The sequence below is a fragment of the Dipteris shenzhenensis genome, chromosome 17 (genome assembly GCF_047967505.1).
Source record: "Dipteris shenzhenensis isolate YYH24624 ecotype China chromosome 17, Dip_SZ_1.0, whole genome shotgun sequence".
NCBI classification, from domain to species: Eukaryota; Viridiplantae; Streptophyta; class Polypodiopsida; order Gleicheniales; family Dipteridaceae; genus Dipteris; species Dipteris shenzhenensis.
In genome coordinates, this window is record NC_141612.1 from 9,541,263 (window position 1) to 9,613,351 (window position 72,089).

At 43.5% G+C, this 72,089-nt stretch overlaps 1 protein-coding gene across 4 annotated transcripts; it reads right to left on the reverse strand.

Moving 5' to 3' along the window:
* Positions 1–27,172: 27,172 nt before the first annotated feature.
* Positions 27,173–47,801, reverse strand: LOC147891649 (uncharacterized). Of its 4 annotated transcripts, none has more exons than XM_087388138.1 (3): positions 47,388–47,801; positions 28,340–28,471; positions 27,173–27,438 (listed from the first exon to the last, which is right to left on the reverse strand). In XM_087388138.1, the coding sequence occupies exons 1-3, from the start codon at positions 47,595–47,597 to the stop codon at positions 27,214–27,216; spliced, it is 567 nt and encodes a 188-aa protein (XP_087244264.1). In that variant the 5' UTR covers positions 47,598–47,801; the 3' UTR covers positions 27,173–27,213. The 4 variants fall into 4 exon arrangements, with proteins under 4 accessions (XP_087244264.1, XP_087244266.1, XP_087244265.1 ...); XM_087388140.1 differs by having other exon boundaries at positions 28,323–28,471; XM_087388139.1 differs by having other exon boundaries at positions 27,173–27,610; positions 28,323–28,471.
* Positions 47,802–72,089: the final 24,288 nt, after the last annotated feature.

Sequence of the window (72,089 nt, forward strand, 5' to 3'; positions counted from 1 at the left end):
TGTGCTTTCAAGAAAGACTTTAAAACTCTATGTGTTCTTTATAGAAAAAGGTATGTGTACCTTCAAGCATGGCTCGAGTGTATGTGTGTGGGGGGGGGTTCGGGGAATTTGATAGAATCAGCTATGGTGCTTTAAAGCTCTTAGATTGTGGATAAAATTGGAGGCATATAGCTATGGCATTAAAGTTACAAATCACATTCAATTTGAGGGAAAGGATACCATATCTCTTGCAGGGGGTGGCACTCACTACAATCCAGAATCAAAGTATTCTAGACTCACTCTAGAGGCTTTGTTTGGTTCAAGAGTTGATAACTACAACATTAGGCTCAAATAGGAACTCTTTGGGCTCAAGATGGGAGATGGTGAACTCGCTTGCTTGGTTCTCTACCATGGCTTTGCATTCTTGAAATGTGGAAAAGCCTTCAGATTTCTCTTTCAAAAAGTAGACCCAATGTTGCAGTGCAATTGCTTCTGATTCGGCAAATGCTTCTTTGTGAGCATTGCTCTAGCATTGTCTACTAAAGTGCCATTCTTCCTTCCAGCTATTGCAATCTATTGAGGAGTATCTGAACATGTGAATTGTCCTTGAATGCCATTACTTCTTCAAAAGTTCATGAATATCCTCATTTGCATGATACATATTATGAGGTTCATTGGCATAATGACTTTGTGACTTGAATTTCCAACACTGTGATTTCCTCTTCGACAAAAATTCCCTTGATTGCTACTACATTGACCTCCTTGTCATACTGCTTCTTGTGGCAATCTCTTTCATAGTGTCCAAACTTATGACAGTGGTTGCAGTGAAAGTTTGACATGTTGGTGGATGCATTCTCTCTTCCTTGAAATATTCCTCTATTGGACTAATTTCCTGTTGGATGATGTTGCTGCTTTAGATAGGATGCAGTCCATCATGAAACATCTCCAAGAACTTGGAGTACGAGTTGATGATAACAACAGCAAGGCTATTTTTCTTACTAGTCTTTCACTGAGGTATTCTGAACTTGTTACAATTCTAAGGGTGAATTTAATCTCTTTGAATTTCCATGATGTAATCTCTATGCTCTTGAGTGAAGATAGGCACATAGAATCAATCATGCTAGGAGGAGAGGTCTAAGAAAAAGGAAAGTGAATGATGGTGGAAGCAAGAAGAGTTCTTTGATCTGTAATATTCTAGATGTGATGGGCACATTGACAATTTGCTACAAGAAGGCCTTTGATATGAAAAACAAAGAATTAAAAGCTTGCATAGTGGGAGAGGACAAGAAGCTAGAAATTTCATATTATTATAGCCATTAGATACACCGATGATCAACTTGGAGGATGATTATTATTTTTTAAGGTTTGAAAATGTGATAGTGAAAGTCTCCTATGTGGAATCTTTCTAACTTCTTTCTGAAATTTTCTTTCTTCAGTCCTGTGTGGAAAGTTATCTCAAAGTTATGTTGCTTTGAATTTTTCTAGAATTTTGGATTTGTATTTTACCCTTTGTGGATTGCAATGTTTTCTTTTGAGTTGGGTCTCCCCCCTCAGTTTATGGGGGGATTGTCGGCCATTTTGTTTAAGAGTAGTAAACCTCGTGGGGGGGGGTTTTCTTCCCTAAAATAGAACTAGGGTGGAAAGTTTGAGACATGTGGTAGAATTACATGCAGTGGTCTACATGGTTACTCATAGGCTGGCTCTTCTTGCTTCTAGAGGTTCTTTTCTCATTGGCCAATTCATGGATGATGTTGCTTCCATGAGAGTCACAAGGGCATTGGTTCTTGGGCTGAGGATGGAGTCGAACATTCAGAGTCAGTTTGTGACTGACCAACTCCTCATTGCTAGTAACATGTCCTTCCATGAGGCAATTTTCTCCTTATTTATAAGCAGCAACTGCTTCTCGTAGTTGGATTACCATCAAGCTTATGAAGCTCTTGTGTCTTGGTCTTATATGCTACTATGTATCGAGCAGCTTTGCTAGTCTCTTAGGATTTTTTGCTAGCCTACATGGAGTGACATCTATAGTCTCTTGTTTGGGTCTATTCATGTGTCTTTCTTATCAGTAAACTCTCTTGCAGTGCCACAACAAGCTCAATGGGAGGTAAAGTGGAAGTCTTGAGTCTCTCTTTTGAATAAGATGTGTCATTATAGTGTCGAATTCTCTCAGGGTCCTATATTTCATGCAATAAGGTTATGAGGATCCACGCGATTATTAGTCTTTGGAATTAAGTGTGTGCAATCATATTTAGCTCCGATTTCTAACACTTGTTCGCCCATTGCTGTACACATGTCTTACATTTGCCCATGATGAATTTCAACTGATTATAGGATGAATTTACCTCTTTGGGACAAAGACATGGTTCCCATAATTGTGTGTCACTCCTACAAACACATGCATATGGGCTCTGCACAAATTTGCAATAGATATTTACATGCAAAAGCTCAATCCCACTATGGCCTTGTTTTGATTGAGAGTTAAGGAAAACATGTAATTATAGAGCCACCCCATTTCGTGCTTAGGCAAATTCTGGTTATATGACTTCAAGAGGTTGAATATCTAAATGGCATGTTATAAGTTCAACTCCCAAGAAATATGTACTTTTAAGAACCTTTTGTGAAGGGATACAAGTTGAATATAGAAATGCTTAACTTAATGGTGGATAGTGGAATGCTAGTTTGCTTAAGACTTTTGTTTATTACGTACTTTTGAGGATCAAGACTAAATTGAGAATACACAACATGGGTACTCATTTGAAAGCTCTTGAAAGAGAAAAGCCCTTGTGATTGTAAGCTCAGAGAATAAATATCAAAGTGTAAAGATATCAAAGTGCAAAAGGAGATCCGACATTTCTTGTTAAGATCAATTTATGCATAATATAAAGCGTGTTAAGATTACCAACATAACATAATAGTAGGTGAGAAAAGGCCCTAAAGCCCTAATGGCAGTGGGAAATGTACTAATTATCCATGTGAAATATCACAATGTTTGGTGAAAATGTGGATTTTATGTCATTTTTAACCCTCAAGTGCTTTGGAAAGTCTTTTTTTCCACAAAACCGTTAACCTCAAGAGATGAGTGGTTTTGTGGGGGGGAAAAGGAAGGGACCACATGCGACCTTGGCATTACATTATGCATTTCTTGCCAAGGTGAGGGCAAATGAAAATACTACTTCATTGTTTCATCATCATTGTTTCTTTCACAGAAGTAGAATCCCCACGGAGTGTTTGTCACTACCAATTTTCCAAGCCTAAGTGGTCACTGTTAGCCTTAAAAAATGGCAGGGAGCCTCGATTTGCCACAATGTGGCAATGTAGTGCGCCGTGGGAGATAGGAAAATAAAGTCTCCTAGCTGGCATTTAAGGGCTAGACTAAGTGTTGGTGTAGCCAATCCATGTGTAAGTTTCTTATTGATTGTGGGCCTGTTGTAGGTATTTGTTTAGAGATGGGCATAGAGGAGAAAGACAGTGGTTCATAAGGGCATTTTCAAACCACCGCCCAGCAAATGCTATGCGAGCAATATGAAGTGGCATAAGAGCCTCATGCTAGGGACTTGGGCGGTAATCACCGGGCATGTTTCTGAGCAGATCAAGGTCGCGGCCCCATGGCTGGCCAATAGAGGCTTTGAAAGTCACGACTGGTGCCGCTTAGCTACTCCACGATTGGCTACTCAAGGCCAAATGCTCCTTGGAATCAGAGGAGGGGGGTATCGGATTTCTCAGCCCATTCTAAGGGGTGCCTTGGGACCGGCTCTAATGCATAAGGCCTAAAGGATGGTTAATGTTTCTTAAAGCACATGGTGAAATGAATGGGGCCCCACGTAACACATGCGAGGAGATGGGGGCGGATTGGGAGGGGCATCCTCATGCACGCATAAACTTTTATTGTGTAAAAGACACGTGGGAGGCCACAATTAGCCAAAAAAGGAAAAGGCGGCTATTTTGGGGGAAGAGGAGGGGAGATGGGAAAGATCGGACGGCAAGGAGGACTTGATGGGCTTCGCAGACAGGTGTACGGTGAGGATGGAAAGGATCGGAGGGCGGGGAGAGCTTCATGGGAGTTGGGGACAGGTATGCGGTGAGGATGAGAAGGATCGGACGGCAAGGAGAGCTTCATGGGAAGTACGTGGTTTTGATTTTATCAATGTTCTTTAGGCGTTAGTGAGTGTGTGTTGTGAGATATGCTGCTCTTTCTGCAGCTCTGTTCCCCAACGCCATCGATCCAAACTGCAACAGTGTCTACATCTCGCTTCCTTTGATACATGCCCATCTTCTTCCAATATCAGTCTGCTTCTTCCAACCATGCACCTCCCTGGCCAACCTCCTTCCCCTTCCCCCCCACGAGCCCCCAAGACTCGTGCCTCCCAGCCCCAGGAATGTCCCCGTTGTCATTCCTCCAACACCAAGTTTTGCTACTTCAACAATTACAGCGCTTCCCAGCCTCGCCACTACTGCAAGGATTGCCGTCGCTACTGGACCGTCGGTGGTCACTTGAGGGACGTTCCGGTTGGAGGTGGGTGCCGAAAGAACAAGCGATTCAAGACAAACTTCGATCCGGTTGTCAATTCGAACTACGAGATGCCCACTAACTTCCTGATGGAGAATCCTTGTCTCAACAATGCATCCATGTTGGGCGGCTGCAACGGACTTCGCGTTGGTGAGCTCTTTCAGCATGCCAATGCCAATTTTGTACACGTTGAACCTGACGCATCGCAATTGTCATACTCGCTTCAAGTCTCGTCGCCAGGGACGCGGCACCCTGGCAGGGGTGTAATGGAGATGCTGACTCTGACCTCGAGAGCGGCTTTCCAACCCAGCAATAACATTGCTAATGGAATTGAACCTGGACCTTCGGCCACCGGTCTCCCGTACATCGTGGAGAATATGAACACCCCCGCTCTTCCATCAAAACCCTTGTCTAATGATCAAGGGATTGCGGTTAACGTCGCCAACGATGCGTGTCCCATACTGGGCCTTGAGTTTTTGGATCGGCCCTGCACACTAGGAGAGGCAAATAGCGTCCAGTTTCCACCTTCATGTTTACAGACAGAAACGGCAATAAGAGTTGACGATTATCTTCAGGACGATCCAACAGCGGCACCAATCGATGGTGTTAAGAAACACGACTGGGTTCAAAACGGGCTGGAAGTGCCCACTGATTGGCAGATGCCCATGTTAAATCCTGCGATTGATTCGGGTTCCTCGCAGCCGGATGTGGTGAGCTGGGCAGACATAGGAATCGGATCGTAGGAGCCGCTTCCGACTCCCTTATTACTCCATCAGTTCTCAACAGTCTGCAGATATGGAGGAAACTTCCTCTGCTATTTTAAGCTCTTGTATATCTCAATGTGTAACGATCGACCTATTTTAGACTATAATAATACAATGCAGTCAGCTTTGTTATAGGACTCAAAAGTTCCTTGAATTCTCCATTTAAGGGTTCATCCCATATCGAGCCAACTAGCTGCTGCCCGAGACTTTTCTTCTTTTCTCTTCTCTATATCTCTCTTTATATTATATATATATTAAGGAGAAGTTTACCGAAGCTGGTGACATGGCAAGAGGATGGTGGTTCGGGGAGAGATTGGAGGTTCGGAGAGAGGAAAGAGAGAGATTGGAGGTTCGAGTAGAGAGATAAGGTTAGCATTGCTCGTGCAAATCACGGGTACAACACTAGTTATATGATTATAAAAGCAGTCAGTTGGGCGTGAGATTCTTATTCCAATTTACAGTTATTGAAAGCCCATCATCGCATTCGTTGTCACGTGAACTATTTCTTCGAATGAAGGGTACTTCAATATTTTACCGTTTATCTTCAAACTAGTAACGACCCAAAACTCGTTATCCAATTTGCAGCACATGATTCATGTGACGTCTGTCCTAATCTTGCCAGTAAAATAATGTTGTTTCATAATGGTTTAGCTCTATATGAGATCACATTGTGTGCAGTTAAGATGTGATTGAATTGTCTTGTCTACAATGAACTTCACAACCCAAAACCTGGCATCAAATTCCTACCATAATAAAAAACATAAAAGCTCTTATGCATCTAGAATAGCAAAAAACTCGTTTCTTCATAAAACTTTATATAGCCAAAATGTAGAATTGCTCAAAACCTTCTCATTAGGGGAGAATTGGGGCTTAAAAGGGCCGCATAAGGAATGGATTAGGGAATGCTTAGTGGGCTAATGCAAGGGGCTTGGAGGGTCCCAAAGAGGCCTAACCAACCCAACCTAGGTGGGTTAAGCCCACATTTGAGCCCACCTCTCCCCCCATCAATGAGAGGAGGGGGCGACTTTTTGAAATTTGAATTTCAAATTTCGAATCTCCCTTCCTCCCTCTCTCTCTCTCCCTCCCTCCCTCCCTCTCTCTCCCTCCCCCTCCTCCCTGCCTCCTCCCTCCCTCCCTCCCTCCCTCCCTCCCTCCTTCTCCTCCCTCTCCCTCTCCCTCCCTCCCCCTCCCTCCTCCTCTCCCCTCCTCTGTCTTGCTCCTCCTCCTCCCTCCTCCCTCTCCCCTCCTCCTCCTCCTTCTGGCTCCTCCTCCCTCCTTCCTCTCCCCTCCTTCTCCAGCCGCCCAGGCTCCCTCTCCTCTACTCCTCTCTCCTGCAGAATCTCTCCCCTCCTCCTCCCTTCTGTAGCATCTCTCCCCTCCTCCTCCCTTCCATAGCAGCTCCTTCCCTCCCTTCTACACAAAGTGCAGCCCCTGATCGTCACAAAAATGATCCTAAGTGGAACCCCATTCTACCAATTCCATTAGAGTGGGTACAGGTGTGAACTTTGCATGATGAACTGTGTATACTTGATAAGTTACTCTATCTCCATCTAGTTTATGCTTGGAATTTGAGGCCATAGCAAGTATCTGCACAACGCATTGCAAAAGCTGAAGAACTACTCTCACTAATGGGACTTCACGGAGGTAATGTGAAGCTTAAGTAGGACAAGAAACACACAGGAAAGACACAAAATCTTCCTGCTAAAGTGTCCATGGGTGGAGGAAAGGCAAGGAGATTCTTGTCCAACCACAATGCTGATAAAGCAAAACATACATTGGCTCAAAGCACCCTAGGTTGGGAGTACTGGAAAGCTTTGTGTGAGTGCACTACAAATCAAGCTTCACATCCGCGAATTGCTACTTTGAGATCAAAACTGTGGACAAAGCTTGATGCATTTATAAAGTTGCTTAGACAAGGTCAAATAGATGAGCTTTATTATGAGAGATTCAGGACAGGATTGGGAGAATTCATATCATTGATGGTAGAAGCATGGGGGGAGTCACATATTACACATTACATGGTAATCCTCTTTAAGTTGAAATTTTGTGCTTTAAACTTGAGTGGGTTTATGTTTCTAATACAATGTTTTTCTTTACAGCATATTCTTTACACACATGCACCATGGTTTGTGGAGCAATGGGGCCCTCTGCCCATTTGGAATACTCAAGGAATGGAGAAATCGCACTACAAAGCAAAGGCAGCATACTTCAAGAATACAAGGCATGGGGGTGGTATCGCGCGAAGCAATGCACTACACGAAATGTTCGATTGGTTTTATAGATGTCTAGAGGCCAGGACTCTCAAGCGCAATAAGGTAGAGGTCTCAAGTCTCCCCAAAGCGGTTCAACATGTCAAGAAGACAAGGAGTTGTGTTGCTTAGAAGCCCTTAATAGGTAGCCAAGGGATTGCGCTTTGGTTGCAATGTAGAGTCAGACAGGGGAGGCATTGGGTCCTAAGAGAGCCCCAAATGTAAAATTTTGATGAATAAAGTTAACACTAGTTTCAGTCAATTATAGATTCCAAAATTCACAAATTTGTTTGGAAATTACAGAATTGCATGTGCGACATGGCAAAGCGGAGGGGTGAGTGGGTTGGGGGAGAGGGTGGTGAAGATTAAGTATTACCGAACTGGCGACAAAAGACTGGGGAGGAGGGGGTGCACTCAAAAAACCCTAATTCAAAAGAAAAACCCTAAAGTGCTTTAAAAAAGACTATATAAAGCACTTTAAAACCCTAAAATCCCTCATTTCTATGGTACGAGTTAAACAAACTACTAGACCCACTGGACGCCGTTTAGACGCTACCCATTCTCCTCCTCACAACTCCATGGCCTCCGAACACACTACAAGCCCCAGTGGCCAAGAGGGCAATGATAAGCAGGGATCTGAAGGCGGTTCTCATCATCAAGAGTCCAAGCAACGCGAGTCCCCACCATCCAACTCTCATGGGGGATCTCAGGGATCTCAGCACCATGAGAAATCCTAGCATGATGAAGGATCCAAGCATGATCAGGGGTCCTCTCAGTCCTTCCACACAACTAACCATGGAAGTAGAGAGGTCTCCCAAGAGGGGCAAAATAGTCCAGTCAATCATGATCAACTGCCCCTCCCTCCTCCATGGGGTCCTGGCATGGAGCATCTAGACCAAGGGGAGCAAGAAAGGCAAAGAGAGGAGATGGAGAGATTACAGGGGCCACAACAAGAGGAAGTATTTGGCAGGCTTGCAGATATAATGAACCTTGGCCCCAATCCTCCAACCAAGCAGACCGCACGAAAGAGCACCATCAACCCTCTGTGCCTCGAGCGATATTATCACATGAGTATCACATATGAGGAGCCTCTAGTACGAGCTGAGCAAGAGCCTCAGCCTACTGCTGTCTCATAGCCTAATGAAAAGGAAAAGAGACCAAGGACAAAGAAGACCCCTAGGCATGACAAGCCACCTCGAAGGACCCACCAGACACAGGAAGAGGAGTCTGAAGAGGCGTTTTCAAGGGAGGAGAGGCGAAGGAAGTTCAAAGTAGACAAGCGGCCATGGGGCCATGTCCAGAGGCATGCAGGGTCCCCCAAAGATTAAGAGACGTAAAAAATCAGGCGTAAAGGCACTTCAGGAGATCCGCAAGTTCCAAACCACTGCGGACAATCTCATTCCTTGTGCACCCTTCCAGCGTGTTGTACATGAAATAGCACAGCATTACAAGGATGATGTGCGTTTCGCTTCAGGCGCTATGGGAGCAATTCAGGAGACAATGGAGTGGATGATAGTAGGTCTTTTTGAAGATGCAAACTTCTGTGCTATTTATGCCAAAAGAGTAATAGTGATGGACAAGGACCTTGCACTCACCAAGCACATCTGCTCCGATCCCTCCCTTAGGCCCTAGATGTTGTTTAGGTTCATTTGGTGTAACCTGAATCATTTTGTAAATCTTTGCCCTTTGAGGCCAATGAATAAAAGATATTTTTATTTTCTATTACTGTTCCCATGTTATTATACATGTTACGTGATGCTTTCCATCAGTTTATGCAAGTTCAGTGTGAATTTGAGTGATCAAATGATGTTTTTCACCGTGGTGCAAAAGGCAAATGTGTTCGGCATCGTGCGGGGAGCTCAAAAATGCCAAAACCCACTACTTGGTCAAACAGGCCTCATTCGCACGATAGCGGGTTTTGGCATTTCTGAGCTCCTCGCACGATGCCGAACACATTTGCCTTTTGCCGCGTGGTGAGATTCTTACTGGATTGCTCAAAAATGACCATTATAGCGCAAATATTTATCTGATAGCATGCTTTTGAACAGAATAGTGAATGAAAATATTAATGCCAACAACAATTAAAGTTACAAATTACAATGACAGTATAAAATAAATTTTGTAAAAGAACACAAAATGGGGCACTATATAAAAAGTAAAACTGTATTCATATAAAATAAAATTTCTATACAATAAGGCTTCAGAGCCTTCTCTCTTCTCTAAAACACTAAGAACATCGGGCTCTGAATTCCCAAATACACTCCTAGCTCTAAACCTAGTTGATAGAGAGTCAACGCTATTGTCGTTTACTGGCCAGGGACATGGCTGGTTGCCGTCAATGCCATACCTTGAAAATTGGTTCCAAAGGCATTGAAGGCAGCCATGTGGTTCACCAAAATGACCTTGTCAGCATTGCGATTGATGTCAGCATGACCAATCACTCATGACAAGGCCTTGCACTTCAAGTGGTCATCAGTGCCATGTGGAGAAAACTTTTTGTGGATAACCACAAAGCACCCTTTTGCTTGGCCAAGGTAATGTGCCAGTGAGTGATCTCAGCTGAAGCTACTGCGAATAAGGCATTGCCGAGATGAGAATAGGTCAACCTCAAATGCCTCCTGCAATAGTCCAACATTACATTAGAATTCCGTTAAAGCAAAAGTATACCAAGAGAGAAGAAATTCAAAGTTCATAGTTTCTTACCACTATGAAGTCGTCATGCTCAATCCCTTCCTCTTTGTCAATGAGGATGGATCCAAAAGCCTCTTGTTGTCTGGAGTGAGATGTGGAGGCTTCTTCTGGAACATCAGGTAGGTTGGAGTAGATCGATGTCTCTGCATCTTTGATTTGGGCCAGTGTTAAAGCAAGAACCTCTTCTATTGAATCATTTGCTCCCAAAAACCCAGGTTCTTGCATAGTCATGTCCACCTCATATCCACACAGGACACCAAGAGCTTCATCCTCCTGGAGACCAAACATAACCTCTATGTCATGGAGAAAGAGGTATTGTTCTCCATCGATAAGAAGGGGAGCAAGAAACCATATCTCTATTGTGGGGTCAATAGAGGTGGTGGCCTAGGTGGATGGAATTTGAGAAGTAGAATGGGATTCAAGAGCTCGCTGGAGCACTTCAAAGGCCAATGCAGCTTCCTACTCCTCAGCTTCTTCATCTATGGGCTCTTCATTGTAGATGTTGGGCTCATCTATAGAAATAAGAGGATCGGAAAGGGCAGGGGCAGGGTCAGGGCTTGAGGTCGAGGCCTCCTCTTCCATTTGTCCCTCCTGGAGAAGGAAAATAAAGGTCATTTCCTAAGATAGGAACCTATTTCCTGTGTTTCCGATGACTCCACATGCTAGGAGGTCATCAGTGTCCACCTCCTAAACCCTAGGGGTGTGAGCTGAGCTTGAAAGCGATCTAAATGCTTCACGAACCTGGGTTCTTGATTGAACAAGTACTTCAAATAATCAATTGGGACCCATCTTTTTGTAGACTCATCATGTTGATATGCAAAACTCATGATGTGGTCTTTCGTGTACTTGATGAGGTCTTTAAAATCATCTCGAGCTCCCAAGTAGGCGCCTAGGACATCTATGCTCTTATCAAAGACTGGAAATAACTCTCCTCTCTATCAATTAATGGAGTACGGGAGATGAAATCGTGAAAGGTAGACCTAGTAGAATCCATGGTAGCTTGGTAGCTAGGAGAACTATGGCTATGATAGTGAAACTTTGAAACTAAAGTAACTTTATAACCTATATATACCCAAATGTTCTAAATGTAAAAAATGAAAAGAATTTTGGGAAAAACTTGACATTGACATGAAACAAAACCATTCAAAACATCAAAATTAATTGCACCACTATTAATTGGAAAATGTCAAAATCCATAATTGTTCCACCCCACATTGTTTACAATCTTCAATATTGCAGGAGGGATAAAAGTGGCACTATGCACGAGCTTCTCTGCATGCTTTCCTACCTTTTCACTATTTAAGGTAAAGTGAAAGGACTCAAACATGCCATCCTCCATGACCAATAGATGTTCCCGCACATCCCTGAGAGTCCACTGTGACGTGAAAGTCACATTCTTGACATCTCCTAAATGAGAACCAATACATAAACTTACCCCTGTATTATCATCGTCGTTAGAGTCAAGGGGGAGCCAATTGCCACCTATTTTCTTCCAATGCCTATATTGGAAAGCAAAATATAACATTTGGCGAGAGATGTGGTATCTGACAACGACATTGTCCTTACATACATGGCATTGAAATAGATCACCCTTTTGTTCACCCGACCTACTTCCCCAATTCACCCCAAGCAATTCCTCAAGGGCATTCTCATGTAGGCACTTGCATGACCACATGGTTTTTGTTATGTGCATCTGGATATTCTGAAAACAAGAAGAAAAAATGTGCAGAGGCATAAACCAAGACAACCTTACCCATTTAGAGCCAAATGTAAATTTCATGGCCATGCCCACATCCTTTGCAATCTTTTCCTTGTATGATTGCATTGTTCTTGTGTCCACTATGCTGCAATCCATGTCTTTAAGTTGTGGTGTTGCAATGCATTGAAGACGGCCATAGCCTGATGTCGTCCTTGGAGTAATGGACTTGGCATTATACCAATAGATATTTCTTTGTTTCAAAGCAGAGGACTTCTCTCTAGCATGCATTTCCCTTCCTAAATCCTCATGAATGGCAGTAAACTTACCTAAGAAGCACTCGACTGGTTCCCACTCCTCAAAGTCTGAAGGAAATACATTTGCTATGCACAAGTGCTATTTCAAAATACAATTTCAAACTAACTCATTACACTTGTTCTATTTCAAAAGACAATTTCAAATTGACTCATTACACTTTAAAATCTTACACAAAATGTAGACTTACAATGCGATGGTATTGTCGATTGATTGCTTGATGGAGGAAGGCACATGTCCTTCCCCATGTAGATGTGTTGCACCTTTGCAAGCTATCCTTTCTTCCCAAGCTTGAATTCCACTTCATGATGCGGCCCTTCCATTCATGCAAAAGATCACCTCTTTTGTTCTTGGGAAGCTTATGTGGACCCTTGGCAAATCCTCTCATGACTATCCAATCATTTAAGCTGTAGGTGCAAGGCGCCCATTCACCCAATGCATTTTTGCTCATGTGGGACATAGAGTACATGTATGGTCTTCTCACCATGCTTGTACAGAGGTCACAACAACAATAGTGGACTAGAAAGTGCAGCTTGGAGGGAGAGAGCAGCTCCGATAGAGGGAGAGGGGGAGAAGGTATAGACTCGTGCAACTGAAGGTTGAGAGAAGCTCCAAGAGGTGATGTAGCTAGGAATGGAGGGAGAAAGAGCAGAGGGGGATGAGCAGCTGCTCCAGGAGGTGTTGTAGCTAGGAATGGAGGGAGAAAGAGCAGAGGGGAATGAGCAGCCACTATAGGAGGTACTATAGCTAGGAATGGTGAGAGAAAGAGTAGAGGGGGATGAGTAGCTGCTGCTGTAGGAGGTGCTATAGCTAGGAATGGAGAGAGAATGAGCAGCTACTACAGGAGCTGCTACAAGAGGTGCTAGAGAGAGAGGGGGATGAGCAGTCACTACAAGAGGTACTGTAGCTAGGAATCATAGGGAGAAAGAGCAGAGGGGGATAAGCAGCTGCTGTTGTAGGAGGTGCTGTAGCTAGGAATGGAGAGAGAATGAGCAGCTGCTACAGGAGGTGCTGGAGAGGGAGAAACACAGTGGACCAAAGCAGGAGGGGGATGAGAAGATGCCAAATGAGTTTCCACGTTTGAAAAATGGAGGGAGAATGGAGCTGGACCAGAGAAGAGGAGGGGGCAGGCCTGTAACAAGTTGAGAGGGGGGAAAATTTTACCCAGAAGGGCCCACCGCCTCTTGAATGACTTGTAGGTTTATTTGGGGGAGGTGCATATGGGAGAAGGGTCAAGCATGGGTTGAGGGGGGGGGGATGGTTTGAGTGGTCCCCAGTGTAAGAGGAGTAGCCAATAGGGGCTATTCGCATGCCTGCCCGCCCTGCATCTCAACATGGCATTGCCCCACAAAAAGGAGCACTCCCATTGGTACACCTCAAATACCTCACTAATCCCTTGAAATTAGGAACCACTAATTGGGGGCCCTTTGGAGACCCCAATTCTCCCCTAATGCATTCTCATTCTTTTCTAAACTTCATTTTCAAAATTTTCCAATTCGCTAGAGACGTTATGCGCAATGAAGTGCAATTAAATGATCTTGTCAACAATTTGTAGATTGTAATGACCTGAAACTCAAATAGCTATTAAAGTCTAGGAGGTAGCTAAAGTGGTTTTTCATCCTAAATGTTTGCATAGCACACTTTTTGAGTCTACACCATTGTATCTACTAGTGCTTTTATTTGAGGGCACTCCAAAAAGGAAAAACGATCGATTTTTGGTGCTCTATGCACTCGTCACATCACGTGCACATTTTACTTATATGAATTTCCAGTCAATTCTTTGCTCCATTCATGCTCCATTGTAATCCATAATTTCCTGAATCAAATGGAAGAGCAACAAGCCAAAGCTCTTCAATATTTGTGTAGTGTTCACTTTTCTTTGCAAGACATTCACAGCGACAAGTATATAATCAAGTTGAGGTGTTACATCCATCTATATCTATTCAAAATGTTATGCTTTGTACTTTTTAATGGTTTCATTTCAAATTCAACTTCAAGTATATTCATCGCATATAAATGAAACTCAAAAGAAAACCGTAGCAACAAATATTGAAAAGTACTATCTAAAGGCTATGAGAGAGTGGTGCACTTCCTCATCAATAGCAATTGCATATTTATGTAATCACATAATTCATGAATAAACCTCTCACGAATCATGCATGCAATGATGACAAAACCTTTTCAATCCAAAAGCATAAGAAACCAGCCATTGACTACCAGTACATTCTTAATATACCCTTGGTAAGGGTGCTTGGGTGTAGCCATTTTTTGTGAAGTTCAGGGAATTTTTTGTATATAGGTATCTTGCATGACCCATAACTTATGCATTGCTCAACGGAATTCGGCAATCTTTTTCTTCAAATTGTAGTACACATTCCAAACTTGAACATGAGACCCAAAAAATTATGGAATAATGATTTGAAACAAGACCGTTAAAGCATTACAAGTGCTATGTTGCATGTGAAGCATGCATCTTGAAGAGTATAGGAAATAGAAATTTATTCAAAAACATCAAAATTTTGTTCTATACATACATGCAATCAAGTAATCATTCAAAAGTACACTACATGAGCTTCTCCTCAACCCAAGGACACACCTAAATGAGAACATTAGGTATGGGTTAACGGGCCTCTACTACTGTGCTAAAGTTATGTACACCCATTTGAGGGCACGCTCCATTATAATATTTCATGAATTCAAATTTTCAAACCTCCCACCCATCGAATCTTGGAATATTAAGTACTTGCAACCTGTCCCTGCCCTGCAAACGCCCTATAAACACCCTTCAACCCGCACATAGCTCGATGTGACCTTGTGCAAACTTTGGTTTGGCATTGTCTTCTTTCGATAAGTTGTCTTCTATTCTTTGCTCACCTCACAACCTAGCTTCTATGGGTCTATTTTGGATTAATCATGGCCATGGCGTCAACGGCAACATGCAGCTCACCATGGCTTGCAAGAGAAGCAAACAGAGGTTGCGAGACAAGAAAGCTAAAAAGCTTGGTCAAGGCACAAGGAACAGATTACAGGTCAAGGAAAGAAATGGCACGGTATTGAAATGGCAATAGAAGATACTTTTACAACATTTGCAAAGGGAGAAACAACGAGAAAAAAGAAGACTTCTTGCAGAGCAGCAGCGGAAGCAGTTGCAGATGCACGCATTCAATTATTGCCATCGAAGCAAAGAACACAAGATGTGGTATCACGATTGGTGGGAGCATTTAAGGTAGCAACATTAGGCCATTCAGGTGAATACCAGTCTTGAGTCTTCACAAGCTTTAGCCTACATCCTAAAGTTCATAGAGTAACAACCCTATCAACACCTTGGGAGATGCAGGCCTAAGAGGCGGTGCCCTCTAACCTAAGAAATAGCCTACAAAAAGTGAAAGGGGTGCATAACTTAGATCAACTAGCTACAAAGAGCACGACATTAGCTATCTTAGTGTTCCCTGAAACAAAGGAGAAATAGCTTGGGTGCACAATGTCAAAGATGTTGTCAATCAAAAGGACCAACGTGGCTCCATTGGCCCTTGAACATAGAGCGAAAGCAATGCATGATCATCCCAGTCCAAAAAGTCTGTGGGCTTCAAAAAAACACAAGAAAAGGAGAGATGGCCTAAGTGCGGAAGTCATCGCTAGAGTGATGATGTTTTGGCATGAAAATACGAGAGTTTCTCCAAATAGAAAGGATATCTATAAAATACGGAAGGGGCGCAAGGTGTTTGACAAGCACATCATACACATGCTTGATACAACGCAAGTCAGTGGTGTCTAAACTAGCTCGGTGGTTGTTTGTGATTGAGCTTTGAGATTGTTTACTTATTTCATTTCTAAACTAGGCTTGGACTTAATGTGAATGTCCTAAACCAGTCTAGTGGTTGAAACATCATGCAACCGTGGTTGGTTCAGCTCAAACACCAGTTAAGTGATTATCCTAAACTAGCGTGGTTGAACAAAAAGTAACAACAATATATTTTGCAACAGAACGGCAATATATTATTGTTGTCCTAAACTAGCTCGGTGGTTGGGACATCATGCAATCGTGGCTAGTTCAGATCAAACACCAGTTATGTGATTGTCTTAAACCAACATGGTTGAGCACAAATTAACAGCAATATATTTTGCAACATAACAACAATATATTGTTATTTTACTAAACCAACCTGGTGGTTGGAACATCATGCAACCGTTGTGGCTGGTTTAGCAATCGCCAGTTTGTCCTAAACTAGTGTGGTTGAACAGACATTAGTTGTTGACCAGCCCGGTGGTTGAATTACTATGTTTCTTAATACTTAAATTAGTTAAATTTAATTTCCTACTATTCGGGTCATATACCACTTAATTTCTAGACGAGGATGGGTTGGACTTAATATGATTTTTCTAAACTAGCCCGGTGCTAGTTCAAGACAAACAACAACTATATTGATTGAAATTGTGAAATTCAAAAAATAAAAAGCAATATATTGTTATTTTCTAGTTATGAAATTCAAAAATGCAAAACAATTTACTTGTTATTGTCTAATCTCTGAAGTTAAGACCGTCAAGGTAAACCAGCCCGGTGGTTGAAATTGTGGCCATGTCCCAAACCAACCCAATGGTTAAAATTGTGACCGTGTCCTAAACCAGCCCAGTTGTTCAAATTGTGACTATCCTAAACCAGCCTGGTAGTTGAAATTGTGACTGTCCTAAACCAGCACAGTGGTTGAAATTGTTTTGTTTTGCTAGTAGCTTAATTAGTTCAATTATTAGATTCATTATATGTGACTGCATTAAACAAGCTCGAGGGTTGAAATTATTTGTTTTTCCATAGGTTGATTAGTTTAATCAGACCATCTTTTGCATATACTGTTTTTTGTAGTGTTTTGTATTGTTTTCTTCATAGTAGTGTGAAAAGGGGCTCACAGTATAGTAAAAGGGGGCTCACTGTACTGTTGTTCCCGCATGTTGGGTCAGCAGTAGACGGAGCATGTTGGGTCAGCAGACGGATCTGTATCTCAAGTTTATGGATCAGAATGGGATCAAAATCTTGACATTTCAATTGGGCAGAGGAGCTTTGAGCATTGTAAGCATTGGTACATTAGGAAACTCAAAGACAAGAATGTTTGTTGTTGCAAAACACCCATAGACTTTGACCTGGCCCCAGAAAGCTATGAATGAATTGAGATCTGGAAATGTTGCAGCATTGCTCCATGGGGATCGATGCCCATGTCTCCCCGATGAATGCGCTGTCTATAGGTCACCTGGACCCTCATCATGTGTTGCAAGGGAGACCAAGTTTTGTAGCCTAAGGTCTCTGTGGGAGCCAGTGGATTGTCCAAAGGGAGACCGTGAGTGGCACCGCATTGAATGCATTTGTGGCACATGCAAATCTGAAGCTGAAAAAGAAGACATTTCATGTTTGTCCAAATGAAATGAGGGAAGTTGCTCTAAAATTGAGGAGATTTAAACATGTTAATGTTGAAGGATCTAATAAAAAGAGATGGCTACTATCTAGTATCGTATAAGAGCACTCAGCCAAGGGAACTTATAAGTCACTTGGTTTAATCCATCACAAAATATGTGCTTCATAATTACACGGCCAGTTGGCAAGATAAAGTAGTTCAAGACATGTCTTGCCAATTTTCCATGTGACACTATTGTCTCTATCATAGATTTCGCTGAAAATTATTCATTTCAAGAACAAAATGAGATACAAAGTGCACACTGGTACAAGAAGTAGATAACAATTCTTGTGCATATCATGTACAATCATTTGCTTGATTCTTCTACGACTTATGCTAATCTGCTTCTTGACTCATAGGAGTCCAGGTTAGTGCAACACACATACAATTTCTATATTTTAGATGATAGGGAACATGACACCTTATTTGTGTAGCATGCTTTTCTACTACATTGGAAATGGCTGAAAAAGAAAAATGCCTATGCAGAAAATAAAAAACAACATTGGGTGTGGTCAGATGGTGCTGCCTCTTAATTTAAATCAGCCTGTGGATTCTACTTTGTCTCAAGGTCTAGACATGATGTGGAATTTCTTTGGGTCTAGCCATGGCAAGGGTAAACATGATGGACGTGGTGCTATTATTAAGAAAGCTCTGTTTGAATGCCAACTAACATTCCCTCAAGAAAAGCTCAATGGTGCTCATGATGTTGTTAACATGGCTTACAGCCAACCTCTTCATAGACTTACATTCAACATATAGTAAACAAATTGTGAGAAAACTAAAGGAGTTCATGGTCTGCATAACATATGGGGCTTTTCAAACAACCACTTGATCAGCAATATTGAGTTGTACAAATTTCCTCTTGCTCAATGAGGCTCATAACCACTCAGGAATGGCTAGATGTAATATTTTGGCCTGTAAGGCTCTCCGCTATCTTTTGGCTCGCTGGATGTAATGTTTTGGTCTCTAAGGCTCTCAACAATTGCTGAGTTTTTATTACATTTATGTAATCTCTTTTGTTCAATTTGAGGCCCTTAGTATGCACTATTATTAACTTTTATATTTGAGTGGTTATGGTCGCTTGATGTAATCTTTTGGCCTCTAAGGCTCTCAGCAATTGCTAAGTTTTTATAAATGTAAGATCCTCTAATCAATTTTTGCTCAGTATAAGTTGTTAATTTTTATATAGCCTGTTATTGGATGTAGATGTGCATTGTAATCTCTTTTGCTCAATTTTCACTCGATGAATTGTGGTTGATTATCTGGATGGCACCACCAGGCCTCCAGTCACCGTGGTGACTCGAAATACTTTTGCCCTCATTTAGGACTTACTACAACAAGGACTAAAATACCAATAAAGTAGGACTATAATTTCCTTGGTTTAAGACCGAAATAGTACTAAAATAGCTCCTACAACCCACTGTTGTGGTTGTATGGAGATACATCTAAAAATATATAATTAAACTTTTAGAAAATGCAACTGATGATATGGCCCTTGAGGGGTCCTTTCTAGGGACAAGGGCCATATCGACATGCATTATACAATATCCAGGATGCCACTGGACAGATATGCCATGTCCATATGGCCCTTGCCCCTAAAGGGACCCCTCAAGGACCATATCGTCAATTGCATGTTGACTACATTGCCCGGATTTAAATTTTTAACTCATGATGTGAACCTCATGAGAGGAACTATTACCATGCTTCCTCTCATAGTTCTATGGGACTCTTAATTTCATGATCGTCTGTTCACGATGAATCCCACATTATTTGAGCTATGCAGCAAGACTATAATATGTCTAGCTGACAATATGAAGAAAAAGGCTCAAGAGGAAAAGACTATGTCTGTCTCATCATAGGTATCACAATACTTGAAGGCCACCATCTTTGGTGAAGCCAAGGAGATAGCCATGATCGCTAAAGGTATGAATATGGAGGACTTGGCTACCAACCTATTAAATCAGCTAAGCCAATAGTTTAAAAGGGGAGCAACAAGGAAAGGCCCTTAGTAATCCGCATCTATTTTCAAGGCGTGATAATGTTTGGTGTGGAATTTGTATGGGAAACCACCCCAAAAATGTGGGCCCCTACCTTGGGCAAAGACGGTACGGCACTCTATTGTGGCCATTGTGCATGATGGGGGAATCATGAGACATCATAATGTCAATATCCTAAGACCATCCCCTAGCCCATGTACCAACCAAGGCCACCATTGACTTTACTAGGGCCTCCAAATCCATCCAAACAGGGACAATTAGTGATACAAGAAGACACTCCTACCAACCAAGGGCACTTTAGGGCTTAGAACCTCCCATTGCCTCCAACTATCCTAGGTCCTCCACCACCTCCACTACAAGTCTCCCTTATCAACCAAGTGTTAGTGGAGGAATTGCCTAGTGATTGGGAAGAACCGGATCATGCCCTTCATATGAGTGATTACTCTCAATTCGATAATACTTTGATTCAATCCATCTATATAAATCATTGTGTTATGCAGGACAATTAATATATTCCCATCTACCAAACAACTCCTATCTCTCAGCCGATGAGAGATATGACAACTTTCACAAGGAGACTATTGATTCAATGATATAATGTCAAGATCCTCACAGGGCTAATGAGTGTCCATACAATAGAGCAGCTAATCTACTAGTCTCATGTTTAAAATTTCAAGGACTTCATTCCTTGAAAGATGTCCCTACAAGGACACCCCACCCACACCAGTCACAGCCCCTTCAAACACACAAGTACCATTGTGCATTGAGTATGGAGTGGGCCACCTCTATAAGGACTATTCAATTTGGAGACCAGTAGTGCTGGCTACTGTACCTAAGAATTCAAGTCTTAATCTTCTCGGCATTGAGAGAGGCCAGGTGTCCTATGTATCCTTGAATGTAATTGCAAGGACCCAAGCCAAGGCCTTTAGTAAAGAGCTACATAAGCAAGCAAAAAGAGAGAAGGCCCAGAGCTAGAGAGGCAACTCAATCTATGCACCAAAATGCTAAAGGTACCACTAAGATTAAACAGTTACATGATAAGGTCATCATCCAAGATGGGTCTGATGAAGACACCACCACCCTAGCGACATCATCTTTTGCTAAAGCAATAGCTCCTCAAATAGAGGCTTGATCAATCCTCCTCCCAAAGAAGTTAAGGAATCAGTCAGAACCCATGTCTAGGGTAGAGCCATGATGCCCAAAGGTCACGACAAATACCCAAACCCTTGGTAGAGAAACAACCCCTTACCAGGAAGTCAACCAAGCCTCTAAATCCTTGCGAGTTCTTGAAAGAGTGAAAGAGGAAATTACCTCATGCTCTTCAATGGAGGGTTTCACACTAATACAACCAATGTTTGAAGAGGACCCCACCTTGTAACAATTAAAGAAGGACGATAACATGTCCTTCTATGGATTCAAAGAGCTAGAATCAGTTAGCTTGGAACTAGCCACTAGGCCCCAAGACATTGCTAAATTAGCCCTGTTTCTAACCATCGGGGTAAAGATGCCCATCGTGGCACTATTACTGTGGGTAATCCTACTGTTATGTCAACTATAATACCAAGGTCACAATAGAAGGTGGGAAACCAAGAGGGCTTCACAGTGCTTGCATCAATGGGAGTTCAGACGGTTGGGGACTAGGGACTACTACCCTAGGCCTAGGCAACAATATGGAGTGCAAAAGTAAGGCCTAAAGAGGCATAGAGGTTCTAAGGTCCATATGGACACATGGCACTCAAGAGGACACTACGTGGCAAGCACTAGGCTAGGAGGGAGGATTCCAGAAGGAGCTTTAAGGAGAGCAGGCTCATGTTACATGGGATCTGTGGCAGGGTGGATTATGCTAGGAGAGCCCTCTATGCAATAGTTGATGTTACACCTACTCTATGGAGAGACCTCTCAGATTGGATGAATGGGAAAGTAGTAGTTCTTGATCCCACTAATCTTGAGATGGTCGAACCCCCAAACGACCCCCAACACTTTTCCAAGGTACCCGTTAATAAATTGGGCCAGTACTTTGAAAGTGACCACACCAATGCAGTACTTCCCATCTCCTTCCAAGGTAAGAGTGTGACTGCAATCTTGGATGGAGGAGCGAGTGTAAGTCCCTATCAATGTTGGGCCAAGTGGGGACAACCTAAGATGGATAACACAAACCTCATAGTCAAATTGGCTGATGGAGGAACTATCCAACTAGTAGAAATTCTAAGGGACATCAAGATTAAGACCTTTGGTCTGACCTACCTAGTGTGTTTAGTCATAATAGAATTCCCCTACCAATGAGATGGCTATGACATCGTACTGGATAGACCTTTCATGCGTACAATAGGATTGGTCCATGGCTAGAGTTCAAATAGAATATCTTTACGTAAGGACGAGAACGTCATGAGTATCGATCTCCAAACTTGGAAGGCTCTCCCTATTTTGGAAATCTATTTGTAGCTAAATCTCATAACACCAATAGGTCAACATCAATAAATGTGTTCAAAGCTAATAAGGACGAGGACAATGGGAAGAGTCCTAAAGACTCTTGGTGTGCTCCTTTACCCGAGTTAGAAGACTCACTAAATTTGATGCATACACTGGCCACAATAAATCTACCAACTGCTAAAGGAACTCAAATTATGCACCTTAACAATGATAAATCTAACACCATTACACCTTCTTACACCATAAGAGCAGTACGAATGAATGAAATTGATCTTGAAATTGATAACTCCATTAATACTAAGGGGATAGATATTACTCCATCTCAACTTTGGGTAGATCTGACATTAGTTGGTGCAACATGTCAAATATAGACCTTGGTAGATGGTCAAGCAAACAACAACGTCATCTCCTGGAAAACATTACAAAATCTCGGCCAAGTAAACACTATATTAGGGAAGTTGGGAATTTTCAAATAGTTTGGGACTTCCCAATATGGTTAAGATTTGGCCACATGGTCAAAATCAAATCCCATTACTTGAAAGTTGCATCTATTCTAAACACCATATTAGGGAATCGTCCAAAGTCCCACTTTCAAATAAGGGTTCAAGTTTTGGCCACATGGTCAAATCTTAACCCTTTACTTGAAAGTGGGACTTGGGAGATTCCCAAATTCTCCCATATAGTGTTGGTACTCCTTAAAGTATGTGATTCTGAAACTCAAATCCATAGGAAGTACCTCAATTAAGTTGTTGGTTCTTTAATGATAACTATTTCCATGGCTTGTGCATTGCAAGTTTTTTGTAACTCCTGCAGGTACCTTAATGGAAGCCGCATTCTTGGTAGAAGTTATATCCAAGACATTTACAAAGGGTTGTTTGGTGACAAATTAACCCATCAAGACGTACTAATCACTACCAAATCGATCAACATTCAACCATTGGCCTCAACATCTACTTTCACCTTTCAACCTCTAGAAGCACCTCACCAACAAAGAAGACAAAGAATAAGAGCCACGAAGCAAGTGTGGGTCCGAAAGAATCTACTCCAGGCCCAAGGGTACTTTGAAGGTGAATCGCATAGTTGGATTCCGACGAAACCTCAACATCAAAATCCACCCCATCATGTAAACAGCATCGAAGAACAAAATGATGCCATCCAGCAAGGAAGGTGCAATACCATTGGGTTTCCACAACACTATTAGAGGCCCCAGGATGTTACCTTGGAAACACTTATGTTTGGGTACCCAAGGTACTATATGTAACAAGATCAACTCCATCATCTACAAGCAACAACGAACAATGTGCTCAATAAAGAGCAGAAGAAAGAATGGAGGCCAAAGCCTCTAAAATCATCACAACAACAAATGAGAGGCAACCATCAAATCTAGTCCTACCAATTATGAAAAATCAAGGCGAAGATTGGAGAGCAGAACCACAAGAACCTACCTTGAAAAAGGTAGAACTACAAGAAGATGCTCGCAAGGACAAGGGAAAAGTGCCAATACATGAGGATCACACACCAAGAACATCCTCTACCTCCTATCGAGTAGTTAACACAAGAACCTGTCTCAAAAAGAAGATCCCACTGGACCACCAGTCTATCAAAACGCCCTTGAACTCACTACATCATCCTCAAGGAAAATAGCAATTACACAAGAGCATGCGAAGACAAAACTGTAATCTACTTTTGGAGCTACACAAGAATCTTTCTTAGTGAACAATGTGGCATCAATCATCATGACAGCTACACAAGAAACTGTCACACCAACCATGCCAGCCACAGTGGAAGTCACACAAGAACCTTCCAATGTGAATGACGAATTATGTTCACTGATAACTTGACAACTTGATGCAACGGACAATCAATTAATACAACATACATTGGAGCATCTTGCTCTTAAAAGTATATCCTATCACTCTTAGCCAAGAGTCATCCTTTGAATCAGGATGTCAAGCATACAGAGGTTAAAGCCCTAAACGACTATTTACATTGAAGACCTTAAATGGGATTTACAAAAACGATACTCACATATTAATGATGTGTGGGGTTGGGTCCTTTGTTAGATGCCCTATCTTGCACTTGAAGCACCCGATGGTCCATGAGGCAATCGGCTGTGTACTCTACAACACTTGGCACTCCAGGTAGAACGAAAATCATTAGCTTGAACTCGAAATGACGTGAAAGATGTTTGAAATTTTGTAGAGGATGGCAGAGCTGCTGGTTCAAAAGTTTGAGTACACCTTCCTAACTCACCTTGCCTGCCTACCAGATTTTCACATTGAGAAAGTGTTGATGGTTGGGAAGGAGCTCCCCAAAACTGCTTGTTGGGTGACCGAAACCAAAACCTTCTTGGCCAAAATAAACCAACTCCTAAGCCTCCAGTAACAAGGCGTTGGCCTAGGATCATTGCATTGATAGTCAATCCAATTCTTTATCTAGGGGTCCATTAGCAAGAGCAAGAATGAGAGTAGGTTGGATAGGTTGCAAATGCTGCAGTTGAGGCAACAAGGCTAGATTCTATCCTTGACACTCTATACTATGGTGGTGGTGGTATTTGATCTCCTTGCGTCCATGCTCCCTCAACTCTATCAACATGTAATAGCACCTTCTTCTTTTCCTCCTGCTCCTCCCTCCTACTCCGGTTCCCCCTCCTCTTCCTCTACATGAATTATTGTGTGATTTATTACAGCAAGTTATGAAAAATAAATGCCGTTACCCTTTCCATGAATTATACCATACTATGAATAAGGAACAAAATTTAGATTGTGAAAGCACATCTAACATGATAGATTCCACTTATTGCATTATTGCTAGGGCATTTATTCATTCTTTTAATCAAATGCAATTTGCATGTCACAAGTAGCATGCCAAAGATATCTTGCTGACATCGAGAATGCATGAAAATTAACTAAAGCCCACTTTAAAAGGGATGCACTATAAACAAGTGCTAGGCAACCTCATTCTACAAGATTAGATATTGCCAGTGCTGCTGAGTCTGTTTGTGCATTTCCCTATGCTCACACATTGGAATACATCCAAAAGAGTTATCAAATATGCAAGAGAACTTTCCACTTACTGTTTACACTATGCTAGTGCAGTGGATTATTGATAAACTGTCTTCACAGCATGCATTTCATGTCTCAATAAGAGACTCATGAGGGTCTCTGTTTCACACCATGCACATGGTTTGAGGGTATGGCCACGCCCACCAACTACAACAATCACATTTGCATTGCCATTGCCAAAAGGCCGTATTCATGCACACATGAAATATACTATCATCAATGCGTTCTCTTATTTGGATCGTGTGGTACACGTCTTCTCCATATTTCCATGAAGACACTCATACCAAAGCAGGGGATGAGAGATCTCACAAAAGTTTGAAGGGGTTAGCAACCTAACATTTTTTCATTTGTAATGCTGCAGTTTGGGTTTCTAGCATGTAACCAACAGGTCACAAGGCACTCTTGAAACCTTTCTCACCAGTGTCATATCCATTGGAAAGCAGGGGATGAGAGATCTCACAAAAGTTTGAAGGGGTTAGCAACCTAACATTTTTTCATTTGTAATGCTGCAGTTTGGGTTTCTAGCATGTAACCAACAGGTCACAAGGCACTCTTTAAACCTTTCTCACCACCAGTGTCATATCCATTGGAAATTGAATGGTAAAATTACAACGGCATTAAGATGGAAATTGAACAATATAATTACAATGGCATGGTAATGTAGGTCATACATTTTTTATCACCAAAGTTCCTTTATACTTGCATTGTTATTGTTCATTGTGATATACACAAACCTTCCTCCACTTGAGCCTTCTCAGTTCGGTTAAAATTATCATTCATAGTTTGCATGTCATGTAAATGTACATTTTGTATCACCAAAGTTCCTTTATACTTACATTGTTATTGTTCATTGTGATATACACAAACCTTCCTCCACTTAAGCCTTCTCAGTTCGGTTAAAATTATCATTCATAGTTTGCATGTCATGTAAATGTACATAAGCCATTTGTGTTATACCTATAGTTTGCATGCCATGTAACTGTATATATATAAGCCATTTGAGTTGCATGCCCATTCTTGGATTTATATGGGGATTTGTGGATAATTTCCTCCAATCTAAACAATAAACTTTGAACATTCTACAAGCAGCTCTTACCACACCACTTCACCCTAAAAAGAGATTACATGCCATCATTATGAAATTTATCTGAGCCCCAGAGTGAGGGCCTGCTGACGAACTCAATTGTTGCCTCTGTACCCCTTAATTCGTAGCAAACCTGGTTTGTTTTTAAATGCCCTTGCTCAATATCTTTAAGTTAGATGAATCCAGCAGCATTCCCAAACTCATCCTCTGAAAACATAACATAGTGCAGTTTCAATCTCACGATAGTCACTCATAAGATTGAAAACCATAAACTCCATCACGCATAGCAGGGAATAGCTACTATGACATAAAATGGGTTCAAGGAAATCTGTTTCCATTGAAATAAAATCTCTGTGCAAATCATGTTCATATTGAAAGCTGGCACCTATTGTGAATAGTATAGTTCCAAGGGTCAACATTACCATTCCCGTCTTGGGGAATTTTGCACACTATCAACTTATTGGTTGAAATGCTATGTATACACGTTCAGAATATGCAGCTTTGTTACCTGATGAAGTAAATGAATACTATCGTATGAAAAGCCATGACAAATGTAATGTAGCATTGCAACAAAGGAAGAAACTTACCCAGGATATTCTAAAGATTATGAAGTACTTTCAACAAGAGCTGGTTTTCTGTAGATGCAAAATAATCTAACACAATGAATGTGCCCTAAATGCTACTCCAGAATACTTTAATAAAAGCAGGCCCACGCTCAGTGAGCAGGCAAATGTACTTCGTTCTCCCTTGCACGTTTGAGCCTCCAATACAAAACAGATCCTGTTCTGTTTAATTACGAAATGCTCAAAAAATATCAGTACATTTATATTATTATTCATACGTATCAGCTCATCGAAGGTCCCACTTGGCTGTCAGGAATTATTGAAACCTGGATTAACTTCATATTAGCAGTTAGTATACCTGTGATCACCTCATAAATTCTGCACTAAGATATAAACAAACTATTTTAAACCTGTATTAACTTCATGTTCGCACTATGAATACATAGGACATGTACATTTGTAATCCGCAGAAAATTCAGGTATAGGTATGCATTTGACATGAAAATACACCTGAGCACTTGAAACTGAAGAATCTAGTTTCTGGTGGATGAAACCACACCTCCATATAACACAAGGAAAGTGCCTGTACAGATGCTCCCCCTCAAGAACACGTATAACCAAAAGTGTTGCATATACTGACAGGTCCAATGATATGACCTGTAATAGTTGATGCAACACATCCATTTAAGTTGGATAGTCAGAATTGATGCCAAAGATTCTTACTTTATGCATGTTTGGGAGCTTTGCAATAACCAGCACAAAAACAGCAACTGTGTTTGGAATGAGCAGAGGGTTGCTGTAGTTTGTTGTATGGCACGCAATCAAATACCTGCCATAAAAATTTTGATTTGAGCAGAATGCTGCTAGCCAAAAAGAAAGGTAAACGTAAAACCAACAGAGAAAACCCTAAACAAACCACCTCCTAAGTTCCAAGGATTCCTCCCTCTAATCCATCCATCCATCTATCTTTCTATCCCCTCACTCCCTCCCTCCATCTATCTGTGTGTGTACGTGCACGCATGTGTATGTGTGCGCGCGCATGCATGCATGAGCATGTGCATGTAAGCACGTATAACGTGCACGTCAAAGTGCATCTGTGAATGCAATTCCAGCACTTTCCATTGGCACTTGCAATTAAGAAAAGAAGTAACAATTTGAACCAGAATGAGAGAAACATTCTACAGATAAGAAGCCTAAATGTTACAGGAAGGTACAAGCTATTGGTCTTTACAGAACCATCCACATCCAATCCTTTGATGAAAATCTGCAGTTATATACTTCTGTAGACAAAGAGGGTCCACTACCAAAGCTTCAGACACAGACAAGGCAGTGACGTTGATTAGCATTCATAATGCGCATGATACAATGCCACAAACAACATACTCATCCTATCCACACTAGCAGAGGTTCATGAGTTGCAATGAAGGGAATGATTGAGGACCCACATCTCTTTGCATTCAAGGTGGATTTTAAAACCAATCCTTTCTTGACATATCCCCTCAAAAAACTTTGCTTGAAAGAATGAAGGCTTGGTTACTCACAAGGCAACAGGAACTACCAATACAAACTTTCTGTTGCGGGTCAGTTGCCTTCCATTGTCCATTTGCTCCCACCAAGTCAACTTATTATACATCCCTTGATCTTCTGCAAACGGAGTTCCCTTTCTCCAATGAAATGACCAATACGTAATCTGTGCAAATATAGCAAGGCACACATTAAAGATTGAAACCATTTATTTTGCTCAACAATATCTGCAGTTGAAACCTTATTCTGCAGGATCACTGCTACATATAGTACCTACACCACACCACAAAGTAAATACAACATCCTGCTTCATGATAAACCAACAAAGGGCAGTCTAAATCAAATTGCCTAATGCAAAGAATATGTGGAAACACGGCACACAGTTGGGCCCCTCACAATAATAGCCTTTCAACTAATCATTGGAGGGAATAATGGGGCCATGAATGGAGGACGGGAAGAGAAGGGGGATGCTTAATGATCACCACAAACTGTTCTTTATGGGAAGATACTTGATGATTGTTCACTAGCTTGTTGGAAAGGTCACCTCCCCATCCGTAAGCCCCCCAATGAGGAGAGCGTGGGGGAGGGAGACCTAGGGCAGGATGTGCCCAAAGAGAGATTACTTGGATGTGTGGATCTGGGACAGATCTGGAGCATTCATGGTTGGTGGGGTATCACAAGGATGAAAGGCTGCACCAGGAGCAGCTCATGTGCAGGAAGATGGCGGGGACACAGTACCTTGGATCAGGCCTGGCATGAGGCACTCAGTGGACTGCAGCAGGACCCTATGAAAGGCACGATGACATCAGCAATGTACGGAACAGTACGGCGCTGCATACGAGTGGCGCAGCAGAGGTGGGACAGACCAGCACATGGGTCGGCCAGGAGAGAGGCTGGTTGGGCTGCTTTGAGGCAGCCAACCAGACCTTATATAGGGCTGACCTAGGGGCTGGGCCCTTGCCTTGATTGGAGGGCCACAAGCCCTAAAAGTGTGGGCCATAAAGGCCTAGTTTTGTGAGCCCTTAAAGGGCTGGTTGGGCTGAGCCAACCAGGTTGGTTGGGCCAGCCAACCCGGTCTGTCCAGTCGGCCCAGATTGGGACAGACTGGTCGGGTTTTTGACAGGCCCCTAGGCCTATAAAAGGAGGGGCTTCATGCCCCATTATTCATCCAGCATAGCCAGCAGTTCCAGGGCAGAAGGGAGCAGCAAGGAGCCTACTCTCTGGGCCTATCTACAGGAGGTGAGAGAGTGCAACAAGTGCTGCAGACTTAGCCAGGTAGGGGCTGGACCTTGGCTGTCTTCTAGGGCAGCAAGGTGCTGAGATCATCATACCTTCTAGAGCAGCCATTCACAAGCAGGTTGGAGCAGTGGAACAGGGACCTGTGTGCTGCAGACAAAGCTTGGCAGGGGCTGCCCACCTAGGCTGATTCACAGGCAGTAAGGTGGAGAAGAACACACTGGACGAAAAGTCTACAGACGCTCGAGGTGGAGCACGCGGACTCGAGTCTAGAGATAGCCGGCAGATAGGAAAAGGACCTTGTGGTTAGATCAGAGGACCATACTCTGGATCTATCTCTTTTGTATTGTGTCCACAGTTTAGGACGGAAATATATAAGTTTTGGTGTCTTCTATATCTGGCTGGTTCATTGTCTATTGATGAGTCTGCACATCTATTGAATGCACATACGTAAAGAAGTTTGTGATTCCACACCCCACACCACAGTGTGTGAGCTCCTGGGCATTACTATAAGTCGTCCGCTGTGTGTACCCTCTGTTGGGTATTTTTCTAACATAGCTTTCCAAGATTGGCGGTCAAGAGTACGAGAGAAGACAGAAATAATTCAAAGAGTAGAAGGCTGTAATGACACAAATAAATTATGATTTGAAATCATATCAGCTGCCTTCCGATTGAGACACCACTGGAACCTGCCTTGGTGTCTGAAAATCATATCAAAAATGCCATCTATCGATGGGAAAAACTAATAATAGAGAAGTCTGTTTCACGTTATTCCTGACCTACCAAATGTTTTACCAATAGGTATCAAAGCACGAAAGAAATCATGTCCTTGTGGATCTGATGATGCTGTTATACCGCATGCAAGAGACTGGCTATCCCAATATTATGTTCAGCTTGCTCCCTTGTTTAGACAGCCCAGCCACCAACAAATAACTCCCACGGACAGCATTTCCTCCTACGTACAATAGGCTCTCACAAAGATTCCAACTTAAATGTATTGTACTGCCATGTCTATAAATACGTTTTATTTCTGACTCTATTTTTGAAAGGATGGTTTAAGTAAGCATCCCTCCTCTCTCATTTGAGCAAGATGACTTCTATATGAAGTAAACTCAGAAAGGTACGAAGAAATATCAAAACTCCATAGATACATGGATGCCATCTCTCTCTCACTCACACGCATGCATGCACATGCTGCGCGCACACACAGCTTCATGGACAATTTCATGCATATCCTTCAAAGCATGGAGGCCAATCAAAAACTTCAGACACCAAGTTGTAAGGAAAAAATTCAGACACCAAGTTCTAAGGAAGAGGGGAATAGAAGGGAGGAAAGGAAGAGAGGGTGGGGGGGGGGGAGAGAGTAGCAGAAGGGAAGGTAAAGTAAAGGGAGTGAAAAACAATGACGAAGAGAGAGAGAGAGAGAGAGAGAGAGAGAGCAAGATGTATTATCGTCCACGGGAGGCCTCGGGGCCTATAAGACAAAGTACAACAAATGGACAGAAACTCATACAAGCCACAAAGGGCTGAAGCAATGGGTGCACTGTTGGGGTAAAGGCACATTGCCAACCCTTCATTAAAAGATAGGACACCTATGACTGTCTTAAGACAGTCATAGGGTAAACCTAATCCTAATAAAACACAAGTGAGTTTGTGGTGTGGCTCATCATTCTTCACATCCGCACTAGAGTGTCACTCTCTCTCACTCTCACTCTCTTGCTCCTCTTCCCCTTTCTTCCCCTACAACTGGTATCAGAGCCTACCTAGCTTCCCCTTGCCTACCTAGTCTCCTCTCCCTAGCCTACCATTTCCGTACGGACGTACGGACAGAGCCATACGGCCGTACGTCGTCCGTACAACCGTACGGACGGACCTGGCGCGGCCAGACCTGCGCACGACGACGGACTGTGGCGGCGCGGCAGATCAGTGCGCACGACGCAGCAGATCAGGGCGACGGTGAAGGCACGGGCTGCAAGGTGAAGGCGCGGGCTGCAGGGCGACGGCGCGGGCGCGGGCGTCGTCGGGTTGCGGCTGTACAGCAGCTGCTGTACGCAGCAGTGCGAAGCTGCATCAGGCAACTGCATAGCTGCTAAGCGGCGCAGCTACTCCACGGCAGCCGTACGGATTGCCGTACAGTCGTACGGACTGCCGTACAACTGTACGGACAACTCACCTGCAGTCCTTCAGTCACCTGCAGGTACAGTAAAGTACAACAGGACTCGTTTTCTTTGCTGCAAAGACTCGACATTTTTTTTTTGGGGGGAAGCGTGCCTCTGCAGGAACAGAAAGTACAGCAGGTACTCTGCAGGTACAGAAAGCAGCAGGCACACACTTTTGGAAGAGGAATAGTGCTGAAGCACTCTGTTTTGTTCATGTACGCGCAGTACATGAAGCATTCCTGATGCATTCCTGAAGCACTTCAGCTGTATACTATGCATTTGTTGAGATACAGCAGGTACTCTCGTGTCACTCACGCTTGAGGTGACTTGTGCCACAGTGGTGGTGTTTGCGCAGTTACTTGTCTTTCAGGAAGGTCAGATGCTTGTTTTGCAGAAGCTTCTATGCATTTACTGAGTGCAATTCTCAGTTTTGGGTGACCATTTCAAAGGGCTTTTGCCTGGATGTGTTTGCAGTATATGCCTTGAGGCAGTGTGTAGCCGGGGAGCAGACATTTGCTTTGTTTCCGCAATGCATTTGGTGACATTGTTGCAGGTCACATTCTTTGTACGCACTTTGAAAATCTCAGTTGAGCCACGCTTGGTCAGGGCGCATCGAGTTTACTCGGTCCCTAACTGCCCATCGTTGACAGTGCTCAAAAGATTTTCTTCTTGGTGTTTGTACTTTGTGATTTGTGTTGTTACTGAGTACACAGGGGCAGTCTATGCATTGCACATTGTCAGGTAAAAGTGTCAGAGAGATTTTCATATTGCATACTACCTCAGTGTTGAGGTGTTCTCCACTTGATTCAGGTGTCAGATCAAGAGGCTTTTGCCCAGACTTTGTTTGATAGAACTTGGGTTACCGACAGAGATCTTCAGATGCATTTTCTCCCCTTGGTATAAGGGTGATTGCTTGGGATTTATCCCATTTACTGTTGCAGGTTTTGTGACAGGCTGAAGGGTCATTTACTGTTTTTTGGGTGTTTGCCAAGTGGTTTCTGCAATTTAACTCAGTGCAATACCTCATCTGAGGTGGGAGAAGTGATCAGTACAGTAAGTACAGCAGTGTTTACAGCAGTGTTGGTGGTTTTGCCAGATGATTGTGCACTGTTAAGCACTTGTTGAGCAGCTGCAGCAGTCTGAAATTACTGTTTTTATGCCTCTTTGAGCTCAGAACAGTGTGTCAGAAGGTACAGTATTTGCAGGGTCATTTACTGTTTTGCTGCAGATTTTACTGACAGTAAAAACAGCACCATTGAAAGTGCTTCTGGCTCTTGAATAGAGCAGGTTTTTTCTGAGAAATCAGAATTTTTATTCAGTCTTTTTACTTCCAGGGAGTCAGGTACTTTCCTCATCTGATATGGCATCAGGGGGAGGTGATTCTTCAATCCTGAACATAAAGAAACTGGAAGGAGGACACAACTATGCATTATGGGCAGAACAGTGCTTGAATGTACTTCTGTTAAAGAAGATTGCTAAGCCCATAAGGGTGAAGGGTGTCAAGCCATCTAACATGGCAGCTGATGACTGGGAAGAGCTTGATTTGTCCGCGAGGACAGCTATCATGCTCACTATTTCAGACACTCTTGTGTTCAATGTACAAGCTGAAAAGACCTCTTATGGTCTATGGCAAAGACTAGAAGAATTGTATGCCCAAAAGAGCTCAGCCAGTAAGGTTTATTGGCTGAAGAAGCTGGTCGATCTTCGCATGAAGGAAGGTACAGCTATGACCTCACACTTGAGTGAGTTCAATGCTATCTTTACACAGCTGATTGCACAGGGGTTGAACCTTGATGAGGAGTTCAAGGCTACTTTCTTGCTGTGTACCCTCCCTGAGAGTTGGGATACTTTCAAGACCACCCTGTCAAACTCGAATGCCACTCTTATTTATGCTGATGTAGAGAGCTCTCTCCTTATGCAGAAGATGAGCAGGAAGAATAATGCGGGCAGCAAGTCTTCAAATGCTTTGCAGATCTGCTAGTAAGTCCAAATCCCGCAGTCAGTCCCGTGGCAAAAAGGACATTGAATGCTTTTATTGTGGCAAGAAGGGACATGTGAAGTCTAAGTGCTTCAAGTTCATACGGATCAGAAAGCCAAGAAGGCTGAAACAAAGGATGCAGGAAATGCAAGCAAAGGCAAAGGCAAGGCCAAGGCAGATGACTTGGATGCAGTGAATGTTGCAGCAGAGGACAGTGACAGTGACAGACATGATGTTTTATGCTCTTCTGCTGTAATAGCACATGCTTTGGTTATTGATGGCCATGACATGCACACCTGGCTCTTGGATTCAGGTGCCTCTTTTCATGTTACTCCTCATAGGGAGTGGTTTACTTCCTACACAGGTACTCATGGAGTTGTTCATCTTGGGAACAACTATGCATGTCAGATTGCAGGGATTGGCAGTATACAGATAGTATTTCCTGATGGACAGTCATTTATGCTTGATGGTGTTCGCCATGTGCCGCAAATCAAGAAAAATCTGATTAGCACTGGCTTATTGGATGACAGTGGTTACCACACCACATTTGGGGATTCCAAATGGGTGATTACTGATGGCCAGACTGTAGTGGCTGAGGGTTTTAAGAGTGATACCTTGTACCCTCTTTATGTTTCCAGTGTGGGTAATCATGTTGTTGCCATAACCGAGCTGCCAAAGGTTTCATTGTGGCATAGCCGGTTGGGACACATGTCTGTTAAAGGAATGCAAGAACTGTCACGTTTGGGTTATATGCCGCCTCTTTCTTTTTCAGATTTGCCTACTTGTGATCATTGTATATTTGGCAAGCACTCTGTCACTCCTCATAAGAGGAGAACTCCCCAGAATAGAGCACCACTTGATCTAGTGCACACTGATTTGTGTGAGATGCCACAATTATCACTAGGGGGTGCAAAATATTTTATTACTTTCATTGATGATGCCACACGTAAAGTGTGGGTCTATTTCTTGAAGCATAAGGGAGATGCCTTAGATGCTTTCAAGAAGTTTGTCGCTCAGGTTGAGAATCGGACAGGTCGTAGGCTGAAATGCCTCAGATCCGATAATGGGGGTGAGTATGTGTCACATGCTTTTGTGCAATTTTGCCAAGCTAAGGGCATCAAACAGGAACTCACAGCCCCTCATAATGCATCTCAAAATGGTGCAAGTGAGCGTATGAATCGAACTATTCAGGAGAAGGTTCGATGTATGTTGTCTTATGCTGCATTACCCCATGGCTTTTGGGCAGAAGCCGTGCAAACAGCAGTTCACATTATTAACAGGTCACCAAATAAGGCTTTGGAGTTGAAAGTGCCAGAGGAGGTGTGGTCTGGCAAGCCACCCTCATATAAGCACTTACGTGTATTTGGCTGCGAGTGCTTTGCTCATGTACGCAAAGACCTACGCACCAAACTGGATCCAAAGTCTATCAGATGCATCTTCATGGGTTATGGTGACGAAGGTGAAATGGGGTACAGGTTATGGGATCCCGTTAAACGGAAGATTATACGCAGCAATGATGTCATCTTTAAAGAAGATAGTGTACACAAGGAACCCGAGCAACCTGTTGAATACAGGAGGGTTATTTATGATGATGTTGGACAGCAAAGAATGCCCATTTATATGCAGCAGCAGGCTGCTGCAGATAACCCCGTTCAAGAGGGTATACAGGCTGAAAATCAGCCAGATAATTTTGCCAATGATGCACCACTAGATGTGCCAACAGATGGGGCTGTAGAACAGCCAGATATGGTGGTACAGCCACCCGTCATGCATGAAGAACAGGCTGGACAGCAGCCTAATCCGGAACATTTTGTTAGGAGGAGCACCCGTGCACAACGGCCTCCTGCCAGGTTTGTTCCAGGAGCCAATAATGTGGCTGATTTTATCATGCTGACAGATTGTGGTGAGCCTTCCAGCTTCAAGGAAGCTATGGGAAGAACAGAGAAAAAGAAGTGGGAGAAAGCCATGCAGTCAGAAATGGACTCCCTACTTCAGAATGATACATGGGACTTGGTGCAGTTACCTGCCGGCAGAAAGGTTTTGCCATGCAAATGGGTTTACAAAGTCAAAGTGGATTCAAATGCTTTACCTCGGTATAAGGCCAGATTGGTTGCCAAGGGATTTAAGCAGGAAAAGGGCATTGACTTTGATGAGATCTTTTCCCCTGTAGTCAAGATGACTACTTTGAGAGCAGTGTTAGCTCTTGTTGCTCATGACAACATGGATTTATGTCAGATGGATGTGAAGACAGCCTTTCTTCACGGAGATCTTCATGATGAGATCTATATGAGTCAGCCAGAGGGATATGCTGTTAAAGGGAAAGAGCAGCTTGTGTGTAAGCTCAAGAGAAGCTTGTATGGACTCAAGCAGGCGCCAAGGGAATGGTACAAGAAGTTTGATGCCTTCATGCAGTCCCAAGGGTATCATCGGTGTGAGACCGATCATTGCTTGTACACCAAACGGGCAAAGGATGGCAGTTTGATGCTACTCATTCTATATGTGGATGACATGCTTATTGCCAGTAAATCTCAGCATGAGATTAGTGCTTTGAAGAAACAACTGCATAAGTCTTTTGACATGAAAGACTTGGGTGATGCAAATCATATTCTTGGCATGCGTATTACTCGTGACAGGTCCAAGGGACTTTTGTTTCTGTCACAGAAAGAGTATATTGACAAAGTACTGCAGAGGTTTAAAATGGAGGGAGGGAAGTCTATTAGTACCCCGTTGCCTCCACATTTAAAACTCAGCAGTAAGGACAGCCCCAGATCAGATGATGATAAGGCTGAAATGGCCAAGGTTCCGTATGCATCTGCAGTTGGATCTTTGATGTATGCCATGGTTGCCACTCGTCCGGATATTGCTTTTGCGGTGGGAGTCATCAGCAGGTATATGGCAAATCCAGGCAAGCGGCATTGGGAAGCAGTGAAAGGTGTCTTGAGGTATCTCAAAGGTACCAAAGACTTGTGCATATGCTATGGTAGGCAGGATGCTTTGGTGCATGGTTTTACAGATTCAGACTATGCAGGGAATGCAGATAACCGGAAGTCTACTACCGGTTATATTTTCACATTTGCAGGAGGTGCTATATCATGGGTGTCTCGGTTGCAGAAATGCGTTGCACTGTCAACCACTGAAGCTGAATATGTTGCAGCCACTGAGGCCTGCAAGGAAGCAATATGGCTTACTCGGCTGGTGGGAGATTTGGGCATTACAGGAGATATGCCAGTTTTGCATTGTGATAGTCAAAGTGCTATCATGTTGGCAAAGAATCCGGTCTTTCATCAGAAGACCAAGCACATAGAAGTGAAATATCATTTCATCAGGGAGGTACTGGAAGACAAGCGACTTGAGCTTGTGAAAGTGCATACTGATGATAATCCTGCAGATTTGCTCACTAAGAGCTTGCCTACAGAGCGGTTTGCACATTGCCGCCACATCATGGGATTAGGATGAGACCATTCTTACTTTATGGTCTTGTATACAGTAACTGTATATTGCTGTAATTTTTATTCTTTTCTCCCCTTTAGGCACATTGGCCTTTAGGTGGGAGGTTGTTGGGGTAAAGGCACATTGCCAACCCTTCATTAAAAGATAGGACACCTATGACTGTCTTAAGACAGTCATAGGTAAACCTAATCCTAATAAAACACAAGTGAGTTTGTGGTGTGGCTCATCATTCTTCACACCCGCACTAGAGTGTCACTCTCTCTCACTCTCACTCTCTTGCTCCTCTTCCCCTTTCTTCCCCTACATGCACTAGGGCATTGCTGAGTGCTGTACTAAACTAACCTACAAAGCTCAAAATCTCAAAAGCAGAAAAGCTGGAATGAGCAAGTGAGAATCAGTAGTCGGAACCCAGCACCGTGGTGGCTCTCCAGTGGACTGCAAAAATATCATGGATCTGCATCTGTCAGGCTGTCTTCCGTTGTGGTGGAGGGTGTGGTCTCCTCAACCTCTGTGAGAGGGAAGGAAAGAGGGAGAAGTACAACCGGGGAGAGAGTGAGAGAGAGGAGTGACACAATAGATGCGAGTGTGAAGTGATGAGCCACACCACAAACTCATAAGTTTTATTAGGATTAGGTTTTTCACCCTATGACTGTCTTAAGACAGTCATAGGTGTCATATCTTTAATAAATGGGTGGCAATGTGCCTTTACCCCAACAACCTCCCACCTAAAGGCCAATGTGCCTAAAGGGGAGAAAAGAATAAAAATTACAGCAATATACAGTTACTGTATACAAGACCATAAAATAAGAATGGTCTCATCCTAATCCCATGATGTGGCGGCAATGTGCAAACCGCTCTGTAGGCAAGCTCTTAGTGAGCAAATCTGCAGGATTATCATCAGTATGCACTTTCACAAGCTCAAGTCGCATGTCTTCCAGTACCTCCCTGATGAAATGATATTTCACATCTATGTGCTTGGTCTTTTGATGAAAGACCGGATTCTTTGCCAACATGATAGCACTCTGACTATCACAATGCAAAACTGGCATCTCTCCTGTAGTGCCCAGATCTCCCACCAGCCGAGTAAGCCATATTGCTTCCTTGCAAGCTTCAGTGGCTGCAACATATTCAGCTTCAGTAGTTGACAGTGCAACGCATTTCTGCAACCGAGACACCCATGATATAGCACCTCCTGCAAATGTGAAAATATAACCGGTAGTAGACTTCCGGTTATCTGCATTCCCTGCATAGTCTGAATCTGTAAAACCATGCACCAAAGCATCCTGCCTACCATAGCATATGCACAAGTCTTTGGTACCCTTGAGATACCTCAAGACACCTTTCACTGCTTCCCAGTGCCACTTGCCTGGATTTGCCATATACCTGCTGATGACTCCCACCGCAAAAGCAATATCCGGACGAGTGGCAACCATGGCATACATCAAAGAACCAACTGCAGATGCATACGGAACCTTGGCCATTTCAGCCTTATCATCATCTGATCTGGGGCTGTCCTTACTGCTGAGTTTTAAATGTGGAGGCAACCGGGTACTAATAGACTTCCCCCCCTCCATTTTAAACCTCTGCATTACTTTGTCAATGTACTCCTTCTGTGACAGAAACAAAAGTCCCTTGGACCTGTCACGAGTAATCCGCATGCCAAGAATATGGTTTGCATCACCCAAGTCTTTCATGTCAAAAGACTTATGCAGTTGTTTCTTTAAAGCACTAATCTCATGCTGAGATTTACTGGCAATAAGCATGTCATCCACATATAGAATGAGTAGCATCAAACTGCCATCCTTTGCCCATTTGGTGTACAAGCAATGATCGGTCTCACACCTATGATACCCTTGGGACTGCATGAAGGCATCAAACTTCTTGTACCATTCTCTTGGTGCCTGCTTGAGTCCATACAAGCTCCTCTTGAGCTTACACACAAGCTGCTCTTTCCCTTTAACAGCATATCCCTCTGGCTGACTCATATAGATCTCATCATGGAGATCTCCGTGAAGAAAAGCAGTCTTCACATCCATCTGACATAAATCCATGTCCTCATGAGCAACAAGAGCTAACACCGCTCTCAAAGTAGTCATCTTGACTACAGGAGAAAAGATCTCATCAAAGTCAATGCCCTTCTCCTGCTTAAATCCCTTCGCAACCAATCTGGCCTTATACCTCGGTAAAGCATTTGAATCAACTTTGACTTTGTAAACCCACTTGCATGGCAAAACCTTTCTGCCTGCAGGTAGCTGCACCAAGTCCCATGTATCATTTTGAAGTAGAGAGTCCATTTCTGACTGCATGGCTTTCTCCCACTTCTTTTTCTCTGTTCTTCCCATAGCTTCCTTGAAGCTGGAAGGCTCACCACAATCTGTCAGCATGATAAAATCAGCCACATTATTGGCTCCTGGAACAAACCTGTCAGGAGGCCGTTGTACACGGGTTCTCCTCCTAACAAAATGTTCCGGATTAGGCTTGTCTAGCCTGTTCGTCATGCATGACGGGTGGCTGTACCACCATATCTGGCTGTTCTACAGCCCCATTTGCTGGCATATTCAGTGGTGCATCATTGGCAAAATTATATGGCTGATTTTCAGCCTGTATACCCTCTTGAACAAGGTTATCTGCAGCAGCCTGCTGCTGCATATTAAGGGGCATTCTTTGCTGTCCGACACCATCATAAACCACCCTCCTGTATTCCACAGGTTGCACGGGTTCTTTGTGTACACTATCCTCTTTAAAGATGACATCATTGCTGCGTATAATCTTCCGTTTAACGGGATCCCATAACCTGTACCCCATTTCACCTTCGTCACCATAACCCATAAAGATGCATCTGGAAGACTTTGGCTCCAGTTTGGTGCGCAGTTCTTTGCGTATATGAGCAAAGCACTCGCAGCCAAACACACGTAAGTGCTTATATGAAGGTGGCTTGCCAGACCACACCTCTTCTGGCACTTTCAACTCCAAAGCCTTGTTAGGCGACCTGTTGATTATGTGAATTGCTGTTTGCACGGCTTCTACCCAAAAGCCATGGGGCAATGCAGCATAAGACAACATACATCGAACCTTCTCCTGAATAGTTCGATTCATCCGCTCACTTACACCATTTTGAGATGCATTATGAGGGGCTGTGAGTTCCTGTTTAATGCCCTTAGCTTTGCAAAACTGTACAAAAGCATTTGACACATACTCACCCCCATTATCGGATCTGAGGCATTTCAGCCTGCGACCTGTCCGATTCTCAACCTGAGCGACAAACTTCTTGAAAGCATCTAAGGCATCGCTCTTATGCTTTAAGAAATAGACCCACACTTTGCGTGTGGCATCATCAATAAAAGTAATGAAATACTTTGCACCCCCTAGTGATAATTGTGGCATCTCACACAAATCAGTGTGCACTAGATCAAGCGGTGCTCTATTTTGGGGAGTTCTCCTCTTATGAGGAGTCATAGAATGCTTGCCAAATATGCAATGATCACAAGTAGGCAAATCTGAAAATGAAAGAGACGGCAGATAACCCAAACGTGACAGTTCTTGCATTCCTTTAACGGACATGTATCCCAACCGGCTATGCCACAATGAAACCTTTAGCAGCTCGGTTATGGCAACAACATGATTACCTACACTGGAAACATAAAGAGGCGACAAGGTATCACTCTTAAAACCCTCAGCCACTACAACCTGGCCATCAGTAATCACCCATTTGGAATCCCCAAATGTGGTGTGGTAACCACTGTCATCCAACAAGCCAGTGCTAATCAGATTTTTCTTGATTTGCGGCACATGGCGAACACCATCAAGCATAAATATGCGTCCATCAGGGAATACTATCTGTATACTGCCAATCCCTGCAATCTGACATGCATAGTTGTTCCCAAGGTGAACAACTCCATGAGTACCTGTGTAGGAAGTAAACCACTCCCTATGAGGAGTAACATGAAAAGAAGCACCTGAATCCAAGAGCCAGGTGTGCATGTCATGGCCATCAATAACCAAAGTATGTGCAATTACAACAGAAGAGCATAGAACATCATGTCTGTCACTGTCACTGTCCTCTGCTGCAACATTCACTGCATCCCAGTCATCTACCTTGACCTTGCCTTTGCCTTTGCTTCCACTGCCTGCATCCTTTGCCTCAGCCTTCTTGGCTTTTTGATCCCTTATAAACTTGAAGCACTTAGACTTCACATGTCCCTTCTTGCCACAATAAAAGCATTCAATATCCTTTTTGCCACGGGACTGACTGCGGGATTTGGACTTACTAGCAGATCTCCCCTTCTGCTGAATCCTGCCTTTTTCCTGTACCTGCAAAGCATTTAAAGACTTGCTGCCCGCATTATTCTTCCTGCTCATCTCCTCCATGAGGAGAGAGCTCTCTACATCAGCATATATAAGAGTGACATTTGAATTAGACAAAGTGGTCTTGAAAGTGTCCCAACTCTCCGGGAGGGTACACAACAAGAAAGTAGCCTTGAACTCCTCATCAAGGTTCAACCCCAGTGCAATCGGCTGTGTAAAGATGGCATTGAACTCACTCAAGTGTGAGGTCATAGCTGTACCTTCCTTCATGCAAAGATCAACCAGCTTCTTCAACCAATACACCTTACTGGCTGAACTCTTTTGGGCATACAACTCTGCTAGCCTCTGCCATACGCCATAAGAGGTCTTTTCAGCCTGAACATTGTACACAAGAGAATCACTGAGAGTAAGCATGATAGCAGCCCTCGCGGACAAATCTAGCTCCTCCCATTCATCATCTGACATCCCAGATGGCTTGACACCCTTCACCCTTATGGGCTTAGAAATCTTCTTAAGCAGAAGTACATTCAAACACTGTTCTGCCCATAATGCATAATTGTGTGCCCCTTCCAATTTCTTTATGTTCAGAATTGATGATTCACTTCCCCCTGATGCCATATCAGATAAGAAAAGTACCTGACTCCCTGTAAGTCAGAAAGACTGAATAAAATTCTGATTTCTCAGAAAAAACCTGCTCTATCAAGAGCCAAGAGCACTCACAATAGTGCTGTTTTTACTGTCAAAAAAATCTGCAGCAAAACAGAAAAAATTTCCCTTCAGTTACTGTACCTTCTGACACACTGTACCGTGCTCAAATAGGCATAAAACAGTAATTTCAGAATGCTGCAGCTGTTCCACAAGTGCTTTAACAGTGCATCATCAGCTGACGAAGCACAAAACACTGCTGTCCTGATCACTTCTCCCACCTCAGATGAGGTATTGCACTGATTTTATATGCATAAACCACTTGTCATACACTGTTTTGTTCACTGAAAAAGAGGCTCCAGACACTTCAGCCTGTCACAAACCTACAACAGAAAATGGGACAAATCCCAAGCAATCACCCTTCTACCAAGGGGATAAAAGGCATCTGAAGGTCTCAAACAGTAACCCAAGTGCTCTCAAGCAAAATCTGGGCAAAAGCCCCTTGATTTGACACCTGTACCAAGTGAAAAACACCTCAACACTGAGGTAGCATACAAAATGCAGCGCTCTCCTGGCACTTTCACCTGACAATGCAATGCATAAACAGCCCTGTGTACACAATAACAACACAGATCCCAACGTACAAACACTGAAGAGAAAATCTTTTGAGCACTGTCAACGATGAACAGTTAGGAACCGAGTAAACTCGATGCGCCCTGGCCAAGCGTGGCTCAACTGAGATTTTTCAAGGTGTCGTACACAAAATGTGACCTGCAGAAATGTCACTGAATACACTGTGGAAACAAGACCAATGTGGGCTCCCTAGCTCCACACTGCCTCAAGGCATACACTGCATAAGCTTCCAGGCAAAAGCCCTTTGAAAATGTCACCCAAAAGCTGAGATTTGCACTCAGCAAAAGCATAAAAGTCCTCTGCAAAATCAAGGCATTACCTTCCCGAAACAAGATAACTGTGCAACCACCACACACTGTGGAACTGAACAGCCGGGAATGCTCTCTCTTTTCCTTCTTTCCCCAAAGAAAAACTGCTGTACTTTCTGTACATGTGTACTTGTGCAGGGTACCACTGTACCTGCTGTACCTGTGCAGGGTACGAAATCCCAAAACAGAGAGAAAAAAAAAATTTCGAAATGCTCTTCCCTGACGCAGCTCCCTGACGAAAAAAAAATCCTGACGCAGCTCCCTGTACGTACGGCGACGTCCGTACAGTACGGACGCCTGTGCGGTGTCCGTACGGCGGTACGGACGGCCGTACGTCCGTACACGCGCGCGCCTGCGCGCCGCCCTGTTCGAGGCCCTGAGGCTGCTTGGGTGCGCACCAGGCTGCTGCTGTTGCAGCTGCTGGCGCTGCTCCGCGCCGCCCTGTTCAGCCCGCACGTGCGCTGTCGCCCGCGCTACCGCCCTCGCTATCCCGCTGCAGCCCGCGCTGCCTACGCAATGCCAAGCTCCGCCCACGCCGCCTGCACGCTGCTGAGGGCACGAGTCCCGAGGGGACAAGGTGGGGTAGAGGGAGTGGTAGGCAGGAGTGAGGAGGGAGAGATGATGGCTCTGATACCAGTTGAGAGGGAAGGAAAGAGGGAGAAGTACAACCGGAGAGAGAGTGAGAGAGAGGAGTGACACAATAGATGCGGGTGTGAAGTGATGAGCCACACCACAAACTCATAAGTTTTATTAGAATTAGGTTTTTCACTCTATGACTGTCTTAAGATAGTCATAGGTGTCATATCTTTAATAAATGGGTGGCAATGTGCCTTTACCCCAACACTCTGTTCTAGAGAGCTATATCAAGAGTGATGCCTCACCTCGCGCGGTCTCCTCTTACATGCTCTGGTCGCTCTCCGTGCCGTGCGCAAACTCGAGATCTCTCATCCGACAGTAGCGTGCCGTCTCTCTATGCTGACCCATGATGCTCGCATATTTGCTACCTCCTCTTCCACTCCTCAATGGCCCATGGCCCGAAGCCGACTCGAATGCATAACAATATGACATGTCACTGCGATCTGTCTGTCTCAGTATCCTATGGTACTATCAATGCATGCTGCTATCTAATCTGTCCTAGTAGCATATCTCTGTGTACTCGCATCTCAATCAAGTTGAGCCCAATACAAACCTAGTCATGGAAGAGGACCAGTCAAAGAGAGTGGTTGTCCCTCTTAAAAGAGGCCGTAATAGTGCCCCCGTATCTCGTAATAAGCTAGGCAAACACATAAGAAATGCTCCTTTGTCTCAACTGTCCCCAGTGTGCATAACTTGTAGATCCGATGCTCTCTAGGTATGCCTGCAGCTCTCTTGCCTCGATCCCCAACTGATGTGACGAGACCCGCATCTGTCCAATGGCAATCCTCAGTACATGTGAGACTCCACTATACTCAAGGTACTGGGGTCTGATGATGAATCCATCCTCCGATAATCTCAGAAACTTATCACGATAGACCTGGATCTTGGTGGGAAGCTCTTGGTTCCCCACCCAAGCCCGGGCTATATAGAGCTGAAGGAGGTTTAAGCATATGATACGCGTGATCTCTTCTCCAGGAATCGACTCCAGTGGTGCCTCCATGTTGTACTGAAGCCAAGGCTCCCTGTCGGCTCACCACGATAAGTGAAGCTATGTTGATGTAGTACAGCCCGTGAGGTGTTGAAGATCATGACCTTGGTTTTTCTAAGGTTGACTGTCAAGTCTCTCTCCCTACAAAATACCTCCAATGCCTCCACATGCTTCTGTAGCCTCTCTGCCGAAGATGATAGAAGGACTATGTCATCAACGTATAGCAATATCTGCATCATCAAGTCAACCATGCTTCTCCACAGGTCGATGTGGGGGGGGGGGCCCTCCCCTGTGGTTGGCCTAGTAGCCAAGATGCTAAAAGCCACATATGAGTGCTCTGCACCAAGTGTGGGGAGGCACAATGAAATCGTGAATCCATGATACAAATGCCAAGGGGCCTATAAGAAAACCCATTGTACTAGTCCCTCAACCATGTGGGAAACAAGTGAGCCTCCATGGTGCTTACATACGTGATGACCTACCAGGCAACCTAAGATGCTGAATACTGTGTTATTGGAAATGAAATGGATTTGCTTGGTAAGCCTATCGACTACCATATAAATGATGTCCCATCTCTTAGAAAGAAGCCCAGTAATAACACCTATGATGATGTCTCCATTTGCTTTCCGAATGAACCATGGCTGCAACAAACCAACAGATAGCTTGTTGTACACCTTGCTTTGCTGGCACGACAAGCATTTTGCGACATCCTTCCACATCTCCAAAGACCCTCCCAACAAAATCTCACCTTTATCATGTCATAGGTCTTTGTGATGCCCATGTGTCTTGCCATAGGAGAACGACCTCCTCCAACATCACTATCTAATATATAACTAGATGTACTACACAATACATAGTGCATTTTCGATCTCATGACAGTCACTCACAAGGTTGAAAACCATGAACTCCATCATGCATAACTAGAACACAACATCATATATTGGGAGTCTGGGACAAAAAAAATTCTGACCGAGAAAGCCATTATGGCATGATGATGGATGCTGTCCTCAAATTCTGCATGTACTCCCAACCGCGTTGTCTTTGCTCTTCTAAAACCTTAATGGGCTCACGAGGGAGCAAGAACTAAGTACAAATATCAACAACTATGGGAGCAAAAGGGCTCTCAATTTATAGACTGAGGTGGGCAGCTAGAAAGCATATGCTTTCTAAAAGCTGCCCCCTGCTTTCTGAAACCTGGAGCTTTCTTAGCTTTCCCAAAAGCTGGGCTTTAGGGCTTTCTCCAAAAGTAGGCAATGTTCACGCTTTTTCTCATGTGGGCCCTCCTTGTAAATAGGTGGTTTTCCTCTTAAACAGTGGGGAATTTAGCAATCTCCAATGTCTGGACATCAGATGAGATTTATAGTGACGTGTGAGTTGCTTTCTAGTGCTACACATTGATTTCTCCTGCTGCGATTTAACTAGAGGAGCTGCGATTCGTTTGCTGGAATTGAGTTTGAGGTAGAAAACCTGATGAAAACTATTGTGTAGGAGATTAGGAAGTATTTTGGGACACTCAGCCAGTTCTGTAATCAACTCTCTGAACTTATCATGGGTTCCAAGAATGCCCAAACTCTCAGATTGAAGGGGCTAATCAACGGCAGATCTGTCCACATTTTGGTTGATAGTGGGAGTACCCACAACTTCATCAACACCAAATCTGTCCAACCAGAGAGATTGAACCCATCTATATTGGACCATGACCTTAAAGTTGAAGCGGCTAATGGTAAGGACTCCATAAGCAAACAATGTTGCCAAGCCACTCAAATTAAGTTCTCTGAAGCCTATTCCTTTCTAGGTGATCTACTTGTTCTGGATATGGGACCTATTGATATTGTATTGTACTGTAAATGGCTCAAAACCCTAGGAGAGTTCTCTATGGACTTGAACAAGTGTATGAAGTTTCTGCATGCTAGAAAACAGATCACACTTATGGGCTTTAAACCTCCTAAGATGACAGTCATATCTTCCAGAAAACTAACCAGGGACCTCAAAGAGTATTCTGGACTCTATGCTGTACAAATAGCTAAAACAGAGGACAGCAATGAACTGTGGGTGGAAGACAAGTATATGCAGGAGTTGCTGCAGCAGTTTTCAGATATTTTTTATGATCTTCCTCATCACTCACCTCCCAAGAGAGATGTGAAATCATGTAACTAACCTTGAGCCAGGGTCAAAACCAGTAAATAAACCACCTTATAGGCTTTAAAGGTCTGAAAGGGAGGAGGTAGCCAATAAGTCCAGGAGCTTTTGGACAGGGATTTCATCACACAGTGTCAGTCTCCTTTTGCTTCCCCTGTTCTCTTGGTTAAGAAGAAGGATGGCTCATATAGGATGTGCATTGATTACAGGGACTTTAGAGAAAGTCAAAGGCTATTACATATAATAGAGCAAGACTGTCTTCATAACTTTTCTTCAAATCCTCACATGTAAGACACCTTAAAGAATGTTATTGTTTCTATAAATCTTTAGCCCCTGCGCTTCGATTATCAGAGATCAGTTGATTACACGGACGGGTGGGATCAAGTGCAGCGAGCATAGCACCGCAAGATTCAGTGTAACTGCCAAAATTGAACTCCTAATGTGATTGATGTAGAATATGAACTGACAATCAGTAGAAAGTGGTGGTGTACGCAGTCCGCCAGAAACATAGCAAAGCTTGGATGCATGCGCAGTATGAAACCATAAAAATTCGATAGATCTCAAGAAAAAAGGCCAATCTGGATCAGAGAAGCTCGGGAACTCACCGCAAAATGAGCGAGGTGGACAACGGACCAAGCCGTGCCAGCGCTACAGCCGAAGACAGAGAGGACGAAGAGCCAGCCAAAGAAAATAAGGAGGAAGTAGGTGGTCCAGACGGCGGGGTATTGGAACCAGGAGGTGTTCTTGTTGATATCCGGGGGGGGGATGGCCTTGACGTAGAGGCTGCCGAGGGTAGGGGAAGGCAAGTCCACCATGGCGATGGAGAGGAGGGAGGATTAGGGTTTGCGCAGGGGGAAGAAAAGGGTACAGAGAAGAAGAAGAAGAACTGCAAATAAAATGAAGATGAATGAAGATGAAGATGCTTATATGAAGTTGAAGTGGAATTGGATCCAAGATGAAGATGGTTTTATATGAAGTTCAAGTGGAACTCGACTTAAAAGAGAAGCTCAAGCCCGAGAGCTTCGCAACGTGTGAAGTTCAAGTGGAACTCGACTTAAAAGAGAAGCTCAAGCCCGAGAGCTTCGCAACGTGTGGGTGTGCATGTGCCGGTTCTTAGTTCTGGCTCAAGATTCTATCTTGAGCACCTCATATGGGGGCGCTATTGGGAGTATAACATTCAAAAAAAATAAAAAAGGAGTGCTTGAAACAAGTACAATGAGTACTTTGTAATAATCTCTTTGAACATTTCCCCAAATGCTCATTCTTTAAGTGATTGATATGCTAGTGAAGATTGTGTTTGATTTAGAGTCAATTTTTTTAGGACATTGACTTGGTTTGAATAGACTGTATATCATGTGGGTAACTAGAGTAGGTTTTGGTTTTTCTAACCTAGCTCGTATAATTGTGTAAGGTAGGGAGGCTGGGCTAAATAAAGTTTCTTATCCTATGATGAGTCTGGATAAGTGTGGGAGTTGATGGAATGGCAATAAGCAATGGGATGGGGAGGCAATGAAGAAGTTGCTCAAGATTGTCATGCTCCACAAGCAAATGCTGAGTATGATGGCATCGATAAAGCTCATGATGGAGACAATTAGGGCATGCAAGTGCATGAGGGATGGCAAGAAACTATGGCATGACTTGGAGAAGGAGAAGATGGTGGCTCAAGGAGCACAACGGCGGTCTCCCTTGATCGATGGGCTATTGCAGGTCTCCCTGTGTGCTCAAGGGCCATCTCGAATAACCACAATGGAGTTTGGTAGAAAGCTTCAAGATCTGTGCAGGTGGCATCATGAGATCTAACTCCCTAGAGCCTCGTGTGGTTTTGTGTGTGTTGCCAATAGAGTGAGGCCAAGAACCTCGAGTATCAAGGCGTATAGACTTGACAAGACAAGCAATGAAGAGGCTTGGTGGTGTATATTGTCTCAAGTATCAAGGCGTATAGACTTGACGAGACAAGCAATGAAGAGGCTTCGTGGTGTATAATGCCTCTAGGTAATGATGGTACTTTGAGCCCGTGTGGGCTATAGAACGTGTAGACTTGCAAAGTATTGCTCCATGCCACAGGTAGATTTTTTACCTTTTTCTTCTCCTCTTCTACATCTGTGTCTGAAAACATTACAAGACCTCACAAAGAGCATGAAGCACTAAAAGCTACATAAGGTTTGCCCTGTAGCACAAAATTAAGAGCTTTCTGAACCAAAATATATGGTGCGATTCCCTCTACAACTTGGGAATGAGAAGTGCAAGTTTAAAATCTTGAATAATCATGGAAAATAAGAAAATGGAAGCGTTGTTTCTCACAAAATGCAATTGAAGTGCCTCATTGGAAGGCAATGCAAGTGAAGACACAATGCCCTGTTGGAAGCCATAAACACAAACACAAAACTATGAACTTTTTGAACCAAAATCTATGATAAATTCCCTCTACAAGTTAGGAATGAGAATTGCAAGTTTGAAAACTTTATTACACATGGAAAATAAGAAAATGGAAGTGGTGTAAATGCAAATGGAGTGCCACAGTGGAAGGCAATTGAAGTGAAGACACAATGCCCTGTTATTGGTAGGCATAAACACAAATATAGGCTTGCCTCTCAACACAAGCATAAGATGCTGAAACAACACTCCCACAAGAGGGCTCTATGTTTGAATTACCTCCCAACCACGAGCTCATCAGAGAAAACCCATGCACCATCTGAGAGATGTCTCCCTTTGCTTTCTCCTTCCTTAAAGTTCTCTCTAGAACTCTCCCCCTAGCCCAGTGCTTGACATGTGTCCCCCTAGCCCAGTGCTTGACGTGTGGCCTTTCCACTTGGTGCCATGTGTCCCTCAGGGGACCTCTTCTTTTAATCCCTCTCTTGGGCTACCCTTTACACCTACCTATGCCTAAGTATAACCCTAGACCCCAACCTTCTAGGCCCATAATTTGCCCCCTCTGGTTTCTCACCTCGCCATAATCAAAGATAGCTCCTACAGCTATGGTTGATATAACATTCCCTTCCCCTTAAGAATGGTTTACGCCCTCGAAAATAAAACTGGGAAACCTCCTCTAGAGATTGCTTACACTTTCCCATGTTGAACTCTCTTCAGGCCTATCTTTTCACTTAACCAAACATTCTTGCCATATTGTATGTCGTGTTCTTTTTTCTTGTCTATCTTTTTTTTTTTCCCCATGTGGTAAAGCGATAGGTTCAACGAGTTCAACTAGGACTTCCTTTCCAATGAGATTATCATCATCTCCTAACTTTCTTTTTATCCTACTTACATGAGAAACTAGATGTAGTCTACATCCCTCTAGTAAGGCTAATTTGTAAGCAAGTTCTCCAGTTCTTTTAAGTATTATGACTTCCACAATACCTAGGACACAACTTTGGACATTTACCTGTCTTCAGGGATTCTGAAGATTCGGGCACTCTGAGATAGACTTTCTCATTTTCTTCAAACTCCAACCTTCTATGGTGGGGGTTTGCATAACTTCTTGCTCTATCTTAAGCCCTTCAAATGCTATCTTTATCTAACTTAAGCATTTGATTCATATCCTCGAGAAAGTATTTGGCTGCTTGAACCTTCTCTTTTTCGAGTCCCACTGCGACTGGGGCTCTAGGTTGAAATACATACATCATCATGAATGGACTAAAACCTGTAGCTGAATGTTTGGCACTATTATATGCAAATTCTAATAATGCTCGAAGCATATCCTCAATGGTCCAACCAACCCTCTCAATTTGACCAACACTTTGTGGATGATCACAGCGGTACTCATATTCAAAGGAGTTTCCAACCTCATAAACACAAACCTCCAAAAATGCTTCTTAAATTTGCTATCCCAATCACTGACAATACCGATGGTAGCCCATACAATTTATAAATTTGCTCCACAAATAGCCTAGCTAATTCTAGAGTTTTAACCTCTTCATTGGTTGGAATAAAATGAGCCATCTTGGTCAACCGATCCACAACTACCCACATAGAGTCATGCCCCCTTTGTCTCCTAGGTAATCCAACAGTAAGATCCATAGAGATGCTTTCCCATTTGCCAGATGGAATCTCCAATGGATGTAGGAGACCTCCTACCTTAAAACGTTCAGCCTAATTGACTTGGCATTTTTGGCACTTCAATACATAATCTTGGACATCCTTATCTATTCCAAGCCAACAGAATTGCCTCTTAAGAAGCAATACGTCTTTTGAATTCCCAAGTGTTTAGCACTCGGACTATTTTGACACCCAAAAAGAATTTGGTGCCTCATGTCATTCTTATCCAGGACACATACTCCACCCTTGTGGAGCAAGTAGCCATTCTCAATGGTATATTTTTTCCATTTGAGTCCTTTATCACCAACCTATGGTGTGTCACCAATTCCATATGACTCCTCAGTGAAATCTCCTCGATTATTACTTTCCATATTTCAAAAAAGTGAGGATCAAACTCACATTTTACTTTTAAGGACTCTAGGAAATCATTTTGGAATTGAGTAAAACTGAATTCATTGACCATTGGCATTCGGCTTAGGGAGTGTGCTACCACATTGAACTGCCCCTTCCAATATGTCAATTGAATATCAAACTCTTGCATTATTTCAGCCTTTTCTTCCTTTAAGTTTTGGCTAATTTCCAATCCACTTAATGATTTCTTGATAAAAAATGATCTTGAATTTGGCACCATATATATAGTGCCTCCATTGACAAAATCTGAAGAGTGGAGATGAGGAGAGAGGGCACAGCTAGAGAGCACACCATAAATGACTAACTGTACACTAGATTTAGTTGAAATGTAGAATATATACAAACCCTCATCATGAAGTAGGCCTTCCCTCAAGATGATGATTATGGGGGAATCGAAGAAGGAATGAGCATTACATTTCATCACATCCCTTTAATTGGGAATGTCCTTCCTATGCGTCAAACCAAGAGCTTGTCGGTGCTTCTCGAAAAGCTCTTTACTGAGTGGTTAAGTAAATATGTTTGCAACATTTTCTTTGCTATCACAATGTTGCAGTGTGACATCACTTACAAGTAACACTCTCTCTCTAATGAAGTGCTCTCTGACATCAATGTGCTTTGTCTTGGAGTGATATACTGGATTCTTGGCCAATGCTTGAGCCTATTGATTATCACAGTATACTATTGTTGGCTTTGATTCATCAAAGTAATCTATTTCTAACAATAGTCTACTGAGTCATATAGCTTCACATGCACATGTAGTGAGTGCCCTATATTCTGCTTTAGCTGAAGACAAAGAAACAGTTGGTTGTTTGTTTGACAACCATGATATAGCACCTTGACCAAGGAAAAATGTATATCCTTGTGTCGATCTCCTGGTCTCATGATCTCCGGGGCATAGTCTCACTGTCATAGTATCCATGCAACCTTGCATGACTTCCTCTGTATTCTATTCCAAACTATATTGTACCTCTGATGTATCTCAAGGCTCTTTTGGCTACATTCCAGTGAGACTGTTTTGGATTTGCCATAAACTGTGCAAGTGAACGTACTGCATAACAAATATATGGCCGTGTGATAGTAAAATATATAAGAGATCCGATGAGCTACCGATAGTACCTGTCATGGATTTCTTGTAGTTGTGCTTAGGCTATGGAAACGGATGCAAAGAATAGTAAATTAAAGCATTATTGCAATTGCATCAAATGAACATGTTGGGAAAGGTATAAAGCAACATAAGGGCACACCCAACACATATAGTCATTCCCATGTGACCTAAGGTAGGTGAGCTATCACACTTCTTTGCACTCACTCCCATGATTTGGCCATTAAAATCGGAGCATGGAGTGGTCTAGACAGAAAAGATCGAGTATGGACATTATGCAAAGGTGATGACATTGAAGATGAGGAACACTTCACATTCATGCATACAAAAGTGCAATAGTAATGTCTTCCCCTTGAACTTTGTAGTAGAGTATTATCTGCATTGGATTTTATGTATCCCAGATTAGCAAAATACTCATCGATTCTGCTGTACCAACTTCTAGGTGCTTGCTTTAAGCCGTAGAGACTTTTCTTAATATGGCAAACCTGATTCTCTTTTCCTAGTTCAACATAACCTACTGGTTGTTGCATGTAGACTTCCTCATCTAGATAACCATTGAGAAAAGCATTCTTGACATCAAGCTGGTACACATTCCATCTGTTGAGTGTCACTAATGATATCAAGAACCGTATGAAATCCATCTTTGCTACTGGAGCATAAGTCTCATCATAATCTTGACCATATTATTGTGCAAATTCTTTTGCAACTAGTATGGTTTTGTATCTTTCAATGCTTGTACTTCACTTTGTATACCCATTTGTTTGCTATGGCCTTCTTTCTTGGTGGAAGGTCGCATAATTCCCAAGTATTATTCTTGTACAAAGCTTCCATTTCTTCATTCATAGCAGTTTGCCATTCTGGCTTGTCAACTGCATCTTCGAAGTACACTCGCTCTTCTCTAGCCATGATGGTATCAGAGCATGGTTGTACCTTCCGCTAAGGCACCATCCTTCTTGTGACCTCTAGCCATGATGGTATCAAAGCATGGTTGTACCTTCCGCTAAGGCACCATCCTTCTTGTGAGAGATTGATAGAGAGCGATTGAGTAAGCATCCATTCACTTCTGCTGAGTGATAGGATTTTCGTTCATTGACAATTTTCCATCATCACTTTCTTGAGTGTTTGTTAGAGTTTCTTGAAGTGAGAGTTCTTGTGAGATTGAGTTCATTTTGTGAGATTTGATATATCTCCTTGTGATTCCATGAGAGAGAGATCTGAGAGATAGGCCTTATTTCCTTTGAGAGAGCTTTTTTGTGTGTGTGAGAGAGAGAAGATTATTTTGAGGACTCACGGTTTCCTGAGGTCGCTCAAGATCCAACTAGTGCTACATGTAGCACTTCCGAGCTAATCTCCATCCAAGCAAGGCAACCAAAGCTCCATCCATGGATTGTGAAAAAGTGCTGAAGACTTGAAGGCCGCCATCAACCAACCGGTAGGTGTGGTCACATGCAAGATGCACAAGGTGCCAGTGAAACGGAAATTGTGCCTGAGTGCCATGTGGTAGATGAGGTGGCACTTTGACTTTGACTTGATGATGTGGCAATGTTGACATGGATGCTGATGTGGCAAGTGGTCGAGTATGTTGATGTCGTGATGACATGGCATTGATGAGCATCTATGTAGCAGATAAGGTCGTCACGTGTCTATGGTGATGTGGCAAGCTAGGGTTGTGACTGACGTGGCCCTGTAGATAAGGGTGCCAAGTGGTGCCTTCTGGACCAACCCTGGGTGGATGACGTGGTTGATTGATATGGCATGTGTCTGTTTTGTGGCCAATCCTTGGGTCATCGGTATCTATGGAGATTTTGATGAGATGCCATAGAATCGAGAGAGATGCCTTGGAGTCTCTAAAAGATTCCATTATCTTCTTGTGTGTGTGTCGGCTTTGAGAGATGTGACGGAAGGTATGCAAGGAGGAGCTATCATAGAGGCTTGGGGGACCTTGGAGTCGCTATTGCTGTGAGCGGAGGAGCATAGCCAGGAGTCTCACATAGAAACTATGTTGGCAGGATGTTGCATGGAAGGTCTCGGGGTGTGCAGGAGGCAGCAACCTCCCAACCGATGCCTTTTGATACTCAGGATCTAGCAGGCTTCCCCAGCGACAAACCACCCGCCTTCTACCAACCAGCCACATAGCAAGCGGCTCCTCTAGCCACCAACATGCACGACTGCCTCCAGCCTTTCGACTACCTCTTTGCTGCCTATCGACCTCCTATCGACGTTCCAAGCATGCTCCTTAGCAATGCTATAGTAGCTCCTGGTGGCTCGAGCACATGACCATCTAAGGCTCCATTGACAGGAGACCTCTATGAACTGACCAAGCCTCACAGCTGACAACGTCAGCCCACTTCAACTGCCATCGACCAAAAGGCTCAACGCAGCGCTCGGACAACTTTTCTCTCGGGACGACATACTGCAAGGTAAGCTACTAGCATGCAACGCCCACAAAAAGTGCCACACCCCCTGCAGCTTCAATGACCGGCTCCCAGAGCCTTTAGCTCTACCATCCTCAACACATCCAAACGATGCGGCTCAACACCGTGAAGGTAGCGCCAATGGCCTCACAAGTCGGACAATAGAAGAAAATATCTATCATAGAATCTTAAGATTCCATTGGTCTTTTGGAGATTTCGCTGACTCAGGGAGTGACATGTGCATGATCATAGGGAGACATGTGGCCTTATCTTATCCTAAGGTCACCACATAAGGGTTGGTCTAGAAAGCGCCACGTGGCATGCTACCACATCGACACCTTATCCTATTGACACATCATCATCCGTGACACCTGGACCCTATTTGTCGCATCACCTTGTCCATATCATTAGTTGACATCACTGCCACATCAACAGAGCCACGTCAACTTTGACCAATCAACTACCACCTCATCAGTGCACAATCAACTACCATCTCATCAGGTACAATCAGCATGCCACATCATCTAGTCAATCACCCTGTCCACATCATTAGTTGACATCACTGCCACATCAACAGAGCCACATCAGGTTTGACCAATCAACTACCACCTCATCAGTGCACAGTCAACTACCATCTCATCAGGTACAGTCAGCAGGCCACCTCATCATCTAGTCAAAGGCAAAGTGCCATGTGAACTGTCCACCTCATCTGCCAAGTGGCACACAGTCCCTTGTCAAGCACACTTACCTCCTACCAAGCATTGCATGTGCACACAGGTGAGCCATCATCACAGAGCTCCACTGGCACACCCCTTGGCAAGCATACCCCTACATGTGAACACAACTGCCACATCATCATTTTGCACCCTTTTTTACTGCTCCACCTAGATCAAGTCGTATCTCTTGATCCAAGAAGAATCTGAGGGCACTCCAAAAAGGAAAAATGCTCGATTTTTTGTGCTCTACGTGCTTGTCACATCACACATACATTTTGGCACAAGTATCACACACTTTTGAGCCTCGACGACAAATCCAATTCCTACACGCACATCAACCACTACATCGACGCATCTGACCCAGCACCTAAAACAAAAAAAGAAAAGGAATTATTTACTACTTTTACATCGCTGGACGGTTGGTCTAGATCTAGTTCAAAGTAGATTAGATCATCCATAGCGGAGAGAACTCCAAAGTAGCCAATTGAAGCCATGCTAAAAATTTTCTAAATAGTTCCTACTCGGAGTTAGTCCCTTCGCTCACATGCGATTTCACATCATCACATTACCTAAAACCTGGCGTTCCACAGTTCAGTGAAAGCATACTTCAAAGTGTCTAGAGACATTTACCGATTAATTAGTGGGGGCAAATAGCACATGATTTGATTTCACACACACATGCCATCATTGTAAAGCATATTTGGCTATTTTTCGACGTTGCGTACTTTATTCCAGCCTTGTAAAGCCTCTTGGCTATACCTAGCATCATTTGCCACAAGCCTTGTAACAAATTATATATATTGTAGTTTTATCTTCACCAACAATTCAGATTTCACTTGACACAATCAGTGTTTTGCAATTGATTCAGACATTGATTTCACAGACACTTTGAGTGCATTTCTTGCACCATGTCTACTACTAGCAACCTCAATTTGGAGGCATGTGCTAAGCTAGACAACTCCAATTATGGCACATGAAAATATCAAATGGAGACCATTCTTGTACTTTAGGACAAATGGGAGTATGTCGATGGATCTACACCTAGACCATTGGATGATCCAGCCAACAGTAGCTCTACTCCACCTGTTGTCGTCGCACCAGCAATGGGATCTATAGCTACACTAACAATGTCTGCACATGTAGCAAATCCTACCATTTCCCAAGCACAGGCAGAATGGGACAAGAAAGACAAGTATGCATATCATCTGATCAAGAAGAATGTGCAATATGTCAGGCTAGGACAACTCAACACAGTTAAGACATCAAAAGAAGCATGGGATATGTTCACAACTCTCTATGAGTCCAAGAACACTTCCAAGATTCTCACACAGAGAGACCATATAAACTAGAGTTCCACAACAGCAGTGAAACCGGTCATTCTTACGTACTCAGGATCAAGGATTACAACAATCAACTCGTAGCAGCAGGAGAGGCCATGAATCCAACAGGAATGGTTCAAGTCATCCTGAATGGAATAGGAGAGGGATACAAGAATCTAGTCCAGAGTATTACCATTCAATGGCACATTTCAACACTGAAAGAGCTCCAGTCAGTTTTACTTGGTGAAGAACTCAGAATGCAAGCCATTCATGCAAGCAAAGGTCATTCCAATGATTAAGCATTCACAGCTTCAAATAGAAGCAGAGGCAAAGGTAGATCTTTTCAACAAAGTGGTCATCATCAACAACAAAGTCATTAGCAAAGTCAGCATCAGCATCATCCTCAGCAACATCAGCATCAAGAAAGTGGAAATCATTCCAATTGAGGAAGATTCCAAGGACGAGGGAATGCATCCACCAACATGTTAAACATTTAGTGCAACTACTCTCATAAGTTTGGACACTATGAAAGAGATTGCTAGAAGAAGCAATATGACTAAGGTGGTCAATTAGTAGTAATCGAGGGAATTTCCAAGGAATCATGGTGGAGATTCCAGTCACAGTCATTATGCCAATGAACCTGAGAATATATTCCTTGCAAGCATGGATATACAGAAGTCTGAAACAGTCTATCTTAGCATTGATTGTAATTCAAAAGTGGAATTCAGTTATCAAGTTGACCAAGCAGAGTAAGATCCTTGGTACATCGACAGCAGTGCATCATCTCATATGACAAAACATCAGGAATGGTTCATAAAGATAAAACCATTAGAAGGACATAAGAATGTCATCTACACGGTGGATCATACACCGAATCCAAGTCAAGGGAAAGGCATTTTCCATATGAACAATTTCAGTGGTACGAAAGGATTAGTGAAAGATGTACTCTATCTTCTGAAACTCAGCAAGAACCTCTTGTCGATCGGTCAAATGATGGAACACAACTACGAGTCATCTTTGATGGAGACGAATGCATGATCAGAGACAAATCCAGAGGATATCAGCTACTAGTAGGAAAAGCAGTCAAGGAAGGACGCATGTTCAGTGTTCAGAATGCTAGCTACAGTACCAGATTTGCATGCCATGTCAGCTCAACCACAACAAATGCCACTTTCTGCAAAATGGCATAAGAGATATGGACATGTCAATTTCAGAAGCTTGATAGAGCTCAAAAATCAAAATATGGCAATTGAGATTCCTAAGCTACAGTTTCTTGGAAAAGTTGGTGAAGCATGCTACTTCGGTAAACAAAACTAAACCAGCTTTGGTAGAAGCACCTCTTGAGCATGAGGTATTCTTGATTTGATACATACAGATGTATGGGGTTATGCCCAAACCCGCAGCATCAATGGTTCACTCTACTACTTCACTTTCATCAACGACTACAACAAATATTGTTGGGTCTACTTTCTAAAAAAGAAATCTGAAGTCTTTTCTAGATTTTAAGAATTCAAAGCCATGGTAGAAAACCAGACAGGCAAAAATATCAAAGTCATGAGATCAGACAAAGAAGGTGAATACATGTCCTTTGCATTCATGAACTTTTGCAAAAGTCACGATATTTGAAGACAATTCAATTGTGCAGACACTCCTCAGCATAATGCAAGAGCTGAAAGGAAGAATGGTACTTTAGCAGATAGTGCTAGAGCAATACTCAGTGAGGAGCATCTTCTGATATTGGGTAGAAGCAATAGCCACTGCAAACTACTTGCTTAATCAACTTCTGATCGAACCGATTTAGGGTATGATGCCTTATGAAGCATTCACTGGACACAAGCCATGCACAGGTAGCAATTCAGGCTGAGTTTGTTGGCGAGTTTGGAGCAATCGGGAGCTAAGCCAAGGCCATCGGCTGGGCATTCATTGATGCTCGTTATGGCTGTTTGCCTTGTTGGAGTCGCCCGCACTATGGAGGCCATGTGGGCTATGAAGTCAATGAAGAACCAGTCAATAGAAGCTTGCAGGGGGCGTCCATGGAGTTGGAAGGTGCCCATTTTAGGAGCACCAGGGTGTTGGAGTCGACCACTCATTAGATGTGTAATTGGAGGTAGATGGAGCCACCGCGATGGAGGCAGCCTTTGATGTTGCTCGTTTGGAGGTTGTTGTTGCGTTGAGTTGATGGTGGCTATTAGTGCATCTTGTTGGAGCAATGGAGGGCTAGAGTTGGGTTGGGAGGCACTATAGAAGGCCGTAGTTGTTCGGGCTGGCTAAGGCTGGCCGTAGTTGTTTGGGTTGCTTTGGAACATAGAATAGGTAGAGATAAGGATCGACATTGGAGCAAGGCTAGCTAGAGGTGTCAATCTGAGTAAGTCTGTTTGGCTCGTGAGATGGCGGGGGTAAGCCCTAGCGTAGATGCTTGAAGCTTAGAGTTGTTGAGGCTTTGAGGTCACCTCTAGTCGTAGGGTTATGGCAACCGAGATGTGGTAGATGCCCCTGCTAGAGTCCACTTAGAGAGGTTGTAGTAGGCAGCTTGCTCGGCATTTCTGTGGTCACAATAGATAGGAGCTGCCTTTCCTTATAGCTAGATGTCTCATAAAACAAATCTCACAAAAGATCTTGAACAAAAAATCTCTCTCTCACCAAGGCAAAGATCTCACACTCTGTCTCAAAAATCTCTCAAATAGAATTCTCACTCAACCATTAAATCATTAAATGAAGATTCATATTTTTTAGCCACATCAAGAGAAATTTTATCTTTTCAAACGTAGCAAAAATAAAATTACTAATGAAAGCAAGTCCACAGAGATATACCTCACATTGTTATTGTTGTAGAAGTCATTCTGATTCCATCGAACAATAAGGCAAGAGTTGGGTTCATCATGTTTTTCCTGGATCTAGAAGACTACCATCTTTTTCAAATATAATGGAGTTATTTAAATAACTCTACTACAAGCTATGCCCAAGAATATACAACCATTCTTGACCAAGAACATCATCTGTTCAATCGACATATGCATGGTTTGGAAATCCAAGGCGTCTTGATAGTCTTGAATGTCCATCTCTACACCATGAATGATGGTGTCCCAAAACCTTTTATTTTTGCCCTTTGCTAGAGAGACCACATATTTATGGTTACTAGGACTCTCTGGCAACTTCAATTTCTTAACTAATGAAAGTTTAAGAAATTGTGTGTCACACTATCATCGATCATAACTCTTACTTTTTGCCTCTTAAATTTTCCAGCATCTCAATAAATCATGAGGACCAAAGGTGGGCTTCCACATTGCCAATGATAGGCTATGCATGTGGGTGCTACCCTCATGAAAAAACCCTAATTCAATGTACCTTTTTAGTACCTTTAAGCGACAACACTTGCATCGCATGTATTTGTTTTTGTGGAGGTTTATTTGGGGCTTTAGCTACCCCCTCTTTATTTTTATTGCAGTACGAGGCAGCACGATCTTTACCCAAACATTTGAAGCAAAGATTTTCCTACTTAGCCTTTTCATAATCCTCTTTCTTTAGGAGAGGATATCTTTGTGTTTGAGGTTTCTTAGGTGGTGCCTAATAAGCCTGTTTCTTGAAGTGCCCCTTCGTTTTAAGATTGGGAAATTTGTTGAACTCAGGAAGAAAGCCAATTTGTTTCAAAGTTCCAGCTTTGTATTTCCTGCTATAGTGTCATCATATATTTGGGCATATTTAGTTGCTCCTTCAAAGGTCTTGGGAGAATTTATTCTCACCTCATCCTTATAGTCTTCTAAACTGCTTACAAAAGACCTTATCTTTTGGAATTTGATCCCTTTCAACTTAAGGACCGCCTCCCTATAGTTTGCTATGTAGTGGACTAAAGTAATCTTACCCATGCTAAAATTGTGCCAAGCTTCCCAAGCTCTTTCTAGCTCATTTTTAGGTAAAAACTCTTTAAGAAAGCTTATTTGAATTCATCCCAATACATAGGGATCCTATCATTTTCCCTAAGGCTCATCCACCATTTATAAGTCTTATTTCCAAGGGAAAGACTTACTTCCACAACTTGATTTTTCAGGAGTGTTCTTGATTCAATGGAAGTCTTGCCATTTTTTCAAGAACGTATTTACTACATCCATGTTGCATTCTTTCTCTTCTTGATGGTTTCAAGTCCTTAAGAATGTTAGAGGTTTCTTTAAGTCAAGAGGTAAGAATCAGTGATTATGCCATAGGAGTTACCAATTGAGAATCGGTTAGCTTGGATATAGCTTCAGTTAGACCTTTTAATGTATCATTAATAGTCCCTAACTCCATTTCTATGTTTTGTGTTCAAGCTTCTAGTTATACAAAATTTTGTAATCACCATAATCAACATCCCCCATTTCCATACTATCCTCTTGAATTTCATTATGTGCTTCCTCATGTATTTCCTCTTTAATGATAACTTTTCCGTTTCTAGCCCTTTCCTTACTCTCCCTAATCATTTCTTCTCTTTCTAGAGTTGTCATTTTAAAATGAGAATCCTTCTAGAAATTATAAAGCACAAAGCTTTATACTAAAGAGAAAAGTGTGATGCCCACTTGGCTTTTGTTCAAGGTCTTGGAATTGAAATTTGAATCTAATTCACTCATCTTCTGATCCCACTCTTTTGCTTTCCTCGACCTTGATCTCCAAATTCCCTTTCACTTTCCAATTCTTTGCTTTGAAATAGGGATGCTATTAGGTTGAAAGGGCTATGAATATTGGGCCTTGGAGAGAGGGAAAAAAGAGGCTTATTTTGGAAGACAAAATGGCTTTTTTTTAAACCTTAGAAATGAGAAGAGTGTAGAAGGAATGATGAGGTGGCTTTTATGAAAGATGTTGGAGCCTTTAGGAATGGTGTGGCTCTATGCAAAAAATCAATGACATCACCTAACGCATTCTCTATCATCTTAAGCTCTTTAAGCAGACTGCCAACTATAAATAAACACCATGATGCATGCAAAATCCTCTCCCCTCATCGGTTCACCAGCACTTCATCCTCAACCCATTGTAATTCACGTAATGACATGCATAGAAATGTAGTCCAGAGACCTTTGTGTCATTCAACTCTTTTAATTGTTGTACTTCTTTACTGCCTCTTATATATGATGCTAGTATACATGACCAACGATGACACCCTATTGTCCCGTGACCATAGATGCCTCACCCACTATTGTCTAATGCTCTAAAGCGATGGAGAAGACAAACAGCAAACCCCCAACACTTTCAATGGAGACACACCACGTAATTAACCATTGTTTTCAGTGAGAAGTGAGAGAGTTCCACCTAGTTTGCCTCTACTGTTTCTCCAAACAAGAAATTGCTTTAATTATTTATGCTATTCTCAGCTCTCATCTTCGTTATAGATTATTTTGTAGCTCCAAGGTCTTGTACATCATAAGAGCTCTTAATAGGCAACTTCCATTCTTCGGCTTTAATACCAATGAAACAACACTTCCACAAGAGGCCTCTATGCTTGAATTAGGGGACCTCCAAGCCATGCACTCATGAGAGAAAACCCATCCACCATCTTAGAGAGGTCTCCCTTTTCTCTCTCCTTCCTTGGAGTTCTCTCTAGAACTCTCCCCCTAGCCTAGTGCTTGACATGCGGCCTTTCCACTTGGTGCCATGTGTCCCACAGGGAACCCCTTCCTTTAATCCCTCTCTTGGGCTACCATTTGCACTCCTTCTAAATGCCTAAGCCTAAGTGTAACCCTAGGCCCCTAGGCCCCTTTGCACCTCCTACTAAATGCCTTTACACCTCCTGCTAAATGCCTAAGCCTAAGTGTAACCCTAGGCCCTAGCCTTCTAGCCAAGCATTGTCGATCCCTCTAGTTTCCCACCTCACCACAATCAAAGATAGCTCCACCATGATGTGTCCACCATGTTGGGTTGTGTATCCACCATGTTGGGTGGTGCGTCCACCATGCTGGGCTATGCGCAACCGGCCCTGGAGTACCCGGATTTGCTGCTTGAGGTCCCGATGCTCCAGATGGTAGTCTTCCTTATCTTTCATCTAGCCTTTCATTGTTGATCTAAAAGTGCTCATCCAAGGCTTCAATCTCATTTTGAGCTAGGTCGTAGTTGCTCTGGAGGACGTGCAGCTACTCTTGGAGAAGTTTGACTTTGGGGTCTTCTCAGTTATGTTGTGTGCAATAGAACAAGGATGTTTGGTAGGGATGAATCATCGAGGAGGGGAATTTTGCCCTTCTTCAATATTAATTTTGGTCTTGGCATAGGGGCTACCTTCTATTGAGTGTCCCTGGGTTGAGTATTGCCCGTCTTGCCATATTATCTGCTCATTGGTGGTAGATGCATGCTGCTCACAATGTGCCCTTTCAAGCTAGCTCCCATAGCACTATCGGCATCTTGGTAGAGATCTGGTTGGTCATTGTGGAGCAATTGTTGTGGCTTGCAATTGATTTGATAATGAGGTATAGTTGGTCCACATACCCTTCCTAGCAATCGTCGAGCTCGTTTTGCATTAGAGTGTAGATTTTTTTATAGGCCTCCTAATTTAGATGGAAAATGTCATTGGAGGTGTTTTGATATGTGCGGAGCTGTGACTCGAGTTGCTAAGGGTAGACCCTTGTATATATTGTGTCACTACGTAGGCTCTCTACCATGTGCAGATGCTCTTTGCTAGCTTGCTCTTGCTCTGATCAGAGGGTTTGCACCGTTGCTCACAGGGTTGTGACTTCTACTTGTAGTTGTGCTACTTGCTCATTAAGCAGGTTCTATTATGGGCCTCGGTGGCTCTGGATGATTTGCTCAAGGTTGCATGCAACCAAGCCACTTCTTGTTGGAGCTATCAAGCTTCATGCTGTCTATCATGTTGGAGGTAGTAGGAGAGGTAACTAGTACATTGCCATGCCACGTAGAGGTTGGGTCATTCGAGAGAGCGAATGCAAGTGTGACCTATTGTAGATGGCAAGGCCCTTTAGTCAGGTCTCCACTATAAATTCTAGGCCTAGAGGTGATGATTAACACTGATTACACTTATGCCTCAGACCCAGGCCTCTTTGGCGACTTGAAAGGTTCTAGCAACCCGCGTCAGTTAAAGAATTCATTAGCCAATCATCAATTTCTCTAAGCCATTCTTCATGCCACTAGCAATCTGCTTTCCTCCACCCCCACAAGTTGGGAAGCCTAAGCGAGTAGCAGTCATTGGTCTCCTCATTTTTTTTCATGTCCGTGGACAGCAACTAGCTAGAGACAGAGTAAGACGTGGCTGGACTTCATTTTTGGCCTCTTGTTTTTGTAAATGAGTCCTCTTTCCACCAAGAATTATAAGGGCCAGCCGACCTGGTGCACTTGGTGAGCAATTTATCGGGATTAAGGAAGGAGAGCCAAAGTAGAGGAACTTCCTCCAAATAGGGGAATAGCAGCGATAAGATTTGTTGGACAGGGGTGCAGGAGTTATCACCTTGGACCCGCTATCGAACCTCATTGCAAAACCACTCCAAGAATTAATGGGTGAGTGCAAACTTTTTATGGTGCTGAACTTTCATAAGCCACCCCATTGCCGTAGCTGAGATATTCACTGTCTTGTTCTAGACCCATACAAGCTCGAGGAAAAAGCTAAAGACTCGGGATGAGGCTTTTGGTCCTGAGGCTACTCAATAGGAACTCTTTGGCTTGTCTTTTGCTAAAGAGCTCTTCCATTTCACTGGGCTATGCACTTGGGGCCTCTTCACTACCATCAAGAGGTAGGAGCAGATGTGCATACCCCTAGGTCTTTGGAGAGGATATACTCTACTCTTGCTATGCAAACTATGTTGCTGGGTGTGTTAAGCTACTCCAAAATGCTCACTGCCTTGGGGTGAATCGAGTGGAAGCCCAAGGGAGAGCCATAGCCTTTGTCTCGAGCTTCAACCATGCTACCACCTCTATGTCATCAATGGGGATGGTGCTAAGGGTATCAAAATGCACCATGGCAAAGGGAGGGAGCAGAGACAAGCACTGAGAGAGCAATGAGGTAGCAACTGTTGCAAAGGCTATGATAAGTAAGTGGAAGGCAAGGAGGCTGCTTGTGAAATGAACCCATAACAAGGTGAACGTATTGGGTTTGAAAGGTGAGTGGGCAAGAGGGTACTACATGGATGCTTTTGCATGATGACTATTTTTAGAAATCTCCACCTCATGTGTCACACTAACTTTGCCTTTGGGGTTGCTCCATGAATGGGTAATGATGGCATAGTATCCATCATGATTACCTCCACATATCATGATGTGATATCTGGCACCATTGGATTTTTGAATGTCTCCCCTTGGAGTGAGCTAATGAGAACCTGCCATTGTGGAATTCATCAATGATCCAATAGGGTCCGTCCTAGCGTAGCTTCAATTTCTCGAGGTGGAGTCCAAACTGTGGGATCGAAGGAGCAACATTACATCCTTTTTATCAAAGATCCACTGCTTTGCATGCCGGTCTACCCATTTCTTATAGTGCCTTTGGATCACATTGGAGACATGCGCGATGATGTTATGATTTTCCCCCTAATGTTTGAAGGTGGCCCATTTGGTTTGCCAGTCATTCTTCTAGCCCTAGTCACTTAGACACTGCAATCCAGAGGCTCAGAACCAAATACTCCATGGGGACAACTGTTTCAATTATGCAAATCAATTTGAAGGGGGTAACACCATTAGTGACTTTGTATGCTATTCAAAATGCCCATAGGGTGGAATACAACATTGGATCCCAATTGGTCTGGTTCTCATTAGCTACGAGGGTCATGACATGCTTCATCAGTTTGTTGGATGAATCAACTTGCCCATTGCCCTAGGTTTAGTAGGTGGTGGACATCTTGTGGATGATCATATGCCATTTTTTGAGGATCTTTATTACATGATTGAATAAGTGTCTACCTTGGTCACTTACTAGCTCAATGGGGTAGCCAAAGTGCATCATGATTTGTTCATAAAGGAACTTGGCTGCGGAGGTCGTGATATTGTCACACAGCGCCCTTGCCTCAACCATTTGGTGCAATAGTCTGTTGCCATGACAATGTATTTGCTGCCAGATGGATGGGAAGCTAGTGTAAAGTGTCCAATGACATCAAGGCCATTTTTGTAAGGGTTTGAGTGGAAGGACGGGATTGTGAGGCATTTTGTGCTTCAATGGGTGTGGTTGACCAAGGCTCTAGAAAATGTCGCACTATTTGGCAAAGGCAATGGTGTCACCCATGATGGTTGGCCACCAAAGTCCATCCTAGAGCACCTTGCAACTGCTAGTAATGTTGCCTGTAAATGGGCCACTAGAGATTCCTTGGTGCGCCTCCTAGAAGACTATATTTTTCTCATGATGTGGGGGCATACATCATCAAAGAATGACATCCAAGCCTAGTTGGTAAAGGTTTGTCACAATAATGTTGAAGCTCTGATTGTGGAGGGCGAGTCATTTACATCAGTCATCACAAGACAAGTGCAGATGGGCTAACTAACCTAACTAACCAAAGGTTAAACTAACCTAGAGTAAGACTAACCTAACCTAGGTTGGTGCTTAGGTTAGTTTAGGTTTAGGTCCTCTTTTTTTCCTTTTTTTTCCCAAAAAAAAATGGGGGGGGCGCCAATGGCGACAGGACTGGATGAGGGGGAGGGGGGGCTATCGCGGTGATTGAGAAGGAGGGGCAGAGGGGAGTGGGGAGGGCAAAGAAGGGTGAGGGGAGAGGAGTGGTGAGAGTAGAGGGGACGGTTGGAGAGGAGAGGTGAGTGGTGTGGGTGGGGCGAAAGCTAGTGGCACCATCGCAGCGGGCATTGTGGAGGTAGGCGGGTGGCATGGCTAGAAGGAGGCGCCGTCACGGGCACTAGGTACCACAAATGAGCGAGGCGGGGCAGGGAAGATGTTGCCCATGTGACAGGCATCGTCACCCTTTTCGGGTGTCGCATTGGGCAAGCCGCTGTGGGCGTGTCGTCGGTTGGCAGGTGCCTATAGATGGGCGAGTGGGCGACTTTGTGTTGTTGTCGCCATTGGGCCGATGGCCTATTAAGGCCTTGGCCCTAGAGTGGAGGGGTGGGGGTGGAGGGGGCACGGGTGGGTGGAGAGGGGGAGGGGAGGGGAGGGGGGTGGAGGGGGAGAGGGAGGGGGTGGGGGTGGGGCGCGAGGAGAGGGAGGGGGGGGGAGAGGGGGTGGTGGAGAGGGGGGGGTGGAGAGGGGGGGAGGGGGGGGTGGTGGGGGGGGGAGCGGGGGGGGGGGGGTGGTGGAGAGGGGGAAGGGGGGAGGGGGGGAAGGGCAGAGGGGGGGGTGTGGAGAGGGGAAAGGGGGGAGGGGGGGGTGGAGATGGGGAAGGGGGGAGGGAGGGGGTGTGGAGAGGGGGAAGTGGGGAAGGGGGATAGAGGGGGGAAGGGCCGAGGGGTGGAAGGGGGGGGAAGGGGGGGGGAGGGGGAGGGGGAGTGGTGTGCAGGTGGGGGGTGGGGGGAGAGGGGGGTGGGTGGAGGGTGGAGGGTGGACAGGGGGGAGGGGGGGGGTTTGGGGGGTTGGGGGGTGGATGGGGGGGGGTTGAGGGGGAGGGTGGTGGAAACTTGACGGACGGAAAACTTTGATGGAAATTCAAAGGGAGGAGGAGATGGTCACCTTAACGCTCTCCACATCTCTCAATGTAACAGGATTGTTGAGGGTGAATGGATGGTGGGTGGATGGCTAGGTTATCCTTGCGAGAAGGGCTCGAAATAACTCACCGTGTGAGGATGGGAGTAGGGTGGTGGTCAATGGAGAGGGAGGAGAATCTTGCGTGGAGCTCGCAATGGGGAAGAAGATGGAGGCTAGATATGGAAGAAGAAGAATGAGAGGGTGGAGTGGGTTTTTATAGGAATGGGTGAAGGGTTAGGATTAAACCCTAAACTCTCCCCAGGCCATAATTTTTCATGGTTAGCTCGGATCGTTCTTCCGTTAAAAGGTAAAATTTTTGAAATTGTGAGCTCTACATATTGATGTCCATTATCTAGCCTGGTTTGTTCTTCAAGTGGCTTCTTTTTTAGAAATAAAGAAAATTTCTTCAAGTAGTAACCCAAGGTTGATGCTTGGGGTTGATATGTTTGGCTAGAGTTAGAAAAAAAAATTACTCTCCTTGCCCTTGAGTCTTATGTTCGTGAAAGTTCATAGTAGTTTGTTTTTTACACATACTTGTGTATGTTTACTTGTTACTTGAGACACTAGTCTCCCCGGCAATGGCTCTAAATGTTGGCTCTTTTCCATGGCTTCTGCAGAAAGAGCAAGGTATTCTCAATATGCAAGGTTCTGAGGCTTTTTGTCACCTACAGATATTTCAGTGTTGTCGTTTGTAGTATAAGTGTAGCTTAGGAGCTCGGGTCGTATTCCGGTGAGAGACGTAGGCTTAAATGTGGTAAGCAAACATAGTGCATGCATGTGTGAAAGGAACGTGCATCATCATGGTCGAGGTAATGAAGGCTTTCGCCTTCATTGGGGGTTGAAGGGTTTAGGAGGAGTTTCAGGGTTAGAGGGAGGTTTAGGGTTTAGAAGGAGGTTCCAAGGTTCAGAGAGAGGTTCCAGAGTTTAGAAGGGGTTTTAGGGTTTAGAAGGGGTTTAAGGGTTGTAAGGAGGATCCAAGGTTCAAGGTAGAGTACATGGTGGAGAACTCATCTCCCTCATAGATCATGGAGGTCAAGGGTTGAGGGACTAAGGGTTTAGGGGGAGCATAGGAGTGGGAGAGGCAGAAGGTGTAAGAGCATGGGGGGGGGGAGGAGAGAGAGGAGAAAGGAGGAGGAGGAGGAGAAGGGAGGAGGGAGGAGGAGGGAGGAGGAGGAGGAGGGGGGGGGAGGAGAAGAGGGAGAGGATGGGTTGCAAGGTTGGAGGAGGGGGGAGGAGGAGTTGGAAGGTTAAGACATACTTTTGGATGTGGAGTGCAAGGAAGCATGGACACTCGAGACAATTGCTTGGAATACCAAAGTAGAACTCAACACAATGCCCCAAAGAGTGTGGGCTTCATTCCATTATGGGGTATTTATACAAGTTGGAGAGCTTCTCTCTTTGCATGTAGGAATTATAAGACATTCTCTCTCTACATGTAAAACTTGCATATAGAAGCTGCATGTAGGAGTTGCAAGTTGCATGTAGGAGTTGCATATTGCATGTAAGAGTTGCATGTAGAACTTGCATGTAGAACATGCATGTAGGAATCGCATGTAGGACTTGCATGTAGAACTTGCATGTATCCATTATGGGGTATTTATACAAGTTGGAGAGCTTCTCTCTCTGCATGTAGGAATTGCAAGACATTCTCTCTCTACATGTAGAACTTGCATATAGAAGTTGCATGTAGGAGTTGCAAGTTGCATGTAGAACAACTCGCATGTTGCATGTAGGAGTTGCATGTAGAACTCGTATGTAGAACATGCATGTAGAAATCGTATGTAGAACTTGCATGTTGCATGTAGGAGTTACATGTAGAACTCGCATGTAGGAGTTGCATGTTGCATGTTGCATGTAGGAGTTGCATGTAGAACTCGCATGTAGGAGTTACATGTAGAACTCGCATGTAGGAATCGTATGTAGAACTTGCATGTAGAACATGCAAGTTAGATTCCTAAGAGGGATTATTCCTAGCCTTATGCAAGTACAAGCGGAGCTTTGTCGCTACTCTACACACACATCCTGTGCTGCCTAAGTCCATGTTAGCACAAAGACAACAGTTATACATCTTGGTAGTCATTACCATCCATATGAAGAGGGTACCAATAAGGCTAATGTGGAAAGTATGAAGGAGATGTTGGTTTCACATGTGAAGCTAAATCCTTTCACCACTCCAAATTAGCTGAAGACAACTGATGGTAGAGACATAGTTTTGGATATGATGATGGGTGATTAGCAAGGGGAATACCAAGAGATTGAAGAGGAGGATTTCTCCAGATTACTTGAGTATGTGATTCCTCTATCTAATAGCAAATGGATTGAAAAATGTTTATAGCAATGCAAAGAGAGCCTAGAGCATGACATCTAAGGGACTTGAGGCTATTCTTAATCTCAGAAGATATGCAGGTACCCTATCATTCATAGTCTCTTGTTTCCAAGACAATTGGGTGTCGAGCACTAGCCCCATGTGTTCAAAATGTCTATTAAGGGTCTTGGTAGTGGTTCAGACTTGGTTAACAAGATGAGGCCAATGGGAAATTTGCATAGAGTCCTTGGTTGGCACACAATGTTAGTGCATGTGTATGATCCTTATGTCCATGAACTTTTGACTATTGCCATTTGTGAGTTCAAGGTTGAAGATAGATTTGCACAGTAAGAATTTTGGAAATTTCTTAATGATATGGTTCAAAAAAAAGGGTTTGAGAAACGTGAGTTCAAAAGTTTTATGGCTACTGAGGCAAGTACTAATTGGCTTGTAGCATGCATTGTCTATTTTTTATGTGCAAGAAGGAAAGTGCTAAGTAAAGAAGGAAGTCGTGTTTTCATTGGGAGCAAAGCATGGTGTGTCATACTCAATGCATTTGTTCTTCTTCTCAAGAGGAACATAGTTGTTGTGTAGGAAATGGAGAAGTGCCCATCTGAGAATGCTATCCAGGTTTGCAAGAATGAACTCAAAAAAAATTAGCATGCTAGCCATGCAGTGCAAGGTGAGTCCAGCATTGGAAACATGGTTGCCTTGGTGGGATATGAGAAATTCTCATTGGGGCTCTTGGTTTGATTCACAGAATGAATCTGGTGTGTTCATCCCTACACAAATTGTCTCCGAGGTCAAGCATGCAAGCATGAGGAAAGTGTGGGACATAAGGACCAAATTTCTCTATTCGAGGCTACAGGGGTAAGTTTGTCCTTGGTGTTCCTTTAGAGTGTGAAATATGATGCATATCTAAAAGGAATTAGATTTGGATTTGGCTTTGGGATGGCTAACATGGTGGAACACTTTTATAGCAGAGGTGCAAGGTCATCTTTGAGCAAGTGATTGGTTGAGACAAAGGCTTCAATGCAAGAATCGGAATGGGTGTGATGTCACTAAAAATGCAACAATCATGTGACAATCCATGCAGCATTCACAAAAAATGTCATGTGCTTGCATATCCAAATGAGGTCTTAGAGGAAGATAGCCATAGACCAAAATATGTGACTATCACTGTGACCAAGCATCAGACCCTACATGTTCATGCGAAAGGAGGCAACTAGGCTGATAATGGAGTCGAAGACACCAAAAACAATGTGGGTGATTCGCGAAACCAATCCAAATAGAAAAATGACTTGCTTTGGATGCCTGCCTAGGCAAGGTGGAAGGTGCGAATGGTACATCTATGAAGGAGATGGGAAAAGTGCTATTGGAGTGTTGGCCCCATGCTCTTTGGGGTGATGTAGATATCTAGGTGGCATTAGGGAGAGAGATCTCTAGTTTTATATTGTGTTGAATACTCATTCTGTTGATGAAAGTCTAGCGATAGGCATGCCAGGACCCACACCAGGAGTATGACTAGTGGAAGAGGGGATAGGTTTGCTACAACATGAGGTGTGGATGCTTCAAACAAGTGGTTTTGTGCTGACTACTAGGATTGGGGTTCAACTTCAACTCCGGTTATGACAAATGGCCCAAAGTTCATGAGTGGTATAGGCCTTAGATTCAGAGATGGGAAGAAGGTGAAATGGAGGTCCAAGCTAACAAAATACTGGCCCAAAGGTCGTGAGTGGTATTGGCCTTAGATTCAGAGATGGGAAGAAGGTGAAATGGAGGTCCAAGATAACAAAATACTTTCATGACAACATAGAGAAGGTCTCTACTTTGGATGCTACTGTTAATCATGAGAGTGCTCTCAATAGAAGCGAAATGGAAGAGGGTGAAAGAGAGAGAGAGAGAGAGAGCAACACAAGTTTTGGTTGGTGCAAACCATCCTAATCTTCTATGTCATCCATATGTGTGTGTGTGTGTGTGTGTGTGTGTGTATTTGAGTATTGTACATAAATGGGTTAAGGCATAGTGGCCTTTACCCCCCACAACCTCCTACTTAAAGGCCAATGTGCTTTTAAGGGAGAACAACCAGTGAACATACTATCCAATGCCCATCAACACACGATAATACTCAAACCACTAACTAGGTAAACTCTTCGTCAACATATCTGCAGGGTTATCATCTGTATGAACCTTGACAAGCTCTATGCGCTTGTCCTCAAGTACCTCCCTAATGAAATGGTATAGCTCAATGTGTTTGGTCTTTGCATGAAAAACTAGATTCTGTGCTAGCTGAATAGCACTCATGGAATCACTATGCGATGTTGGTACAGCTGTATGAATCCCCAAATCTCCCACTAGTCGATCAAGCCATATAGCCTCCTTACAACCCTCTGTGGCTGCAACATAGTTAGATCCACGACACTACACCACGT

Coding starts and splice junctions, on each gene's coding strand:
- LOC147891649 (XM_087388138.1), bottom strand. CDS start 47,597: ATGGTGGACTTGCCTTCCCCTACCCTCGGCAGCCTCTACGTCAAGGCC. Junction 28,472..47,387: donor TCCACCTCGCTCATTTTGCG/GTGAGTTCCCGA, acceptor ATATTTGCACAG/ATTACGTATTGGTCATTTCA. Junction 27,439..28,339: donor GCAACAGAAAGTTTGTATTG/GTAGTTCCTGTT, acceptor CAACTATTACAG/GTCATATCATTGGACCTGTC.